The sequence below is a fragment of the Papio anubis genome, chromosome 4 (genome assembly GCF_008728515.1).
Source record: "Papio anubis isolate 15944 chromosome 4, Panubis1.0, whole genome shotgun sequence".
Taxonomy (NCBI): Eukaryota; Metazoa; Chordata; class Mammalia; order Primates; family Cercopithecidae; genus Papio; species Papio anubis.
This window is the reverse complement of record NC_044979.1, coordinates 9,819,373-9,890,634: the sequence shown is the minus strand read 5'-3', so window position 1 is coordinate 9,890,634 and position 71,262 is coordinate 9,819,373. Positions and strand designations below refer to the sequence as shown.

The following is a 71,262-nucleotide window of genomic DNA, read 5'->3' as shown; positions in this document are numbered from 1 at the left end:
TGCTGCCTGGATTCAGGAAGGCATTTTGCAGATCACAGGCAGGGAAACGACAAAAAAAAAAAAAACCCCAGAGCTCATTTTGTTGACATGAAATGTTTAACATTTCTATTGCTGAGCATTCGACACAAATCTGCTCATTTACTTTTCTGTGATTCATGAATGTCTTCAGGTATTTGTGAAGGACGAGAGGCTTCCATTTGGTAATTTACTTCTATTTCCCATCATGCAACTACATTTATTTTGAATATCAGTTTGCATTAATCTATATAAAATCAAAGGAAAATAATCAGAAAATGTATGGCTTTTTGCAGTATTATTTTATAGGGGTCATATAACATCAGACTTTTTGGAGAATTCTTAAAATAACTCATCCTAACTTATTTAGAGTAGCCACTTCAGAGATTTATATAATGAAAGTGAAAGTAGCTGCTTTGGCTGGTCCGATGGTAGTGGGTTATCAGAACTTATTAACATTAGTGTCACTAAAGTTGGTATACAACCCCCCACTGCTAAATTTGACTGGCTTTTTACCATTTGATTTTGTATTTCAATTAAAAAAGCTAACTTTACAAAATACTCATGTTGGAGGAGAAACATTTTTACATGAATGTCCCCCTCCTTTTCTTTTTAGGGTCTTACTCTGTTGTCCAGGCTGGTGTACAGTAGCACAATCATAGCTCACTGTAGCCTTAAACTCCTGGGCTCAAACGACCCTCCTACCTTAGCCTCTTGAGTAGCTGGGACTACAGACACATGCCACCACATCTAGTTAATTTTTTTCTTGTTTGTAGAGGCCAGGTATCACTATATTGCCCAGGCTGGTCTCCAACTCCTTTGGCTCAAGTGATCCTCCTGCCTCGGCCTCCCAAAGTGCTGGCATTACAGGCGTTAGCCGCTGTGCCCAGCCTGAATGTACTTTTTTTTTTTTTTGAGCCAGAGTCTCACTCTGTTGCCCAGGCTGGAGTGCAGTGGCGCAATCTCAGCTCACTGCAGCCTCCACTTCCTGGGTTCAAGTGATTCTCCTGTTTCAGCCACTCAAGTAGCTGGGACTACAGGCACGTTTCCTCTCAGCCCAGAGCCTCAGCTGGAGCCATTGTCCTAGAACAAGGAGGCCCCTGTCTGCCAGCTCTGCCTTTGCACAAAAGGGTTAATTTGACAGCCCTGTGTCCCCTAGCTCTCGTATTTATTCACAATCCTTGCCGCACTTTATCTCCAGAATAAAAACCACTCCGATCCAAAATAGACAGTGTTTGTATGTTTCAATTTTCTGCTCTACCCATTCTTTTCGGTGGAGTCTGTCCAAGAAACTTCTCAATTAAGCTTTCATCAACACTGTTTCAGCATCAGAGTCATTTTTTTTCCTTTCCTTCTTTGCTTCCATCTTTTTTTTTTTTTTTTTTTTTTTTTTTGAGATGGAGTCTCGCTCATTGCCCAGGCTGGAGTGCAATAGTGTGATCTTGGCTCACTGCAGCTTCTGCCTCCCAGGTTCAAGCGATTCTCCTGCCTCAGTCTCCCGAGTAGCTGGGATTACAGGTGTGCACCACCACACCTGGCTAATTTTGTATTTTTAGTAGAGATGGGGCTGGTCTCAAACTCCTGACCTCATGTGATCCACCCTCCTCGGCCTCTCAAAGTGCTGGGATTACAGGCATGAGCCACCGCGCCCAGCCAATTTTTTGTATTTTTAGTAGAGACGGGGTTTCACCGTGTCAGCCAGGATGGTCTCAATCTCCTGACCTCGTGATCTGCCTGCCTTGGCCTCCCAAAGTGCTGGGATTACAGGCGTGAGCCACCACACCTGGCCCTTTCCTTCCATCTCTACAGAATGGAATGATCAACTTCCTGATGCACCAAAGGGTTAACAACACAGGCTTCCTGGAAAAGGAAGAAATGAGGCCACAGAAAGCTGGATTCCTGGGCGGCTGCCCTGGGCCCGAGAGGCAGCATCGCCTTGTGCTGGTGGCGAGGGGGTCTCAAGAATGGCCGAGGGTGCAGACCCTGAGAGCCTTGATGCCTCGGCCACACTTCTCAGTCCTCCCAGTCCTGGCCCCAGGGGTCAGGGCCACCCCAGCAGCTGGTGTAGCTCAATCGTGATCACCACTGTTTCTTGCAAAAAAAGATCCCGAGCCAGTCAGCAGCTCCAAGAACATTTGACTGTCCAAGAAAATGCAGACCCCTAAAGGGGAGGGATTCTGTGTAAGGAAAGGAAGAGGTGGCTCTTTCACCATCCTACACCAAACAAGAACGCCTAGGAGGAGGCGGGAATGCCAGCTCGTTGTTTTAGGAGGAAATAGGGAGGGGGACAAGTGTGCCTTTAAAAGGAGAGTTAGGGCCACACGTGGCCCTAACTATCCACCACGCCTGACAATTCTATACCACCTTATGAGGGGCTTAAGCAACCATGGATTTTGGGATCCTGTGGGGGTCCTGGAACCACTCTCCACAGATACCGAGGGACTACTGTAGATGACTGTACATACCACATTGTGTTTACCCGTTCATGTCCTTCAGTGGGTACTTGGTTGCTTCTACCTTATGGCTAATTGTGAACTACGCTGCTACGAACACAGGGGTACACATATCTTCCGTTCTAGTCCCTGCTTTCAAGTCTTTTTTTTTTTTTTTTTAAGACAAGGTCTTGCTCTGTCACCCAGACTGGAATGCAGTGGTGCAGTCATAGCTCACTGCAATCTCAATCTCCCAGGCTTAGGTGATTCGCCCACCTCCTGCCTCAGCATCCCAAGTAGTTGGGATTACAGGCATGCGCCACCACTTTCAGCTAATTTTTTTTTCTTTTTTTTTTTTTTTGAGATGGAGTCTCACTCTATTGCCCAGGCTGGAGTGCAGTGGTGCTATCTTGGCTCACTGCAACCTCCACCTCCCGGGTTCAAATGATTCTCCTGTCTCAGCCTCCCAAGTAGCTGGAACTACAGGCATGTGCCACCACTATGTTGTGTTTTCACTATGTTGGGAGGCTGGTCTCGAACTTCTGACCTCAAGTGATTCGCCTGCCTCGGCCTCCCAAAGTGCTGGAATTACAGGCATGAGCCACCGTGCCCAATTTTTAAAATTATTTGTAGACACGGGGTCTCACTATGTTGTCCAGGCTGGTCTCAAACTCCTGGGCTCAAGCGATGCTCCCACCTCAGCTTCCCAAAGCCCTGGGACTACAGGCATGAGCCACTGCGCCCGGCCAGATTTTTTCAGGTTAGCATCCAGAAGTGGAATTGGTGAATCATAATTGACGTAATGCTAATTTTTTGTGTTTGTTTGTTTGTTTGAGACGGAGTCTCGCTCTGTCGCCCAGGCTGGAGTGCAGTGGTCCGATCTCAGCTCAATGCAAGCTCTGCCTCCCAGGTTCACGCCATTCTCCTGCCTCAGCCTCCTGAGTAGCTAGGACTACAGGCGCCCGCCACCACGCCTGGCTAATTTTTTGTATTTTTAGTAAAGACGGGGTTTCACCGTGTTAGCCAGGATGGTCTCGATCTCCTGACCTCGTGATCCACCCACCTCAGCCTCCCAAAGTGCTGGGATTACAGGCGTGAGCCACCGCGCCCGGCCAGTAATGCTATTATTAATTTTTTGAGGAACTGCCAGACTGTTTTCCACAGCGGCTGCACCATTTTCTGTTCCCACCAGCAGAGTGCAAGGGTTCCAATTTCTCCACGTTGATTCATTGTTTTTGGTCATATCTCACAAGTCAGCTAGCCAAGGTGGGCAGGGTCACAGCGTTCCTAAAATATCATACTTAAAAACGAGCGCAATCGTGGCCGTCGGTGTCAATCACCTGAGATAGGGCGGAACGACCGCTGGGCCTCTGGCGTCCCCTGCAGGACGCGGACAGGGTGACAAGCGCTGGCTCGAACCTGGACAGCCCATGGGAGAGGCTGCTCAGGGCTGGCCGGGTGGTGCGGACACTCTCACAGGGGCTCCAGGCAAGTCCCAGAGAAGATGAGGCTCCCTGGGAGCCTTCAGGCAGGAGAACAAAAGAAAGCCCGGTGTTCCCGCTTCTCACATAAGAAGGGTCAGGGGAAGGTGTTGGGGAGTGCACAGAGGCAGAGACAGCTGGGGACTGGGGCATTTCTACAGCAGTTGAAATGCAATGTGTGTGTGTGTGTGTGTGTGTGTGTGTGTGTGTGTGTGTAATATATATTTATACTTTTATTTTATATATATATATATATATTTTTTTTTTTTGAAACGAACTCTTGCTCTGTCGCCTAGGCTGGAGTGCAGTGGCGCGATCTCGGTTCGCTGAAACCTCCGCCTCCCAAGTTCGAGCAATTCTGCCTCAGCCTCCCTAGTATCTGGGATTACGGGCGCGTGCGCCACCAAGCCCAGCTAATTTTTGTATTTTAAGTAGAGGCGGAGTTTCACCATGTTGGCCAGGCTGATCTGGAACTCCTAACCTCAGGTGATCCGCCCACCTCGGTCTCCCAAAGTGCTGGGATTACAGGCGTGAGCCACCGCCCCCGGCCGGGATGCAAGATATTGATCAATATCAATACCTGTGACAGAAAAGTGGGCTGCAGGGAGAACAAGAGTGGATCCTTACCCAGTCTGGAGAAAGCGAACTACAGTAAGAGTCAGATCCAACAACCAGCGATCCAGGACCCAGCGTTAGAGCAAATCATGCCCATCGGACTCAAACTAGCTTTTTAAAAGTTTTTTCAAAGTAAGAGAATAATCAAGCAGACATTTGTTACACTGATGTTCCTAGTACCAGTATCCATAACAGCCACAGGGTGGAAACCTCAAATGCTCCTCTATGGATGAAGGAGTAAACCAGATGCGGTGTTTCCACAATAGAATACTAGAGTCCTCAAATTCCTACACACAGGGAGCAGAATGGTGGCGACCAGGGCGCTGGATTGCAGGGGAGAGGAGCTTAGAATGGGAAGCTGTTGTTTGTGAGTATGGAGTTTCAGTTCTGCAAGATGAAAACATTCTGGAGATTGGTTATGTACAATGTGAATGTACTTAACACTGAATGTACTGTAGACTTAAAATGGCTAAGATAGCAAATTGTATATTTTATATATATAACAAAATATATGTTAACACATATATAAAAATATACATAATTTTTTTTGTCACCCACTCTGTCACCCAGACTGGAGTGCGTCATGGCACCATCATGGCTCACTGCAGTCTTGACATCCCGGACTCAAGCAATCCTCCCTCCTCAGCCTCCCGACTAGCTAGGACTACAGGCATGTGACTCCATGCTCGGCTAATTTTGGTATTTTTTGTAGAAACAGGGTTTCACCATGTTTCCCAGGATAAATTTTATATGTATGCAACTATATATATATAAATTACATATATAGGCAATATATAGGCAACTATATATAAATTATATATATGATATATATGCAACTGTATACATATAGTTGCCTGGGCCTGACCTCTCAGGGTCATGGAGGTGAAGGGAAGGAGGGCCAGTGTAGGAGATTCTAAGCTACTGTTCCTTCAACAGCAACAGAAGAGAAAGGCAACTGGGAGCAGCAGGAGACCCTATCCTTTCTTCCCGTCTCTGGAGTTCTTTATTGTCTTCTCATTTCTCTTCTTGGATCTCTCCTTTTTCTGCAACTCTTTGTCTTTACTGGCCTAGAAGTAGGATTAAAGTATTTTTTAAATGTTTATTGTATTGATTAATGTCATACAGTTTTGTGTTTCTGGTGTTTTGTTTTGTTTTCGTTTTTGTTGTTTTGAGATGGAGTCTGGCTCTGTCACCCAGGCTGGAGTGCAGTGGCTTGATCTCTGCTCACTGCAACTTCCACCTCCTGGGTTCAAGTGATTCTCCTGCCTCAGCCTCCTGAGTAGCTGGGATTACAGGCGCCCACCACCATGCCTGGCTAATTTTTGTATTTTTTGGTAGAGACAGGGTTTCACCATGTTGGCCAAGCTGGTCTCAAATGTCTGACCTCAAATGCTCCGCCCACCTCGGCCTCCCAAAGTGCTGGGATTACAGGTTTGAGCCACCACGCCCAGGCCTTGGTTTTTTGTTTCTCTTTTTGAGACGGAGTCTCGCTCTGTCGCCCAGGCTGGCGTGCAGTGGCGCAATCTCGGCTCACTGCAAGCTCCACCTCCTGGGTTCACGCCATTCTCCTGCCTCAGCCTCCCGAGTAGCTGGGACTACAGGCGCCCGCCACCACGCCCGGCTAATTTTTTTGTATTTTCAGTAGAGACGGGGTTTCACCGTGCTGACCAGGATGGTCTCGATCTCCTGACCTCGTGATCTGCCCGCCTCGGCCTCCCAAAATGCTGGGATTACAGGCGTAAGCCACTGCGCCCGGCTGGTTTTTTGTTTTTTGTTTTTTTTCTTTCTAATATGCAAACTGAAGGTATTACTGACCAGGTGTCTCTTATCTCTGACCAGGGACACAGCATAGTTACTGGAAGCAGCATCAGAAGGGAGCCAGTTGACTTGGTTTAATATTCCGACAGGTTAATATCCTAATTTCCTGGAGATGGGGGTATATGATTGCTATAAATGGGATAGAACTTCAAGAGTGTGCTAAAACTGAAATTTAGGCCGGGCGCGGTGGCTCAAGCCTATAATCCCAGCACTTTGGGAGGCCGAGACGGGTGGATCACGAGGTCAGGAGATCGAGACCATCCTGGCTAACACGGTGAAACCCCGTCTCTACTAAAAAAATACAAAAAACTAGCCGGGTGAGGTGGCAGGCGCCTGTAGTCCCAGCTACTCGGGAGGCTGAGGCAGGAGAATGGCGTGAACCCGGGAGGCGGAGCTTGCAGTGAGCTGAGATCCGGCCACTGCACTCCAGCCTGGGCCACAGAGCTAGACTCTGTCTCAAAAAAAAAAAAAAAAACTGAAATTTAATCTGTGAAATGTAACTTGCTGTGCCATCTCCTGCGTATGCCTCACCCACATTTGTAAGTTGTACCCCAACAAAAACACCGCATCCCTATCCACCCAGTCACACTGCTACGATGAAAGACTGCTGTGATTTAGGCAATCAAGTGCCTGTTTAGAACCTCATTTTCCTCGAATACAAAAGGAGTAAGTCGTCTAGAGACCTCTAAAAATGCATCTCTAAAGTTCAGTGATTCTGGCATGGTTTTTAAAACTTTTTTTACAGTTTTATTGAATATTCACATACCATTAAATTTATCCTTTTAAAGTATACAATCCAGTGGTTTTCTGTACATTCACAGAGTTGTGCAACCATGGATGTTATGAAATTTTAGAATGTTTTTTGTTTGCTTTTTGAGACAGGGTTTCACTGCATCACCCAGGCTGGAGTGCAGTGGCGCGATCTTGGCTCACTGCAACCTCCACCTCCCAGGCTCAAGCAATTCTCCAGCCTCAACCTCCCAAGTAGCTGGGTGGGACTACAGGCATGCACTACCATACCCGGATTTTTTTTTTTTTTGGAGACAGAGTCTGGCTCTGTCACCCAGGCTGTAGTGCAATGGCACGATCTTGGCTCACTGCAACCTTTGCCTCCTGGGGTTCAAGCAACTCTCCTGCCTCAGCTTCCCCAGTAGCTGGGACTACAGGCGCCCGCCACCACACCTGGCTAATTTTTGTATTTTTAGTAGAGATGGGGTTTCACCATGTTGGCCAGACTGGTCTCGAACTCCTGACCTCGCGATCTGCCCGCCTTGGCCTCCCAAAGTGCTGGGATCACAGGCATGAGCCACCATGCCCAGCCCCACACTCCGCTATTTTTGTAGAGATGGTGTTTCGCCATGTTGCCCAGGCTGGTTTTGAACTCCTGAGCTCAAGTGATCTACCCAGCCTGACCTCCCAATGTGCTGGGATTACAGGCGTGAGCCAACACACCCAGCCAGAACATTTTCATTACTCCAAAAAGAAACCTTATAGCAGCTGGGCATGGTGGTTCACACCTGTAATCCCAGCACTTCGGGAGGCCAAGGCAGATGAATCACCTGAGGTCAGGCGTTCGAGACCAGCCTGGCCAACATAGTGAAACCTTGTCTCTACTAAAAATACAAAAATTAGCCGGATGTGGTGGCACATGCCTGTAGTCCCAGCTACTTGGGAGGCTGAGGCAGAAGAATCGATTGAACCCCAGAAAGGGAGGTTGCAGTGAGCTGAGGCCATGCCATTGTACTCCAGCCTGGGCGACAGAGTGAGACTCCATCTCAAAAAAAAAAAAAAAAAAAGAAACATCATAGATACTTGGAATCAACTCCCCATTCTCCTAACACCCAGGCCCTGGCAGGCACTAATCTACTGTCTCTACAGATTTGTCATTTCTGGGTGTTTCATGTCAATGGAATCACACCATATGTCAGTGGGGTTTTGTGTCTGGCTTCTTTCACTTAGCATCTTTTCAAGACTCATCTATGTTGTAGCATGTATCAGAAGTTCATTTCTTTTCATGGCAGAATAATATTCCATTGTATGGATATGCCATATTTTGTTTATGCATTCAGCAGTAGATGGACATTTGGGTTTCACTTTTTGACTATTATGACAAAAGCTGCTACAAACCTCCAAGTTTCCAGTGTGATTTTAAGTGGTTCTTTATTGAGACAGGTCTTGATATGTTTTTTGCCACTGTGGGTCAGTGGATTGAAGGAGATAAATGATCCCTCAGGCCTGCTCTTCAAAATAAGAGAAGGCTAGCTCACAGGGAGGCATCGACTAAAATACTGATACATATTCATTGAGGGCTTGAAAAAAAAAGGTATAGTGCAAAAGAATCAAGTGATGGCAAATGGTCAGATGGCATTACCCGGGTGTCAATGGCAGAGTCAAACAGATTATGTACAAGAGGTTAAATCATTACATACCAATGTCCTATGAACACCATGGACTAAATACAAAGGAAGAGAGGAATCAGGAAAGTGTTGAGAAAACCCCCCTGTCACCTTTGTTTTTTTTTTTTTTTTTTTTTTTTTTTTGAGACCGAGTCTCTCTCTCTCACCCAGGCTGGACTGCAGTGGCACAATCTTGGCTCACTGCAAGCTCCGCCTCTGGGGTTCATGCCATTCTCCTGCTTCAGCCTCCCAAGTAGCTGGGACTACAGGTGCCCACCGCCACACCTGGCTAATATTTTGTATTTTTAGCAGAGACAGGGTTTCATCGTGTTAGCCAGGATGGTCTCTATCTCCTGATCTCATGATCCGCCCACCTTGGCCTCCCAAAGTGCTAAGATTACAGGTGTGAGTCACCGCACCCGGCCTTTTTTTTTTTGAGACAGAGTCTCAATTCTGTCGCCCTGGCTGGAGTGTAGTGGTGCGACCTTGGCTCACTGCAGCCTCCACCTCCTGGGTTCAAGCGATTCTCATGCCTCAGCCTCCTGAGAGCTGTGATTACAGGCATGTGCCACCACGCCCAGCTAATTTTTGTCCTTTTTAGCAGAGATGGGGTTTTGTCATGTTGGCCAGGCTGGGCTAGAACTTCTGACCTCAAGTGATCCGCCTGCCTCAGCCTCCCAAAGAGGAGCTACAGCACCTGCCCTCACCTGCATAATTTATGGGAGGTCCACAGCCACCTAGTACAACTCCAGGGCATGAGTCTCAGTCCAGTCTACATTCTAGACTCTACAGGAATGGTGGCTCTGAGAGTCATGCAGGGCACAGCCCACTTGGTCATCCACAGTGGCACTGTGGCCCTTAGGATAGAAGCCTGATATCGTTTGGAGGTCCCCTCCAAATCTCATGTTGAATTGTCATCACCAATGTTGGAGGTGGGGCCTGGTGGGGCGGTAATTGGATCATGGAGGCGGATCCCTCATGGCTTGGTGCTGCCCTCAAGTTAGTGGGTGAGTACTCAAAATCTGGTTGTTTAAAAGTACGGTACCTCCCCGCCACTCTTCCTCCCGCTCCTGCCATGTGACACATCTGTTCCCCTTTCACCTGCTGCCATGACTGGAAGCTTCCTGAGGCCTCCCCAGAAGTAGATGCAGTGCTACACTTACGTACAGCCTGCAGAACTGTGAACCAATTAAACCTCTTTCTTATAAATTACCCAGTCTCCAGTATTTCTCTTTTTTTTTTCTTTTTTTTCTTTTGAGACAGAGTCTCGCTCTGTTGCCCAGGCTGGAGTGCAGTGGCACCATTATGGCTCACTGCAAGCTCCGCTTACTGGGTTCACGCCATTCTCCTGCCTCAGCTTCCCGAGTAGGTGGGACTACAGGCATCCACCACCACGCCTGGCTAATTTTTTTTTTATTTTTGTATTTTTAGTAGAGACGGGGTTTCACTGTGTTAGCCAGGATGGTCTCGATCTCCTGACCTCGTGATCCTTCCGCCTCGGCCTCCCAAAGTGCTGGGATCACAGGCGTGAGCCACCGTGCCCAGCCAGTACTTCTTTATAGCAACACAAAAATGGTCTAATACGAGGTCAAAAAGGTCACATTCTCAGCAGGCTTGCCCTGTTCACCAGAGCCAGTGCTTCCCAAATCTGTACAGCAGGAGCCTAAAAAAGCAGAGGCCCAATGCCAGGGATTACATTTTCTATTTTAATTAAAAGATGACTTCCCTATAGTTTCTTTCTTTCTCTTTTTTTTTTTTTTTAAGATTCTCACTCTGTCACCCAGGCTGGAGTGCAGTGGTGCCAACTCGGCTCACTGCAACTCTGCCTACTGAGTTGAAGCAATTCTCCTGTCTCAGCCTCCCGAGTAGCTGGGATTACAGATGCACACCACCACACCCAGCTAATTTCTGTATTTTTAGTAGAGATGGGGCTTCACCATGTTGCCCAGGCTGGTCTTGAACCCCTGAGCTCAAACAAAATATTTTCGATAATATCATATATGATGTCATTAGAATTGAATATATTCTAATATATATTTTATTATAAGAAGCAAGATGTAATTACTTTAATTAATCATATAAATAAGCCCACCTTAGTGCTATAAGGAGAGAGCGATCATTTACTTCAAGAGTACATTGTGCATATTCCTGTCCAATAGGAGGAAATCAATAATTACAGCGTGAAGCTAATCTTTCTATGAGTTCACTTTAAAAATTCAAATGTTGTAATTAGAACATTGCCCAGGGATCCAATTTAGACTTAATGATACTTGCCAGCAGGCTCTGATGTTTTAACTGAGATGATAATTATGCTATAGATGGATTGATGTGGTGATTAACTGCTACATGTGTCACTGCTGATAGCATTACAATTACAACAACTCCCTTTGCAGCTCACAGCCTCATCACCTGAGGTCACAGGAACTGTTTGTCTCCCATGTTCCAGAAACATCCACTTGCCAAGTTCTTGCTTCATATGGATATTTATTCACCATCTAATGCAGACCAACTGGCAAGACTCAAGAGAAAGCTGTACACAAGGAAAGGAAAAGAAGACGATAGAGGAAAATCAGGTAATAAAGGAAAGAAGCATTTGTGGCGGCAAATGTAGGATGTGGGTATATGCACAGAATGAGTGTTGTCGTGACAAAGGAAAAGTCAGGCCCGTGGAAGATAAATACCATTGAAAAACCGTCCTGGTCAAACTTCCACCAAAAAGTACAGTCTGGGGAGGGGAGAGTAAGTGAAAAGAGCCACTTTACGGCAGAGAAAGCTGACAAACACACCTCAGCCAGGGGATCAAGGTTGACGTTACCAGGGATAAGTCATGTTGGTTATATATAACCAGAGTCTCTCTGTGCCGCCCAGGCTGGAGTGCAGTGACACGATCTCGACTCACTGCAACCTCCGCCTCATGGGTTCAAGCAATTCTCCTGCCTCAGCCTTCTGGGTAGCTGGGATTACATGCGCACTACCGCGCCCAGTTAATTTTTTTTTTTTTTTTTGTATTTTTATTTTTTATTTTTTCGAGACCGAGCCTCTCTCTGTGGCCCAGGCTGGAGGGCAGTGGTGCGATCTCCGCTCTTTGCAACCTCCGCCTCCCAGGTTCAAGCGGTTCTTCTGCCTCAGCTTCCCGAGTAGCTGAGACTACAGGCGTGTGCCACCACACCTGGCTAATTTTTGTATTTTTAGTAGAGATGGGGTTTCATCATGTTGGCCAGGCTGGTCTCCAACTCCTGGCCCCATGTGATCTACCAGCCTCGGCCTCTGAAAGTGCTAGGATTACAGGCATGAACCATAGTGCTTTTTTTTTTTTTTTGAGACTGTGTCTTGTTCCCAGGCTGGGGGTGCAGAGGATGGTGTGATCATGGTTCGCTGCAGCCTTGACCTCCTGGGCTCAAACAATTCTCCCACCTCAGCTTCCCAAGTAGCTGGGACAACAGGCGTGTGCCTCCACACCCAGTTGATTTTTTTTTATGTTTTTGTGGAGATAAGTTCTTGCCATGTTGCCTGGGCTGGTCTCAGACTCCTGGGCTCAAGTGATCCTCCTGCCTCAGGCCTCCCAAAGTTCTGGGATTATAGGCATGAGCCCTAGAATCTTTAGTATAAACTTTGAGGCACCTGGCCCTCAAGTTTATTTTGATTGTATTCTGTAAGTAGGTGGTCCCTGACTCCAATGGCCCCCCAATACTTAACCCCTCACCTCTCCTATATCAATTTCCCCCACCATCTGAAAACATGCACCCATATTAACCATCTTGAAAAACAATGATTCCAGCCGGGCACAGGACTCACGCCTGTAATCTCAGCACTTTGGGAGGCTAAGGTGGGTGGATTGCTTGGTCAGGAGTTTGAGACCAGCCTGACCAAAGTAGTGAAACCATGTCTCTGCTAAAAACACAAAAATTAGCCAGGCATAGTGGTGCATGCCTGTAGTCACAGCTACTCAGGAGGCTGAGGCAGGAGAATTGCTTGAACCCAGGAGGCAGAGGCTACAGTGAGCCAAGATCTTGCCACTGTGCTCCAGCCTGGGCGACAGAGCAAGATTTCGTCTTAAAAAAAGAAGAAAAAAAAAAAAGAAAAACTTTGATTCCTCCCAACACCATGGCCCTCTCTTTCCCTTCCACTCACTGCCAGTCTCCTATTCTATATCCAGGAGGTGGATACAAATGGGTACCGAATGTCACTGGGCACATCCAGTAGACATTCCCTTTAAAACGTTTCTCTGAATCCCCCTCCTTTCTCGGGTCACCAGTTCTTTCTGTCTTGACAAACCCAGTGGCTGTCTGAGTTCTTCTTCTCCTTAACCCAACTCTAACATGAAGCTCCTCTCTTCTGCCTGACTCTGCTTCCCTTTCTCTGTGTTCTCCAGCCCTTGGCCTATGCAAATGTGTCTGTCCCTTGACACATCTCCTACCCCACGGCTTCAGCCGGCGAGTTCCACGTGAATATCTCACTAGACCTTCAAGCAGCCTCTTCACTACCAACCTTGTCATCCTTTCCTCCTCTTTTTCAGAACTGTCTCCCTCACCCACCTTCCCCATTTCGATTCACAGAAGACCATGCCCTCTGCCCCTAGCTGGAAATCTTAAGAGGCTTCGCCGAGATTCCCCATCCACTGTCAATCATTTGCTTTTGTCTGAATTGTTCTTCAAAACGATTCCTCTGTTGTGTTCTTTACTTTCATTTCCATTCTTGTCCAGCTGCTCATCTGTAAATTACAGCAACATTAAAAAAAAAAAAAAAAAGGTAAAACAGAAAAAGGTGGCCAGACACAGTGGCTCATGACTGTAATCCTAGCACTTTGGGAGGTCGAGGCTGGCAGATCACCTGAGGTCAGGAGTTCAAGACCAGCCTGGCCAACATGGCAAAACCCTGCCTTTACTAAAAATACTAAAAATTAGTTGGTTGTGGTGGCACATGCCTGTAATCCTAGCTGCTTGGGAGGCTGAGGCAGGAGAATCGCTTGAACCTGGGAGGCAGAGGTTGCAGTGAGCTGAGATCGTGCCACTGCACTCCAGCCTGGGAGACAGAGTGAGACTCCATCTCAAATAAATAAATAAATAAATAAAACTTTAAAAAGGTGTTCCTGTCCAGGCACGATGGCTTACGCCTGTAACCCCAGCACTTTGGGAGGCTAAGGTGGGCGGATCACTTGAGGTCAGGAGTTCCAGACCAACCTGGCCAACATGGCGAAACCCATCTCAAAAAAAAAGGTATTCCTGTACATGGCTCATGAAAGCAGAAAAAAAGGGAAACCACAGGACAGTTCCTGACCTGGCTGAGCTCCATGAGCCTCGAGTATTAACCCCCGCCCCACCCAAGTCTGCTCTGCCGTTCGCCTGCCTTTTCCACACCTCCTTCAATACCATTTTCACCAAACAACGCCTCAATTAGGAATGAATCAGGCTCCCTTACTGCCACAATGCAGATGCCCTGCCAGGGGCAAAGGACCCCAGAATCTGGACGCATTCTACCTTTCCTACTTGTACAGTGAGTTTTACAATGAGTGATTTATAAAAATTTGATATTCATCCCCCTCTGCCCCCCTCAAAAGCCCTCACAGATCAGTTTTAGGGAATGCTTGGGACCCAAGCAACTCATTATTTGTGTAAGTGTAAATATACCAAAAGAGTCCAACCTTTCTGCCTTTATTAAACATACTGTATGCACCTCAGTAACTTAACAGTCACTGAAGGAGAGTTTCTCTTTATGGAGTATGTCACCTACGAAATGAAGACGAAATAGTAGAATGAAAACTTCGCCATTTTGCAACCCCTGATGAATTAACAGAGCTAGGCAACAATTATTAACAGCTGTTAGTACCACAAAAAGAGGTAATCTGATATTATGTACCTCTTCATCGAGATTCAAAATACCATTTATAAAGTAATGCCAAAAAAGATCCAGCTGGAATCTGATCAAGACTCCAGACCTAACCACCCACTTACAGGAGATGCCGAGGAAGGGAGCCCTTTAACCACCACCTCTGAGGGCAGTCATGAAGCCTAACCTGTGAAAACGCCACAGGTTTCCTCAACAAACAAATTGCAAGAGAGAGGGAGAAACCTGCAGGTTAAAAAAGAATTAAAAGTCAGAAAGTAGATGAGTGGTTGCCAGGGGTTGGGGGGCAGGAGAGGGAAATGGGAGTGACTGCTAATGAATACAGAGATTTCATTCTGGGGTGATGAAAATGTTCTGGAATTAGATAGTGGGTGATGGTTGCAGAATCCTCTGAATATGCTAAACATAAGTGCAGTGGCATGATCTCACTGCAACCTCCGCCACCTGGGTTCAAGTGATTCTCCTGCCTCAGCCTCCTGAGTAGCTGGGATTACAGGGACGAGCCGCCATGCCCAGAAAATGTTTGTATTTTCAGTAGAGATGGGGTTTCACCATGTTGGCCAGGCTGGTCTCGAACTCCTAACCTCAGGTGATCCACCCGCCTTGGCCTCCCAACGTGCTGGAATTACAGGCATGAGCCACTGCACCTGGCTGGATTGTATACTTTTAAAGGTGACTTTTATCTGTGAGATATATCTTTTTTTTTTAATAGAAAAGTACCCTTTTATTGAGAGGTAAGACAAGTATATTTACAATATTCAATTGTTAGATAATATAATCTGACAGTGAGACTTTTTAAAGCAGCAGTATTTCAGGAATTACAGTTTATAAGGGGAAAAGTCTTATACAGAAAATACTTTTCTGTTACAGAAAATACGCTTGAACAATGACAGAAACACTTAAGGATATGTAGTATTAGGCCTTTTCCTCCATCTCTACAAAGGTACGTTTTGTTACAGACAGAAGGCTGATTTGGAAAGAAACAATAGATGTATATTGCTTTCTATCAGAAGACTGGAAATATGTTTAAAATAATAGTCTCATCAAGGGTTTGTGAATATATCTTAACTGAAAAAAGTTGTTTTTTTGGTGAGTCTGGCTCTGTAAGCCAGGCTGGAGTGCAGTGGCCCGATCTGCGGCTCACTGCAAGCTCGCCTCGGGTTCACGCCATTCTCCTGCCTCAGCCTCAATGCTGGGACTGGCCATACCGGCGACTTTATTTTTTTGTATTTTTTAGTAGAAGACTGAGGTTTTCACTGTCATTAACCAGGATGGTCATGATCTCCTGACCTCGTGATCGCTCCGTCTCGACCTCCCAAAATGCTGAATTGACTGAAAAAGGTTTTAAGAACATATTGGCGAACGCGGTGGCTCAAGCCTGTAATCCCAGCACTTTGGGAGGCCAAGACGGGCGGATCACAGGTCGGGAGATCGGACCATCCTGGCTAACATGGGTGAAACCCCGTCTCTACTAAAATACCATGGCGAGGTGATGAAGCCTGTAGTCCCAATACCGGGAGGCTGAGGCAGGAGATAAAGTAAACCGGGGCCGGGCTTGCAATGAGCTGAGATCCGGCCACTGCACTCCAGCCTGGGCGACAGAGAACTCGTCTCAAAAAAGAAAGAAAAAAAGAAACATATTAACCAGGCTGGGCGCAGTGGCTCACACCTATAATCCCAAACTTTGGGAGGCCAAGGTGGGTGGATCGCTTGAGCCCAGGAGTTCAAGACCAGCCTGGGCAACATGGTGAAACTCTGTCTCCACAAGACACAAAAATTAGCCGGGTGTGGTGGCACCCACCTGTAGTCCCAGCTATTAGGGAGGCTGAGGCACAAGAATCACTTGAACCGAGGAGGCGGAGGCTGCAGTGAGCCAAGATTGCACCACTGCACTTCAGTCTGGGTGACAGAGTGAGACTACATCTCAAACAAACAAACAATTACAGTGGATGGGTTTTATTTTGGATTCAAATTCAAAATTCAAGCTGGAAAAAACTTTTTTTTTTTTTTTTTGAGACAGAGTCTCACTCTACATACGATAACTATGCTTGGTCGTACTCTTGTTTCAGGACAACTTAGGTGGCAATTTCTGTGCCTAGAGAAGAGAGGCTGGCAGAAGCTATGGGCGCTCCCTCTCGCCTTTGCTGGCCAACTACTGCTCGAATAATAGATTTGTAGCAAGCTAGAGAGTTTATTTCATGCCAAAGTGGGGGTGGCAGGGCATGGCTGATTTGAGCGGTCAAGCTAAAGTGGCGAAGGTATTTTGGGCACATTCTCTGCAGCACACAAGGAAGCTCTAGTGGGCTTAGCACCAGCTTTTTGGAATGGGACAGACCTGCATTTGATCCTAGCTCAGCCATGAAATACTTCACACCACATCCCAGATTTGCAGGATCATTGAATGGAGGTGTCAGTGAAACAATCGCTTTAAAGTCAGTGATGTAGCAGCTCTACCATTAGAGAAGGATTGCAACAGATACCGGTGAACAGTGGAGGTAATTTCTTTCTTTATTTTTTTCTTTTTTTGAGACAGAGTCTCACTCCAGACTGGAGTGCAGTGGCGCAATCTCAGCTCACTGCAACCTCCACCTCCTGGGTTTAAGTGATTCTCCTGCCTCAGCCTCCCAAGTATCTGGGATTCCAGGCATGCGCCATCACGCCTAGCAAATTTTTGTATTTTTAGTAGAGACAGGATTTCACTATGTTGGTCAGGCTAGTCTTGAACTCCTGACCCCAGGTGATCTGCCCACCTTGGCCTCCCAAAGTGTTGGGATTACAGGCATGAGCCATGGTGCCTGACTGGGGTTAATTTTTAAGTGGTTAAAAACTGTTACTGATAGCAGGTGACAGACGCCATGGTTATGCTTTTCAGCATCCAGCTTTCTTTCTAGTACGGAAGAGACAGATAAAGCTAAAAACCACATTTCCCAGAAGCCCCTGCAGCTGGGTCTGGAGGTGATGCAGGTTCAGCCTCCTAGGTGCACTAACTTACTGCAAGACTTGAATTTCTAACCAGATGGGGTTGGGGCAGGCAGGATGAGGCTTACATTTTGTTGGGACAGACTGGAGCAGAGAGCAGGGACTCATGGCCACAACTGCCTCCTGGCAGCCGAGGATCTCCTGAAGCTGGGCAGAGGCATGAGCTCTCTCAAAGGCCCAGACCTGCGCCGGGCTTTGGGTGGCATTGATCCCTTCTGCTTACATTAGCTAGAGTGAAGTTCATGACCAACTCAGAGGCTCCTTTGGGAATCTGATGACAGCTGTGGATCTTCTTTCCAGCAAAACACATGCACATGTGGAGGAGACAGAAGATCGGTTGTAAAATACAAGGAGTGGCAGGATCTTCTAAGCCCCTCCAAGTACCAGGTTAGGAACCCTGGTCTAGAGGCTGGGAGGTCACCCTGTCATCTCTAACTGGAGTGCATCGTCCTGGAGAAGCATGGGCCTCGCCATCACACGGGTTCAGCCTCTGGTACTTGAGCAGAGGGACTGCCCCCCTGCCTTTGTCATGGCCCTGCAGTGTGGAGAGGCTCCAGGAGGAGTGTCTGCAGCGCGGAGGGCCAGGCGTTGAGATGCAGAGAAAGGGAAGTTGCATTTGTCCAGGTGAAAAATGAAACCCCTGCTGGCTCACGCCTATAATCCCAGCACTTTGCGGGCAGATCACGAGGTCAAGGGATTGAGACTATCCTGGCCGACATGGTGAAACCCCGTTTCTACTAAAAATACAACCAGTGGAGTTACAGGAGGTGGGTACAGCACAGCTGAGGAATGAGGACGTGCGCTTCTGCGGGAGGGGAACTTCAGGGATTTGTAGGAAAATTCGGAGATTAGAGGATGTGGAGAGGCGGGGAAGGGCAGCCTTGCAGCTGCTTGGGAACTACTGGGATCGGACAGCAGAAAGGGGACGAGATGAAGTGTCCCATTAACAGCCACCTGAGGAAGGGAGAGGGACTTGTCCCCACAGGGCCCAGGCGGCTGTGAGCAGCCTCATTCAGACCTCAGGCTCAGACTGAAAAACAACAGAACCAGCGGCTCTCCCTGGGGCCTGCCATCCCAAGAGAGAGTAATAATCACGCCAGGAGGGAAGTTGCTGTGGTGTTGGGCTTATCATCACCCCGCGCAGGGCACGGAGCTGTCAGAGAACACCTAAAACAATCAGAAACCAACTAGAAGGTGGCTAGCTTTTCATGATTTTCACGGCGATGCCCCGGCAATTTTAAACAATGCAACAAGAAAATGCTCCTCCCCCAAAGCCTCTATTGGTCTAAATTCAAAAATGTTGCTGCAGTTGCTCCTGGATTTCAGTCATATACATGTAGGATTGGAATCAGCACATTTTAAGTCTTCCCTTTACTACGCATCATATACTACATGAGAGTTAATTTAGAGAACTCTCAAGCCAACACAACGTGCAGACTCAGTTAAAACATTTGTTTGAAGAGTGAGTTCCTTTAGGTTCCCCAGGACTCACATGATTGCTAATAAACCACCCTTTGACATCTGTAGACTACTTCATCCAACAACAGCAGAATATACTTTCTTCTCAGGTTCACACGGAACGCTCACCAACACAGGCCATATTCTGGGCCACAAAAGGCATGTTTATGCCTCAACAAATCTAAAAAAGTAGAAACCATACAATATCTGCTCTCAGACCACATGGAATTAAACTATACATCAATAACGGAACAATATCTGGAAAATCCCCAAATACTTGAGGATTAAACAACACACTTGTATTAGTCCGTTCTCACACTGCTATAATGAACTTCCTGACCAGGTGCAGTGGCTCAAGCCTGTAATCCCAGCACTTTGGGATGCCGAGGCAGGCGGATTACCTGAGGTCAGGAGTTTGAGACCAACCTGGCCAACGTGGTGAAACCCTATTTCTACTAAAAATTACAAAAAATTAGCCATGTGTGGTGGCAGGCACCTGTAATCCCAGCTACTTGGGAGACTGAGGCAGGAGAATCATTTGAACTTGGGAGATGGACGTTGCAGTGAGCTGAGACTGTGACACTGCACTCCAGCTTGGGCAACAAGAGCGAAACTCCATCTCAAAAAAAAAAAAAAAAAAATAAAAAAAAAAATTCAAGATTAAATTTGGGTGGGAACGCAAAGCCAAACCATATCAACACTTTATTTTTTATTTTTATTTTTATTTTTTTTGAGAAAGTCTTGCTCTGTCACCCAGGCTGCAGTGCAGTGGATCCATCTCGGATCACTGCAATCTCCACCTCCCAGTTGGAGCGATTCTGGTGCCTCAGTCTCCCAGCCACCACCACGCCTGGCTAATTTTTGTATTTTTAGTAGAGATGGGATTTCGCCATGTTGGCCAGGCTAGTCTCGAACTCCTGACCTCAGGTGATCTGCCCACCTCAGTCTCCCAGAGTGCTGGGATTATAAGTGTGAGTCACCGAACCCAGCCCACATTAACACTTCTTTTTTTTTTTTTTTTTTTTTTGATATGAAGTCTCACTCTGTCACCAGGCTGGAGTGCAGTGGCACGCTATCAGCTCACTGCAACCTCCACCCTCCGAGTTCCAGCGATTCTCCTGCCTCAGCCTCCCAAGTAGCTGAGAGTACAGGCGCCTGCCACAGCGCCTGGCTAACTTTTTGTATTTTTAGTATAGATGGGGTTTCACCATCTTGGCCAGGCTGATCTTGAACCCCTGACCTCGTGATCCACCCACCTCGGCCTCCCAAAGTGCTGGGATTACAGGCGTGAGCCACTGCGCCCAGCCAACACTTCTAAATAACATATTTAGAACTAAATAAAAAATGAAAATACATCCCATTCGTGGGGTGCAGCAAAAAGAATGTTTAGAGGAAAATTGGTAGCATTAAATGCATACATTAGTAACGAAGAAAGATCTATAGTCAGTATTCTAGGTTCCCACCTTAGGAAACTAGAAAAAGAAAAGCAAATTAAATCCAAAGTAAGCAGAAGAAAAGAACTAATAAAAATTAGAGCAGAAATCAATTAACTTAAAAAAACAGGAAATCAGTAGAGAAGATCAGCCTCTGGCCAGGCTGACAAAGACAAAAAAGAGAGAATACACTAATCACTAATATCAGAAAGAGAAATGAAATGAAACAGATGCCATGGACCAGCTGGAAGACCCAGAATAGCCAACAACGTTGAAGCGGAATGAAGTCACAGGACTGACCCTACCGAACCTCAAGATGGACTGTATAAAGCTACAGTAATCAAGACAGTGTGGTATTGATTCTGATAGATCAATGCAACAGAATAGGGAACCCACAAACTGGCACACGTAAGTGTAGGCAACTGGTGTTTCACAAAGAGGCAATTGCAGCACAGCAGAGGACAGGTTAACAAACGACTCTGGAACAATGGGATTTACATTGGTTGTGTGTGTGTGTGTGTGTGAGAGAGAGAGAAGAGAGTGATTTTATTTTAAAAACCAATTTAATGCGGGCATGGTGGCTCACACCTGTAATCTCAGCACTTTGGGAGGTCGAGGCGGGTGGATCATCTGAGGTCAGGAGTTCGAGACCAGCCTGGCTAACATGGTGAAATCCCGTCTCTACTAAAATTACCAAAAAATTAGCCGGGCATGGTGGCGTGTGCCTGTATTCCCAGCTACTCTGGAGGCTGAGACTGGAGAATCGCTTGAACCCGGGAGGCGGAGGTTGTTGTAGTGAGTCAAGATCACGCCATTGCACTCCAGCCAGGGCGACAGACCAAGGAGACCCTGTCTCAAAAAAAGAAAAATAGGAAAGAAAATTTAAATGTGTTTAATGTAAAAGTGAAAACACACAGCCTTTACGCAGGGAACACAAGATGTAATCCTTGGTAGGCGGAAAGTTCATTTCAAAACATGAAATCTTTTCCTAAATTTGAAAAAAAAAATTTTTTTTAATGGACATATCTTCTTTTTTAAATTGTTAATTGCTTCTTTTAAAATTAATGGACTAATCGAAAAAACCAGTGATACATACTGATTATTTCATGGGTTTTACTGAAAATAATTTGTCGTAAGAAGATTGTTCAAAATGACCCACTCTGGGGGTCAAGGGCTCGGGCCCCCACTGCTGAGCCTGGAAAGGCAAAGACCCCCGAGGCTGCGCTCCCCTCGTCCTTCACGTCGGGTCCGGCCCCACCCGGCAGCGCCTGGGCCTCGCCGTGCGCCCCAGGGCTGGGGTCCCGGGCTGCCCCTGCTGAGAAGCCAGGCACGCGTTCAGCCCCCGGGCGTCTCTCCGAGGCTCTGTGCGCCTCATTCCTCCACGGTGCCACTTTTAAAAAAGATAATTGCTAATTACGTATTTAAAAATTTTAGCTTCCATGGACAGAATGTTTCCCTTTCTGTTTAGAGTGTGGTTCCTACCTCCTTCCAGAATAGCTCAAGGTCCCCAATGCGCTTTGCAACAAAACCACTTGCTAACAGGAGGGCAGCACTATGGCGAAACCGCCAGGAAAGCTTCCTAAAGAGGTCAAACAAAACAAAACAAAACAAAGCTTAGAAAGATCAAGAAAAGCATCGTGGGTGACACCAGGATCTGGGGACTTCATTCATTCATTCATTCATTCATTCATTCATTTATAAAGAGTCTTTGGGAAGGAAAAGGGGAGGGGACTCTGGGCCGCTGGGCTCCTCGCAGGACACACGCGCCCCTCCACGGGGAACCGGGCTGTGGTCGGGGGGAGGCGCGCCAGCGCTGCGGGGGATCCGGGATCACCGAACCTCGGGGACCCCTGATCCCGGGGGGCCACTGAATTCCGAGGGGCCCCCACCCCCGCACGGCGCTGGGTTGCTTCTTCCTTCCTAAGAGGACGCCCTGGCCCTGCGAGGCTGAGGCCCCTCCGGGTGCACCGTGGAAGTCTTTGATGGATGCAGCTGATGCTGGGTTTCCATGCAAATCACCCACAATGCTTTGAGCAGGGTTGCCCGAGCTCCTTTAATGTCATTGAAGAGAGAAGGACCTTTTTCTCACAAAGTCAATGTGTTTAACAGTTTTATTTTTTAAACATATGCTTTCTATTTGGGGTATATTTATAATCTTTTTTTTAAATGCCCATAAATAGTCACCATAACTAAGGAAGAGATGGAACTTTTGAGGCTTATATAAGGAGCAGTGTGCCTTTGTGCTTCGGCTGGTCCGAGTGCAGTGGTGTTTACAACTAATTGATCACAACCAGTTACAGATTTCTTTGTTCCTTCTCCACTCCCACTGCTTCACTTGACCAGCCTTTTGCTGCAGCTTTGGGGTGGGAAAGCATTTTGTGTTCCCCAGAATGAAACAGCCAAGATCCTGCCTGAGGGTTTTTCTTGAACACACCACTACTTGCCAGTGAAGATGACTAGTGGACAGAGCACATTGAGTGTTTTCAGGAGCCTGGCATGCTCCATGTTGAAAAGGGAGGTCCCCTTGTCTCTGAATTGTAACTCGAGAATAAGAACCATAGGTTTAGGTGACCTAAGGAATGAACCATCTCTCATGCACCTCCTTATCCACGGTGTCAGGCATGAAGAACAGGGATCCAGGACAGGCCAAAAGTCCTCAGAGTGCAGTAAGAGAGCAAGCTTTGCAAGTTGCAAAGTAATGTACATAGCATGATTCTATTTCACACTGAAAAGTAAAACACTTTGCACATCTGTGTGTAAGCTTGTCTGTGTTAATACAGTATTAGCAAGACCAAAGATGAAGAAAATCTCAAGCTGTTAACCTAGAAATGATGCAGATACGCAGCTTTCCTCTTTACTGTGTGGTGGGGAACTGCTCACCTCGGACGCCATGATACACAGTATTGTCTCTAAGACTTGGATCCACTAAACTTTGCTTTTCTTGTAAAACCCTATAAATATTTTGGTATTGGAAAATATCTCCTTTCTCTTTGCAATGTCATGCTTTTGCAAATCAAAATTATTTTGGCTTCACACTACTGTCTGTGCAATGATAGTTGGATATAGTGTGCAATATTTGGGACATACTTATACTAAAAATCTATTTACACTATTGTTCAAATTTGACCAGGCATCCTGTATTTTACCTGACAACCCTATCTTATTCAAATACATCTTAGGAAAGAACTAATGCCAAACTCTTTTCTTTTCCTCAAGTTATCATATTACTCTGAGCTGGCCTTATAGTTGCACTTGGCATTCATTATTGTTTTGCAGATATTATCTGGTTAGGAAGCTTCTGGTGATAGGGTACATATGTCATCAAGACTGATAGAATTGCGCAGTCTCATATCTGTGGAATGAAATCTGCCTAAAGTCAGAGAAACTGATTCTGCTCTCACGTTAGTTTTGTAGTGTCCATATTAACAGTTGTTCCACCATCAATTACGTACTTTTTTCCCTCTCTCTCCCTCCCTCCTAACTATCCATCCATCTATCTTTTAGTTTTTAGCAATGTTTTCACTGAATGGAATAGTACAGCAATTGGTTTCATAGCTTTGTTGCCATTGTTTGATTGCTGGTTTTTCTTTGTGGGGTAGCAGAGAGAATACTGTTGGGGAAGAGAGGTTATTCTGGCACTGCAAGCAATGAACTCAGTGGCTGGCTCTCAGCTGCTTATGTGATCTCTCTCAGAACCTCAGTTTCTTCATTTGTAAAATGGTAATGTCTGTCATACTAACCTAACTGGACTGCAAAGAATATTAAATGAAATAAGTCATATGAAAATACCCTGTACCTTATAAAATACAAATGTATTCCTTTGCAAATATAAAATGGTGACTATGACCAATAGACTGTTACTCTCTTGCAGTATCATTTAATTGCCATTATTCCTGAGATACAGTGACAGTCCTGCGTTCACAGCTGGTGCATGAACATAGCAACATCAGTTGACTTGAACAATCACTGTAATTAAGGCATATCTATTACTGAAGAAGCAGCAAGCTAGCTGTACAGGAAAAGTCTCAGGACTTAGATTGAAGAGACTCACAGGGAGCCCTTGGTCTCTCTGTCTTGACTTCCTGATTCAATTACCTCTCACCAGGTTCATCCCTCAACACCTGAGAATTACAACTCAAGGCGGGGTGTGTTGGTTTATGCCTGTATTCCCAGCACTTTGGAGCTCGAGGTGGGCAGACCTCCTGAGGTCGGGAGTTCGAGACCAGCCTGACCAACATGAAGAAACCCCCCCCGCCCCTGTCTCTACGAAAATACAAAAAAATTAGCTGGGCGTGGTGGCACATGCCTGTAATACCTGCTACTCAAGAGGCTGAAGCAGGAGAATCCCTTGAACCTGGGAGGCGGAGGTTGCAGTGAGGCAAGATCGTGCCATTGTGCTCCAGCCTGGGCAACAAGAGCAAAACTCTGCCTCAGAAAGAAAACAAACAAACAAAAACACATGGAAGCTCTTGGGAAACCCACATGTGCCCTCAAGGTGCCTTGGGTTACTTGCAGCTGTAAGAACAAACTATTCTTTTGTTATATACACATTTGTGGCAGTCACACTGTACTGCAACACCACCACAATCTTATGAAACAACACTTTGCCTCGAGGCTGTTAGGAAGGTATACTTCCATGTAGCCCAGCGGAAGGAAGATCAGTGTAACTTACGACCCTTTGTTTCTGATGAGGAGGCAGCTGCGTGGCTTTCTAAAGGTTACACAAGAACCTAAGGGCTGAACCAGGATTAGAAAGTGGCTTTGGTGCCTCACGTCGTGGGCATCCCACAATGTACTCTGCCCCCTTCCGCCGCCTTCTCTATTTTCAAACTCTTGGTCGTGGTTTGTCTTCCTCCAAAACACTTTCTCTCTGAGAATGTTCACATCTCTTAGCTTCAAAACTAACAGGATTGTCGACTTTGAAATACCTCTGTCTTAATTTTGTCCATTGAGTGCTGTATCATCAAATACCAGTCTTTAATCCTACTGATATTAAACATTAAAAAAATCCTGGCTGGGCACGGTGGCTCACACCTGCAATCCCAGCACTTTGGGAGGCTGAGGCGGAAGGATCACTTGAGGTTAGGAATTCAAGACCACCCTGGCCAACATGGCAAAACCTCAGTCTTTACAAAAATAGAAAAATCAGCCAGGCATGGTGGCGCACGCCTATAGTCCCAGCTACTCAGGAGGCTAAGGCAAGATAATTGCTTGGACCCAGGAGGTTGCAGTGAGCCGAGATCACACCACTGCACTCCAGCCTGGGTGATAGAATGAGACTCTGTCAAAAAAAAAAAAAAAAAAAGAAAAGAAAAGAAAAAGTACAAGAAAAATAAAAACCCCATTCACCCTCATCCCATTTCCTGTCTTTGATCTCTTAGGACACATACTATGCCATCTTTACCAATAATTGATCCTTAGTGTCTATTACCATTTATTTGATTTTTGTTTTCTTTTTTCTTTTTGTCTGTGATGGATTTTCCCAAATTTACTGTTTGTTTCTGGAAGAAAAGGGTAGTATTTCCTTTGTTTTCCCCCTGTATTCCATGCGTTATTCGATGATGCTGACTTTCAACATTTTAAAATTGAGATGAAAACGAGAAACGAGGGATGCTGGGTCGGTGGCAACTCTGTAAAAGACTAGTCAAGTGCAGTAGTGAGAAGGGGGGAAAGAGTAGAACAAGGAGTTCGATCTGTAACTGACTGTGAACAATCAATTGAGATAACTCACTACCTTCGGACCAGCCAACAACTTTGCCTACTGTCTGAAGTATTTAAAGCTTCCAAATTTGTTCATTTTTCCCTTACAGTGATATTTTAGTTTCAGTTTATTGATAACTATATTTACAATATCAATGATATACATCCTCTAAGGAGTCCCTGGCACATGTATTTATCAAAAGATGGAAAAACTTACTGCACAACAAGAATTAGACGTGTTGCTAAGCATCCTGGGAAAGAGATATGCAAAATTAGCATCTCGTCATCAGGGCGTCTCTCCTCCGATTTGTCTTGAGTGGCTCAGCCACCACAAGGCACGGGAGAGCCGCCCAATCTGCGCTGGCCTCCTTTGTTTGCTGTGTGACCCTCAGGACAGCTCTGTGGGACCTGGAGGAAACTGTGAGCCCTGCAGGTAAAGTCTGTGCTTCCTGCGTCACTGAATCCCAGCAGGCGCCACTACCTGGAGGCTGACGTTTTCCCATCTTGGCGGAGTCAGCTCCCTACAGAGATGCTTCCCCCATTGCCCAAGATCCCTGCTTCCTCCCTAAACCCGAACTGAGAGAACAGAAACCACCACCTAAGGAACGTGAAAGGGAAGCATCTGAAACACCCAAAGATCTTGGATTGCTCCTGAGGACTTCAGAATCTACAGGGACAAAAGGCAGAAGCAGAAAGTCCGAAGTAAAGATGACTAAGAAAAGGCGAGCGGAAAAGATTTCTGTGAAAGTGTCAGAGGCAAAGCTCTGAAAGACCTGAAACTCATGCCGAAAGCCAAGAACAGAAAAACACAGTAGGGATGTGTCTGGAACAAGGATCGGGCTGTTCCTGGGGCAGCAGAATTCACAACTCTGTTTTACTCCTAATAGAGGATCTTCCTCCTGCAGCGACCAGCAGACACTGCTGTAAAGGTGCAGGCAAGGGGAGGGGAAGGGCAGGCTGCTGCCCGTTGGAGTTCACATCTCCAAGGCCCGAGAAAATGTGTCCCTGGATGCCCCAAGCCAATGGAAAAGCAGAATTATTGACTGTGTTTGACTCCTTCTGGTACCTAGCACAGTACCTAGGACACAGCAGGTGCTATGTAAATGTGTTGAGTGAATGAATGAATGAACGAATGAATGAAATTGAGGAGAATGAATAACCCCAGAAAACTAGACATAGGTAGATGTTGTCCTAATTTCAAAAGGGGAAAATGAGAGTGAGAGTTTCATAAATGACAATCTCTAAACGATGGTGGGAAGTCGAGGTGGGCAGATAACCTGAGGTCAAGAGTTCAAGACCAGCCGGGCCAAAGTGGCAAAACCATCTCTACTAAAAATACAAAAAGTAGCTGGGTGTGGTGGTGCACGCCTGTAATCCCAGCTACTTGGGAGGCTGAGGTAGGAGAATCGCTTGAACCCAGGAGGTGGAGGTTGCAGTAAGTCAACATCATGCCACTGCACTCCAGCCTGAGAGACAGAGTGAGACTCCATTTCAAAAAAAAAAATTTTTTTTTAAAGAATGTTAGCTCTCAGGGTTCAGAATCATTTTGCCTGGCTGACAGGATACAAGCTAACAAGAAACTAACAGACATAAACAAACAAGGTAACAGACACAAATTATCAGGGCTGAAGTTTTCCTTTTCTGTTAAAAAACAACAACAGATCTGACCAAGTACCAGATAAGAGAATCCCACACAGTAAAAATGCAAATACTTGTGCAGCTTCACAGAAGGCTGTCATTGTCCCGGAAGTCTGTTCTCACTGGGTGGAACCCAGGGCCCAGGGCTCAGTTCGGGGTCCCATATTTTAAAAAAGATGTCAACAAAGGAGAGCTGCCCAGGACAAGGTGAGCAAGATGGTGACACACACTTCCTCCAGGTGAGTGATTCTTGACTTTGCAAAAATGCTCTCAACTAACAGTTGGGTGGTTCCTCAAAAAGTTAAATACAGAACTACCATACAACCCCAAATTTCCACTCCTAAGTATATACCCCAAAGAGCAGAAAACATGTCCACACACAAGTCTGAGCACAATGTTCACAGCAGCACTATTCACAATGGCCAAAATGTGGAGACAACCCGAGTGTCCGCTGAAGCAAGAATGGATAAACGATGGTGGTATGCATGTATAATGGACTGTTCTCCATCCACAAAAAGGAAGCGCGTTCTGACACATCCTACATGGGGAAGCCTTGAAAGTATTATTCTAAGTGAAAGAAGCCAGACATAAAAGGTCACATATTGTAGGATTCCATTTATATGAAATGTTCAGAAGAGACAAATCCATAGAGACAGAATGAAGATTGGTCAGGGGCTGGAGGGCGTGACTGTTTATTTGGATACAGGATTTCCTTTGGGGCTATTAATGTTTTGGAACTAGTTTTGCACAACAGTGAGAATGTACTAAACACCCCTGAACTGTACCCTTAAAAATGGTTAATTTTATGTTATGTGAATTCCACCCCAGTTTTGTGTTTTTCTTTGTTTTTGAGACGGAGTCTTGCTCTGTCACCCAGGATGGAGTGCAGTGGCGCAATCTCGGCTCACTGCAACCTCTGCCTCCTGGGTTCAAGTGATTCTCCTGCCTCAGTCACCTGAGTAGCTGTGACTACAGGAATATGCCACTACGCCCAGCTAATTTTTTTTTTTTTTAGTAGAGATGGGGTTTCACCATGTTGATTAGGCTGGTCTCGAACTCCTGACCTCAAATGATCCATCTGCCTCAGCCTCCCAAAGTGCTGGGATTACAGGCGTGAGCTACTATGCCCAGCCCTCACCCCAGTTTTTTAAAATGCTTTCAACTAATAGTATCCCATTTGATCTGGTCCTGTTGACAGTCTTGTGAAGTGAGTAGGACTGGTGATATTTTTTCTAGTTTTCTGGTTGAGAAAAATGAGGCTGGGAGGTTTGCCCAGTTAGTAAGCTAAGTGATGGCAGACGGGGTTTCAAGGAGTCTCTGATTCCAGGACAAGTGTGGTCTCCGCCATTCCCCTCTGCATTCCTTTTACCCCACTCCACTAGTGCAACACCTCTCCGGGCACAGGGTGGGGTGGGGGGGCGGTCCCACAGCCCCTGTGGTCCGCCCTGCAGAGGAGCCTGAAGGGGCTTTGGGGCCATCTGTGAGGTTCATGCTGCCTTGACCCCTGGATTTGCTCTCCTGGTGAACTGCAGCAGGCACGCAGTGCGGAACATGGGGCTGCTTCCTCCCAGGCCAGGGCCAGGGCCAGATCCACTGGCTGAGCCAGGTAGGACGCGCTGCAGAGGCTGAGGCTGGTGTGGGTGACGTGGAGTTGCTTCTGAATGTTACCTTCAATAGACAATGGAGGTAATGTTGAAAATCTTGGCCGGGTGCGGTGGCTCACGCCTGTAACCCCAACACTTTGGGAGGCTAAGGCAGGCAGATCACCTGAGGTCAGTAGTTCGAGACCAGCCTGGCCAACATGGCAAACTCCCATCTCTACTAAAAATACAAAAATTACCTGGGCGTGGTGGCTCGCACCTTGGCATCATGGGGCTGTGCCAGTGAGGCTCCCGGGGCACCCACAGAAAGGTGGTCTCACTCGTAGGTTGTGGGGCACAGGACTGGCACCACTCTGACTCTCCCAGGTGTGAGCTGCTCTTTGCCTCCTCGTCTGTTACTGCCTTGGATCAGAGGGAAATAAACAGCGGACAAAAACAAAAACCTGGGGAAATGACATTTAAAACTGTCCAAATACCAAACCTGGAAGGAAGTCACGGCTTTTCCTTCTGCCCCATGTGAACGTCCACCTGGAGAGTGAGCTGGAAATCGAGTGTCTCCCTGCTTGAGACCCTCCAGCCTTTATTTTTTATTTTTTATTTTTATTTAAGTGCTGACAGTAATCCAGCCTTTAACTTGTGAAAATAAAACTAACAATAGGCCTGGTGCAGTGGCTCATGCCTGTAATCCCAGCACTTTGGGAGGCCAAGGCGGGTGAATCACTTGAGGCCAGGGGTTCGAGACCAGCCTAGCCAACATGGCAAAACCCCATCTCTACTAAAAATACAAAAATTAGCCAGGCGTAGTGGCTCATGCCTGTAGTCCCAGCTACTTGGGAGGCTGAGGCAGGAGAATCACTTGAACCCAGGAGGCAGAGGTTGCAGTGAGCGAACAGCGAGCCACTGCACTGCAGTCTGGGCGGCAGATGGAGACTGTCTCAAAAATAAATAAATAAAACTAAGTAACAATAAAAAACAAAACAAAAAGTGTCCCAGAGCTTCCAGGGTCCCATGGGGGAGCTGGGGTCTCTCTGACCTTCACACCCAGCTGGAAAGGGCCTGGGGTCTGGGTGGCCCCCTACAGCCGGGGCTTCACCAGGCTTGTGCCGAAACTATGCCCTGTGCAGTCAGACCTGTGGTGCTGGTCCCTGCTTGATCTGCTTTTCCTGGTCCAGGTCACTACACACGCTGGAGTGGTCTTCAAAGTGAAAATGGGCGCACTTGGGTGCTTCCTGCTCAGGCCCTCGAGATTGCAGCTCTCGGCCCCTGTGGGTCATGTAACTGACACCCCTTAGCACAGCCAGGCTTGGGGCACTGAGTCTCGCATCAGCACCCAAGAGATGCTGAAGCCCATGGCCCCTCCCTCCCTGACGACCTTGGTTGATGGCTTGGCTACTTTCCTTTCAATCCCTGAAAACACAAAGGGTGTGCCCACATGCCCTTCCCCACTGTCCCCCCAGGGTGCTGCCATCTGCCATTCTGCAGGTTGCTGGGTGTGGGGATGGGCATTTTCAGACCTCAGGGTGACTCCCAGGTGTTCCCCTGGTTATAGAAACGACTTTGTCTCAGGCGGCACTAAGTCACAAGTAACTGAAACTATAAAAACGTCCATCCTCAGCCTTCTCTGGAATTTGAATGGCCTTGGCCTGGCCTGACCACCTCCTTTTCATGGCTTCAGCGTCTGGGTTTTCCCTTACAGATTTCATCCTTTTCGAAAGGAGACTGCCTCCTCTGTCCCTGTCTCTGTCTTCCTTACAAGTAGAGCTCTTAGGGTCAGAGAGAAGGTCCAGCTGGGTCCCCTTTGGCAGGGTCAAGGGACATTCCCCTCACCCCCGGCCTGGTCCTGGGCCAGCCACCTTGCCTCAGTTAGGAAAGTTTTCTAAATAGCCTTTCTGAAGATCCAATTCTTTACCTGAACTCTTATGGGACAAGTGTGTACTGCAAACAGCTCCTCTGGAGAGCAGCACAGGCCCCCGCTTTAGCTGGTTTCGTTTTCACAAAGAGGAGGGGATCTGGAAAGAGGGGCTGAGGAGGTAGAGCTACTGTGGCCTGTGATCAGAGTAGAAGGATTGTTTCCGGGCCACATGACTAGGGGCAGGAGCCTGGCAGCCACAAGGTCACAGCATTTAGGCACCTGGGCTGGTAGCAGCAAAGGGAACAGGTAGAGTCTACGCCTTGTTGTAACTCAGCAGAGAGCCTTCAACTCTCAAGGCATCGAAATGGAACATACTTGGCAAGCATTCAACCCTGTGCAGTTTGGGTTTTTAAGATAGTTTTATTATTAGAAACTGGGGTCTTGCTATGTTGCCCATGCTGGACTCAAACTCCTGGGCTCGCTGGGATTACAGGCATAAGCCACTGCACCTGACCTCTCATGCAGTTTTGAATACTTGGAAGTATCCTGGCCAGCTCTGTGGCTTTGGGCAAGGCCATCTCTTCTCCAATTCTGTTTCCTTAAAAGGAGGGAGTTTGGCCAGGTGTGGTGGCTCATGCCTTTAATCCCAGCACTTTGGGAGGCCAAGGTGGGTGGATCACTTGAGGCCAGGAGTTCAAGACCAACCTGGCCAACAGGGCAAAACCCTATCTCTACTAAAAATACAAAAATTAGCTGGGCGTGGTGGCAGGTGCCTGCAGTCCCAGCTACTCTGGAGGCTGAGGCACGAGAATTGCTTGAGCCAGAGGTTGCAGTGAGCTGAGATTGTGCCACTGCACTCCAGTCTAGGAGACAAGAGTGAGATTCTGTCTCAAATAAAAAAATAAAATAAAATAAAAAAGAGGAAGTTTGAAGTGTCAAGGCTTTGTAAGGAAGAGCAGCTTCCGATGGGCTTGAGCCTAACCAGCCCTGCCACCAGAGGACCGTTGCTGCTTCCAGGACCCAAATTAGTCTTGGGGTCACCAAAAGGCAGTGATTAAAAAGTGGCCACTGGCTGGGCGTGGTGGCTCACACCTGTAATCCCAGCACTTTGGAAGGCCAAAATGGGTGGATTACCTGAGGTTAGGAGTTCGAGACCAGCCTGGCCAACATGGCAAAATCCTGTCTCTACTAAATATACAAAGATTAGCTGGGCATGATGGTGGGCACTGTAATCCCAGCTACTCAGGAGGCTGAGGCAGTAGAATCGTTTGAACCTGGGAGGCAGAGGTTGCAGTGAGCCAAGATCACACCACTGTACTCCAGCCTGGGTGACAGAGTGAGACTTCATCTTAAAAAAAAAAAAAAAAAAATGGCCACCAAGCACGAGGTGTAGCAGGTCTCTATGGTCTCTATGGGGCATGCTACTAAGAGGTCAGAGAATGGGGAGGCTTCTGAGCAGGACAGCTCCTCCAGGCACTGTGTCAAGGCGACCATGGCATGAGCACTGAACCCTGGGCAAGGGACCATTCTTGTGTTCCAGTGCGGTTGAAGCATTTATGCCATGCACTCAGTAATGCAGCCAAACCACCCTGACTGCAGCCTCAACTGCAGCTCCAGACTGGAATCTCCAGCCTTTCTAAGGGAACTACTCCATTTTTAAACCTTTGTTACAATCGGGGCATCCTGTGTGCTGGTTTGTTTCTTGGGGTTATAATACCACGAGGGGAAAAAAGGGGGATGTTGACTTAGATCAGACGTTTCTAACTAAATGCAGCCCTGAAGGGCCTTTCTTTGGCCTATCCAGTGTTGGTAAGACCGTTTGAATTAGATTTGACACTTAAAAATTGGGTGATTTCACATAAAAATGTCTGGCTTTTCTTGAAAAACCAGAAGAGTAACAGGAGGCTCAGAATCCCACCAGCAACAAGTGCCTGGGGCCAAGCAGCAGCACCCACTTCAGGCAGGACAGAGGATCTCAAGTGCATCCTGGTCGCCACCACTCCCCATCACCCCGTGCCGCACTTAACCTTGCCTGCCAGGTCCCTCGAACACTGGAGTTTTCAACCTCTGGCCTCCAGCGAACCCAACTGTCCATGAGTTCCAAGTAGGAGACTTTTGTAGCAGATTGGGGAGGGAGGATTCAAAGGCATGTTTTCTTTTTTTTTTTTTTTGAGACGGAGTCTCACTGTGTCTCCCAGGCTGGAGTGCAGTGGCGCGATCTCGGCTCACTGCAAGCTCCGCCCCCCGGGTTCACGCCATTCTCTCGCCTCAGCCTCCCAAGTAGCTGGGACTACAGGCGCCCGCTACCACGCCTGGCTCGTTTTTTGTATTTTTAGTAGAGACGGGGTTTCACCATGTTAGCCAGGATAGTCTCGATCTCCTGACCTTGTGATCCACCCGCCTCGGCCTCCCAAAGTGCTGGGATTACAGGCTTGAGCCACCGCGCCCGGCCCAAAGGCATGTTTTCAATCCAACCTGACCTGAGCCTATACTTGCTGTCAATCGATGAGAAAAGCCAGAAAGAGCAGACACACGGGAATGGGAATGGTGGCTCACATTTGTAATCTCAGCACTTTGGGAGGCCAAGGCAGGCGGATCACTTGAGCCCAGGTGTTTGAGACCAGTCTGGGCAACACAGTGAGATCTCCTCTCTACAAAAAACCTACAAAAATTTAGCCGGGTGTGGTAGTGCACGCCTGTAGTCCCAGCTTACTTGGGAGGCTGAAGTGGGAGGATTACCTGAGCCTGGAAAGCCTGCAGTGAGCCGTGACTGTGCCACTGCACTCCAGCCAGGGGGACGGAGTGAGACCCTGTCTCAAAAAATTAAAAAATAAATAAATAAATAAATAAACTCCTTTCCCACTTCTTCTCCTCCAAGCTGCTTTCTAAAAAAACCCCTTCTGGCTCACGCCTGTAACCCCAGCACTTTGGGAGGCCGAGGCAGGCGGATCATTTGAGGTCAGGAGTTCGAGACCAGCCTGGCCAACATAGTGAAACCCCCTCTCTACTAAAAATACAAAAAAAATTGGTCAGGCGTGGTGGTACATGCCTATAATCCCAGCTACTCTGAGGTACGAGAATTGCTTTAATCTGGGAAAACGAAGTTGCAGTGACCCGAGATCATGCCACTGCACTCCAGCCTGGATGAGAGTGAGACTCTGTCTTTAAAAAAACTTCTCAGCTTTTACTTTTGAACTAGAGGTCCTTTGTCCTCCTCCCTTTTCCACAGTCTCTCTGTAATCTAAGATGGGGCCATGTTGAATTCAAGAGCTGTGCTCATCTTGCCTTGTGCTGAGCCGAGTGGAAAGAGTGTGGAGCAAGTGGTGTGGCTGAGGGGAGGCTCTGACTTAGGCAAGAGAGCCCCTTCCCTGTCTGGCCCCTTAAGCCTGGGCTTCCCAAGAATCTACAGTTCTCCATTTACTCATTCAAAAGATGTTCAGTTACTGTTACTATGCGCTGGTCCTGGGCAGCCTCCCAGTTCTACCTCTATTTTTTTTTTTTTTTTTGAGATGCAGCCTCACTCTATCACCCAGGCTAGAGTGCAGTGGGTCAATCTCGGCTCACTGCAGCCTCTGCCTCCCAGGTTCCAGTGATTCTCCTGCCTCAGCCTCCTGGGTAGCTGAGATTACAGGTGCCCGTCACCTCACCTGGCTAACTTTTGTATTTTTAATAGAGACAGGGTTTCACCATGTTAGCCAGGCTGCTCTCGAACTACCAACCTGAGGTGATCCGCCTACCTCAGCCCCCCAAAGTGCTGGGATTAAAGGCATGAACCACCACACCTAGTCCCACCTCTCACTTTTGCTTCCCAAGCCTTCTGCAAGATTTAAAAATACTAAGTACTAAAAACTAGGCTGAATACTGAATAAATATTAAATACAGTCATGTCACTTAACAGGAACATGTACTGAGAAATGCATTGTGAGGCGACTCTGGCATTGTGTGAACATCAGAACGCACTTCCACAGACTCTGATGGTACAGCCCGCTGCACACCCTGGCTATACGGTAGTGTGTCACTCCTAGGCTACAAACCTGTACAGCATGCTCCTGCGCTATTGTAAGCATTTGTGTATCTATGCATAGAAAATGTACAATAAGAATATGGTATAAAAGATTAAAACAGCATGCCTGTAAAGAGTACTTTCTATGAATGGAGCTTGTAAGACTGGAAGTTGTTCTGGGTGAGTCAGTGAGTGGTGAGTGAAATGTGAAGGCCTGGGACTTTACCGTCCACTACTGTAGACTTTATAAACACCGCAAGCTTAGGCCACACTAAATTTATTTTTAAAACATGGTAGCGGCCAGGTGCAGTGGTTCACGCCTGTAATCCCAGCACTTTGGGAGGCTGAAGTGGGAGGATCACCTGAGGTCAGGAGTTCAAGACCAGCTTGGCCAATTTGGTGAAACTCCGTCTCTAATAAAAACAAAAATTAGCCGGGCATAGTGGCACGCACCTGTAGTCCCAGCTACTCAGGAGGCTGAGGCAGAATAATTGCTTGAACCTGGGAGGCGGAAGTTGCAGTGAGCTGAGAATGTACCACTGCACTGCAGCCTAGGCGACAGAGGGAGACTCCGTCTCAAAGAAAAATAAATACATAAATTAAATAAAATATGGTAATTTTGCTATGACATTATGAAGGCTACAACATCACTAAGTGCAAGAAATTTTTCAGTTCCACTACAATTTTATGGGACCACTGTCATAAATGTGGTCCCTCATTGAAGAAATGTCATTCTCAGTGCATGAGTGTAACTCTTTAGTTCATTATAGTAGGAATCAAAGAATCAGTCATGTCCACTTGGGTTCAATCCCTTTGCTGCACCTGGTAGGGTCTGAGGTTGTGCACCTGGTGGCCTGGAGGGTCAGATTTGTCCGTGGGGCTCCTGGAGCCCTTCCTAGCTCACAGCCCTCACCCTAGGGCTGGCCCACCTTCACAGGGGATGCCTTGGTCCTTCCAAGGGCAGGTGTGTGCTCAGAAGACAGAGTCAGCTGATGAGACTTAGTGCTAGGAGAGCTGGTCAGTCAGGAGCTCGTGGATCCGTGGGATGTGTAGTCAGAGTCAGGGGCCTTGAAGTTAAAGGTCCTATCCATCTCCTGGAGGGAGGCCCAGCCTGCCAGGGCTACAGGCTCTGAGAGCTTCTTCACCCAAGAACCCCACGGAAGTTTTGTTTGAGCTCCATTATTTCCCAAGCCAAAATAACTCAGATTCTACTTTAGTAGAGCGCATATTAACCTCCTTGAGAAGGCTTCAACACGTTCCAGGAGCTGCTGGTGCTGTGAAGGACACCCGTTTTGAGTTCTGTTCCGGCTTCCCAGTTTACCCACCCTGTGGCTCTGGGGGAAATTCTTTAATATCTGACCTCTGCTTCCTTTTCTATGAGGCAGAGGTGATACGACCTAGGCAGGCAAGACCTGTCCTGCCTCCATTACATGGTCAAAAAAAAAAAAAAAAGGTGGGGTGGGGTAGGATAAGCACATTTAAAAATGCAGCAACATTTTGTTTTAGGTGGGTGATGAGTAAAGGGTGTGTTATCCAAGTCTCTTTTGCATATGCTGAAATTTCGTAAGTGACAAAACCCTTCATTCAGAAACCTGGGTGTCTTCTCAGGTCCACTCACCCACTCTCAGCATCTGATCAGTCTCAGAGCCCCAGAGATCCTGCCCCCTTATCCCTGAGACCCACTGGCCACCCATGCCGGAGCCTGCCCTCGCTCCCTTGCTCCTGAGCGGGAGGTGCCACAGCAGTGAGAGTGGCCTGTGCTCACATCCCGGCTCTGTTTGCTACTCAGCTCCACAACCCCCTCCTTTCTAGCTGTAAAACGACCACAAGAACCTACCTCACAAGTCACTTAAATGACACAATCTGGCAATGCTCAACACAGGTTCTGGCTTTTGCTCAAGGTGAGATAAATGTTAACTATTACTTGTTCCCGATCTCAATCTCACCACATCACCTCCCTGCTTAAAACTATCAACGGTTCCCTGTAAACTAAGATAAAGCTCAAGCTCCTGAATGCAGGCCCCCCCACCTGGCCCTGCCTCTCCTAACCTCAGCAACCCAGCCTCCTTGCACAGCACTCCGCGCCGCCTCCTCCTCCTCCCAGCTCCAGGTATGCACCAGGGACAGTGTCCCCTCTTGGGTTCCCATGGCCCCGTACATACCTTCATCGTGGCACCGATCATGCTGGGCTGTCATCAACCTACTTGCCGTCTCCTTTCTGAGGTCCCTCACAGGTCCAGGGTAAATTCCTTCCGAGGTCCCGCCTTTTGCAGGCAATATAGAGGGAATTGACTCAGTTAAGACACTCTTGGGCTACCTGACTTCCAGGCTGTATTTCCAAAGAGAAAACATTTTGATTTCTGCCTCAGGGCCTTTGCACATGCTGGCCCCAAGCCTGGAACATTTACTCCTGGTATTTCCCAGACTTCAATATGCCTGACCCTCCTGGCATCTTCTTAAACACAGAGTAATTCAGTAGGACCGGGGCCCAGCCTAAGACTCTGCATTTCTGACAAACATGCCAGTGATACCAAAGCTGCAGGTCCCTGGACACTCCTATACTTTGCCCAGCTCAAGCCAACTCCTCCTGAGGGTCTTGGCTTAGATGTCCCTTCAGAGCAGGGCTTCCCCGACACCTACACAGAAGGAAGGCCACACTGCTGCTCCTCCCCAGAGAGGGGCTGTCTTTCTCAGGGCCCTTTGAACCCACGGGAGCCCTACCAGGACAGGAACCCCTTTGTTCTCACGGTACAGCGCTGAATGAATGGGACTTCTGCCTCAGGAAACAGCCTTACCCGCTGCCCTACCCCGGGTCACTACTCCAAGCTTTTTGCCAGTGTTGAGGGAAGGGCCTTGAAGAGCGAGCCCATCCCAGGACTGAGGGCCACCTGTTCTCCTGATACGAGGGAGGTCACGGGGGAGGGGTGGGGGGGTCTGTGTGCAGAGACTCCTCACCACACAGAGAACTCTGAGGACTTGCAGAGCATGGCGCATCCACAACTCCCAGCCTGCCCTGGCCAGGCTTAACTTTACAGCAGATAATTGAGTAAGTTCACCAAGGCTGCCCCTTCCTGGGAGACCCAACGCTTCCTGCCCCTGCCAACCTCAGCAGCACACACTCGTCATTGCTGCAAAAGCTGCCATCAGCACAAGGATTTTCACCCTTGCCACTTTTCAGTTAAAATTAGGAGCAGCTGAGTGACAGGGGAGGCGTGGGGTGAGGACGGTGATGGCTCATCTCGAACAAGCCCCCGCGATGAAATGAAGCTGAGGTCTCACTCAAATGCCCTGGAACCCTTATGGCACAGAACCACCTCTACACAAGGGTCAGTCCAGAGGAGCACCCACCCCAGCAGAAGTGCTCAGGGGAGACCTCTGAAGCCCCTCAGCCTAGGTCAGGACGATCCAGACCCACCTGTGTCCGGCACGATGGGGGGGCTACCTGCCAGGCCTCTGCACAGCTTTAGCTACACCCCGCTCGTGCCCCACCCCGAGGCTCCCAGCACAGACCAGATGACCAGATGTTTTCTTACGTGGTTCTTAATGTTCATTTTTAATCATGTTTTATTCCAATGCGACAGACTACTCTATCCTTTCCACCACCCCACAGTATCTGCGTTTGGGTCTGGGGTCCTTTCTGCTCCGGCACTGGGGCTCTCAAGAGGTGAGGCTGCCACATGGGGGGCCTCTCCCTGGAGCTGAGCCCACCCTGGGGGACCCTGGACTATGCCCCTTTGCCCCCCGCCCTTGGTTTGCAGGGAGGCCGCCTGGCGATGCCCAGCCTGAAACGGCACCCCTGGCAGGGTCGCTCAGTGGCAGCTCTCACTTTGTGCCGAAACAGGAAGCAATCAGAAACACATACCAGAAGTCCAATCTCCTACACGGACCATTTCTCAGACAACGAAAAAGCAAAGAGCAAAATCAACATGATTTGACAAAGGAATTTTAAACCTTAAATTAAAAAAGAAAACATTTTCACACAGAATTATCTGCTTTGAGAAATAAAGAATTAGAAGGTGTAAAAAAAAATTTCAAACCCCAAATAATGATAAAAATAGATGTATCCTCTATAAAAATCTGGACTAAACTATTCAGTCATTCATGGTTATTCAGTATTCAGAGCATGAGGTGAAATACCAAAGTATAAAAAATAAAAAAAAAAAAAAAAGGAATCCGACATACTGCTGTTTGTTGCCAGCCTCGGCGTGGGCACTCTGACCACGGGCCACGCAGGGCCTCTGCTTCCTCCCACCCTCCACAGACCTCAGGCCTTCAAAGCTCTTCCTTGGTCCTGCTCAGTTTTGTGGCATGTTCTTCTATAAACTTGCTCAAATGCTCCAGATCTCTGTCTCCACCCTCAAATTTAACTGGGTTCTTTTTGTCCCCACTGGGGGCAAAGTAGATGGTGGGGAAGCCCTCCACCTTATAGCGGTCGCTGGGGATGTCGTTGGCAGTGGCATCCATCTTGGCAATGACCAGGCCCTTCTGGCCTTTGTACTTCTTGGCCAGGCTGCTGTACACGGGCTCCAGCTGCTTGCAATGCCCGCACCATGGCGCGTAGAACTCGATGAGGACGTCCTTCTTGGGGTCCATCACAATGGAGTCGAAAGTCTTTCCCACAACAACCTTGACGGGTCCCTTGTTGTTCTTGGGCACTGGCTGGGATTTGATGACTGGCTTCAGTTTTCCTGACAAGGAAAGCAAGGCGGGGAGGGGGCATCAGTGCTGAAAAGGCCAAAGATTCTGGGGGCTCTCTCTGGACCATGAAGTGAGGCTGGTGTGGCCACCAGAGGGGCCAGTCACATAGCAAGAGCCTCGTCTCCAAATGCCCCATCCCCCAATGGGCAGTTTATTTCTCTGGCGAGCCACTACGTTCTACTCTCTACTCCTCTACTCTCTCTGTCCCTGCAAAGGCCAGAGAGGCTGCAGGTGGCTCCAGCCCAGGCCTAATGGGCCACTGGGTCCTGTCGGGAGACCATCACAAGAGTCGCTGCCCAGGCAGAGGGTTCCTGTGAGCACTGCTGCTGAGGGCCCAGGAGCCATGGTGGAGAAGTGCCAGGACAACCCACAGACATCGGACCAGCATGGTCTGCCCACAACGTGGCTGGCGCTGGGGACCTGGGGCCATGTGCTTAGCCAAGATCAATAGGCTCTATTTAAAGCCACACAGCAAGGTGGCTCAGGGTGAAGAGGCTCCGAGTCAGGCTCTGAAGCCACAAGGGGTGTTCAGCGCACCCAGACTTTGCCTTGTGTGGGCTCCATGTTCAGATGCCCCCTCTGCACACCCCAGCCTTAGTCTGGAATTTTAGCACATTGGCGCCGAAAATGTGGTAAGGCTGCTGAGTGATGCTAGATAAGCCCTGAGATGGACCCCAAATCTTGCTTTTGCTTTCAAAGTAAACACTGGGAGAACTGCCGAGAAGAAAATAATCATACTTGCAAATGTTCCTTCTTCTAAGCTGTTCTGGTGCCTTGGAGTTTGGGGTCATAGTCGACCTTTCTCTGGACGAGAAGTCAGAGGGTCCCTCGGGGGTGAGAGGGGGCTGCTGGCTGACTTAGGGGGGTGTCATGCCCGTGGCCAGAGCATCAGACGCCCCACGACCTGTCTGCATTCTGTATGAGGAGCATAGCAGCTGATGGGAGACCCCAGCCCCAGCCACAGGCTCACCTTTTTTGAAAGCAGTGACAAACTCGCGGAGGGTGTCGGAGTCAAACTCCTCCGGCTCCATGGCGAACTTCTTCCCGCTCTCGTCCAGGATGGCGGCATTGACATCCTCCCCGCTCTCGCTGAGCCCCAGGTCCTTCACCTCCCCAGCATAGTCCTCCTCGTCCGCAATGGCAAAGGTGTACTCAGGGAAGTCCTTGGCCACCTCTAGGACTTTGCTCCGCCAAAACTGAGTTGCTGAAAGGGACCAAGGGCCGTAAGCCAGGCGGCCAACACAGATCAAGTCCCAGCTCAGACTCTGAGGTCAGGCTTCAGGTCCCGTCACTAATATTCTGACATTGCTCAAGCTCTGGATTTACCTCAATTGGAGGGAAACACATTTCTGGAAGAGCCCCACTTGTAACGGGGGGGCCACGGCTGTAAGCCCAACAGGCCCGTAAGACCTGTGCCCAGGTGGCACGGCCACGCCTGCCTGAGTCAGGGGCTGGTCTAGTCCCAGCTCTGCGCCTCTGAACTCCTCCAAGTCTCAGCTACCTCAACTCTAAGAGGGTTCTTGACTTGAATCTAAGCTCCCATCTGGCTTAAAAGGGAAGCCATCACTTAAAAAATACTCCTGAGCCACCAACGTGCAAGGGCCCCAGGCTGGGATTTCTAAGTGAGCCATGTACATACAGCCACACCTCCCTCAATACTCCATCTTGCCTGAAAGAATGAGTCCCCCCCATCCCCCAGCCCCGCAGTCCTCACCAGCTCTGTAATCAAAGCTGAAGTCCACACTGTAATAGACAACCACCAGGGGGCGCCTGGTGTAGCGCTTAGCCTCGTTTGACGCCTTGCGGTGGCCAACCAGGGGCAGGGCGTACTTCAGCACGAAGTCCTTGATGGCCGAGTCCTGGGTGGAGCCCTGATTCAAAGAGGGAACAGGTGAGAGGGCCCACCATCTCTCCGCCATTGTTCTTGAGTACAATGTTTGAGTGACTTTGGGGGAATGGAAACTTTGAAGGGATGAGTCTCAGGAGGCAAAACACCAGGAGGCTTGACCCCACTCAAGCGCAGCCCAGTCACTCCCTACTGTCTTTTGGGGGTCCCTTCCCTCCACTGAACGGTAGGTGGCTTCTTAGGAAAAGGCAAACACACACCTTAGCCCTTTCCTTGGGGGTGTTGGCTCACTAACCCCAAAAAGAGACCACTCAAGGCAGGCCTGGCTCTTGGTGGACAGGAAGGGTTATCACAGACTGGGCTGTGTGGAACCTTCCACCTTCAGCTTGTGCGATCTTCATGCAGGGTGTCCTGAGGGCTCACACTTCACAAGGACTTGAGTCCCTCACAGACATCGCCCTCCAGGGGTGGGCAAAGCAAGGTCAGCTACCCGCCAGAGGCTGTACAGCCAGCAAGTGGTGGGTGGACCTGTGAGCCCAAGGGCTCCCGTGGGGATGGGGCACTCAGGGAGGGGGCCTTGTGTGGCATTGAAGGGCAGGAGGGCCCTGCTGTGAGAAGGGAGCACAAGGCACCCAGGGAGGAGGCGGCAGAGACCGAGGCAGGGCACGAGGCACAAAGAGGGTCTGGCGTGACAACACTGGAGGGTGGGATATGCTGAAAAGGTGGGCAAGGAGGGCCTGGGAGGCCATGCTAAAGCACAGATAATCCGACTATCTCCCAAGTGGCAGGAGGCTGTGGAGTCTTTAACCATGACACTGCGCTGCATGCACTTCACTCAGCAGGGAAATGCCAGAGGAACTGGGAGCAGCAGCAACGTGCCCAACAGACAAGACCGCACAGATCTTGAAGTGTCTATTGAAAGTCACAGACCCCTTTCCTGGAACATGCACTCACACACAGAGCTGTGTCTGATTCTCAGGATCCATGGCCCCACAAGCTCATCAGGACCCCTCTTTCGGCCCCAGATCTTATCTCTGGATGGAAGGAAGTGAAGCTGGGGGGAGGGATCACAGATGCCACGGTGAGTCCAGGGAAGAGGAGCTGTCCTGAGCTTCAAGTTGGCAGAGAAACAGATGGGATGGACACACAGACCTTGAGAAGGAGCGACAGGACTAAAGACTGAGGAAGGAGACAGAGGACGTGGGGACCAGAAAGATTCAGGGTGGTTCTCTCCAAGGTACTGCCATGTTCTGGTGCAGGCCCCTGGGATTCCTGTCCTGTCATGCCCCCTTCTCCAGGTCCCTTGAGAGCCCACAGCCCAAACAGCCAGAGTCCTGACACTATAGGCCAGTAGGACCTGGAAAGGCCCCTGTACCACAATCTCAGCTCTGCTTCCCACCAAGAGCTATGAGGTCCAAGGTGGGGGACAGAGTTCACTTCTCTGCATCCCAATCTCTCTTAAACAAAAGCTTCAAACTCAACATCTAGGATCCTTCCAAATCTGAGATCTACTCACTGAAGTGCAGGGCCCCTTCTAAAGCACTCAGAAGGCTGAACTGGCCCCAGGTTCCCCTTGGGCTGGGAACTCCCACTGCCCCTCTAGGGTTAAGAGTGTCACACTCTAGGAGGATGAAGTGCAGGGGTGCAGTAATCGGAAAAAAAAGGCAAAATCCACCCACCAAGCTCAACAGCTCCCTCTGGTGAACAGAAAGGGCTGCTGTCCCTTTGTAGCCCCCAGCCCGAGCAGCCCCAAAAGACACGACTTGGCCTCAACGGAGAACCACCTGCTGGCCCAGGCCAAACCCTCAGTGGAACAGGCGCTGGAGGGAGACTGGTGATTGACTGCCAGGAGGGACGAAGGGTGGCAGCAACTGTTCTGGCAAAACCAAGTGCAGTTCTGCCAGGCCCCAGGACCTGCCAGGTGTGCGGGAGCCCCAGCCCTGTCCCTCCGGCAGACGCAGACCACAGGCCGCCTGCAGAAAACCTGTGGGGTGGGGAGAAGGGGCTGGAAAAGGAGTTCCAGACACTGCAGACGAGAACGAAACCTCCACATTTGAAACCTCAGAGGTGGCTCCAAGCAGAGTTCTCACGCCTGCTGGGTGCCCGGGGCTGGCATGGTAGAGGGGTCTGCTTACCTGGACGTCCATCACGTGGCTCCGGGGCTCATACTTGGACTGGAATTTCTCAGGCTGCATTACAACCAACTGCCCCTGGGAGACTTTCAAGAACTTTGCAATTTCTGTGCTGAAAGCGTGGTGAAATTTGTAATCTTCTCTCAGGTTGTTAGCTGAAACGTTAACAGAGTAAGATGTAATTCTGAAAATTGCCTAAATGTCTGAGTTTTAATTCGTTACCCACCTCAGCCAAAGCAAATGTTCTGAAAATAACCACTGTAGGCTGGGCGTGGTGGCTCACGCCTGTAATCCCAGCACACTTTGGGAGGCCCAGGCAGGTGGACCACTTGAGGTTAGCAGTTCAAGACCAGCCTGGCCAACATGGTGAAACCCTGTCTCTACTAAAAATACAAACATTAGCCAGGTGTGGTGATGTAAGCCTGTAGTCCCAACTACTTGGGAGGCTGAGGCACAAGAATTGCTTGAACTGGGGAGGTGAGGCAGAGGTTGTAGTGAGCTGAGATCACGCCACTGTACTTTAGCCTGGGCGACAGAGTGAGACCGTCTCCAAAAAAAAAAAAAAAAAAAAAAAAGAAAGAAAGAAAAAGAAAAAAGAAAGGAAAAAAAAAATCACCACCAAAAATTGTGTGGATTCCTATAACTTGAACACTTGAAAGGTTTGTGTTTTTTTTGTTTTTTTTGTTTTTTTTTGAGACGGAGTCTCGCTCTGTAGCCCAGGCTGGAGTGCAGTGGCCGGATCTCAGCTCACTGCAAGTTCCGCCTCCGGGAGCCGACAAAGATTCTCCTGCCTCAGCTCTGAGTAGCTGGGACTACAAGCGCCACCGCTCGGGTTAGTTTTTGTATTTTTAGTAGAGACGGGTTTCACCTCAGGTTCGCCAGGATGGTCTCGGATCTCCTGACTGATCCGCCGCCTGCCTTCCCCAGTGTTGGGATTACAGGCTTGAGCCACCGCTACCGGCCGAAAAGGTTTACTTTTAAAAACTCCGGCAGGTATAATGTCTAAAACCCTTATTAGCACGATGGCTCACGCCTGTAATCTCTGTAGCATCCTTTGTGAGGTTGAGGCAGGAGGATCAAGCTTAAGCCCAGGGAGTTAGTTCATTTATTGAGTTTATCTGAGTATTTGGTCTGTTTCAGTCAGTTTCCAGGCTGGAGTGAAGTGGTGACAGTTCACCCAATCTCCATCTCCCCCAGGTCTCATTGGTTCCTGCCTCAGGACGAGTAGCTGGGACTATCATATGCCACCATGCCTGGTTGTTACATACTTAGTATAGACAGGGCTCGGCTATGTTGGGTTAGGGTGCTGGCTGGAACTCCTGACCTCAACTGATCCACCTGTCTTGGCCTCCCAAACTGCTGGGATTACAGGCATGAGCCACCGTGCTCGGCCAAGCCTAAGAGTTTAAGACCAGTCTGGGCAACATGGTGAGACCCCATCTCTATAAAGATAAAATAACAACAACAGGCCGGGCACAGTGGCTCAAGCCTGTAATCCCAGCACTTTGGGAGGCCGAGACGGGCGGATCACGAGGTCAGGAGATCGAGACCATCCTTGGCTAACATGGTGAAACCCCGTCTCTACTAAAAAATACAAAAAACTAGCCGGGCGAGGTGGCGGGCGCCTGTAGTCCCAGCTACTCGGGAGGCTGAGGCAGGAGAATGGCGTGAACCCAGGAGGCGGAGCTTGCTGTGAGCTGAGATCCGGCCACTGCACTCCAGCCTAGGCAACAGAGCAAGACTCCGTCTCAAAAAAATAAAAAATAAAAACAACAACAACAACAACAACAACAAAAGCCGGTAAAGTTCACTGAAAAACAGCTAATTTGCCAGGAGCTGCTGTTGACTGATGTCTGTAAGCAGCACAGATTCTTTGGCAGGCGGAATGTTCTGGAGCCCACATGAGCAGCACACAGTCCTATATCCCTATGTTGAGTTTTCACATCCAGCACCCTTCATGGAGGTTTAAACCTCCCTTCCTCGAGTTGGTGGGCTGCCTGTTTGTGGGCTGGAGCTCCGAATGAAGTTCTTTGGCTAAAGATACTTTTACTTAAATCTGTGAAAATGCATGATGAAACCCCACGGTCTGAGGGTACCCTTCCACAGAGCTGGGCAAACTTTCTGAGAAGGACTAGAGTGAGTAGTTTCAGCTCTAAGGACCACATGGTCTGTCCCAACTGCTTAACTCTGCTGCTGCAGTGTGAAAGCAGCCGGACAGGGTGTGAACACAGCAGTGTTCCAATGAGATGTCACCTGCAAAGACAGGCCATGGCCAGAATGGGTGTGTGGGCCACAGTGTCAACCCCTACCCTAGATCCTACAAGTAAACGCACCTTCAGTCCCTCCCCATTCTCCTCCCCAAGGCATCCAAACTCATCCTGGGCTGATTTTGAGATTTAAACATTGGGTGTCACCCCACCCTTGAAGGGCTCTTGCTCTAGAGGTTTGTGACTCCCAACTGGGTTATAGGACACACGTGGCTGAGATGGTAAACTATGTTTTTGGGAGGGCAGGGGATGGGAGCAGCCTGGATAAGCTTGTGGCTTTCAGAGTCACATGGACTTAGATAATAGTTTTGTGACCTACTAACTATGTAGCTTTAGGCTTGTTAGTTATTAGCCTTCCCAGCCGCAGGTCCTTCTCTGTAAAACAGGGGCATTAAAATCCACTAAGTAAGGCCACATGGGCTGGGTGCTGTGGTTCATGTCTGTAATCCCAACACTGTGGGAGGCCAAGGCAGGAGGGATCACTTGAGCCCAGGAGTTCCAGACCAGCTGGGCAACATGGCAAAACCTTGTCTCTACGAAAAAAAATTAGCTGGATGTGGTGGCGCTCACCGGTAGTCCCAGCTACTTGGGAGGCTGAGGTGGGAAAATCACCTGAGCCTAGGGAGGTCAAGGCTGCAGTGAGCTGAGATCACACCACTGCAGTCCAGCCTGGGCAATTGGAGACAAACCCTGGTCTCAGAATGAATAAATAAATATCTAGATGGTGTCTGTTCTAAGCCTCTAGGTATCCCAGGGATTTGTTGTCAGTTGGCTTCAGGCAGACACAGACCTGCATCAAGAACTTCACTTCCTGCCCACCCCAGGACCACAGACCCTTTCATCCCACAGCCGCCCCTCACTGCTCCAGCCCTGCCAACCTGTCTGTAGAACATCTGATGTCCCTGGGGCTACTCTCTCTCTCATAAGCGGGCAGACACAGCAGGCCCAGTGACTCTTGCCCCATCTGCAGCCCTAACCCTGCCCAAGCCAAATCACAGACGCTGATGCCTAGGAATGTGGTGCCAGGCCCGCCTGGGACCCACTGCACCGGAACCTGCATTTTAACAAATTCCCTGGGGATGTGAGTGCACATCAATGCATACAACTTACAGTCAAGACTTGGGGCTAGGGACTCCCCTGCTGCTCATAACCCTGGGTGGGTTGGGGTTTCCTTCTGGAAGTTTCTTCCTGACTAGTTAGGCGTGAATAACAAGGCCACCTAATTAACAGACGAAGGGAACTGAGCTCTACTGGTTTTATACATTAATCTGCATTTGACGTATGCACAATTGTTATTGTGCAGCACAGAATTAGCACTGAGTAGCAAGCTGTGCGTTTGAAAGATTATAATTGGTTAGCACTTAGCCAAGCTGGTTTTGGTGGAGGGGGAGAGGGTGGCACTCAGAAGACACTGATGAGGATGGTAAGGACCCTGAGTATACCTGTCCCCAGGCATCAGGAGCCAGACCAAGGCAGATGATGGATTTGAGGATGGTTCTACCCCCGCAGAACACTATTGCTGACAGCTGTTCATAGGCATTTCACTCCTCAGGCTAGCAAGACAAGCATTTATTATGCACTTAGCATTATCAGGCACGTTGCTAAGCACTTCATCTACATTACCTCAATTTAATAACCTCTCAGAAAAGACCACCACCTTGGGCAAGAGACCACCAGGCTAAGCCCGTGGTCACAGTGATAATAACTGGAAGAGCCAGGCCTTGAAAGCTGGTTTGATTCCGAGTCTGGCACTTTATGGCCCAAAGACCTTCCCTCCAGCAGAAGGGCTCGGGCTCTGGAAGGCAGACATGGAGCTGGGACCGGTCTGACTGTGCCCCTCCCCTGCACCGAGGCCAGGAGGGCCACAGGGCACCCATCTCCAACCCCAAAATGGAAAGCTTATTCCCAGAGATGGCTCATCAAACCACCCCCTAACGGATGTCCCAGGAGCTTTCTGAAAAATCAGGCCAACCGCAGACCACCCAGGGCACACACATTTTGTTCAGCCCAAAGGGCCACAACTCACCAGCATCCTGGTACTGCTGGTAGGCTGGGTCACTCTCTCCCTTAAAGACCCCGATGATGATGACATCGTCTCCATCCTTCAGGAACTCCTGGACCTGCTTCAGGGTCAGAATCTCCTTGGAGGGAGGCCCGGACTGCTCGATCATGTAGTCAACGATTCCTGGGAGCAGGGCACACACCTGAGCAGGGGCCCTCAGAACTGCCCACCTCCTATGGCCCGTGCCTGCCAGCTCCCAGCACCTTCAAGGGCAGCCTCCTGTTAGGGAGTTTCCCTTCCCCACTGTGGTGGGAGAGAAGAGAGTGGCCATACCGTATTTTTCTCGTGGGCCGTTGTAGTCAAAAGGCCTTCCTTTGCGGAAAATTTTCAGGGTGGGATAGCCAGAGACATCAAACCTCTTGGCCAGGTCTGTTTCGGCGGTGGCATCGACCTTTGCCAGCGGAATTGGAGGAGAACGCTTGTTGAGCTCCTTGGCGGCCTTCTCATACTCAGGGGCAAGTTTCTTGCAGTGTCCACACCTGCCAAGAGGAAACTGGTTTGTCAGGGGCTCATTCTAGTGTGGACTCACTTTCTAGCTAAATGAGCTGCAGAAACCCCTCCTGTGCTCCCTAGTAATGCGGCCACACCCAGTAAGCCTCCAAATGCCTCCTAGACCCTCGGGCCCCTCAGGCGCTATGGACAGACAGACACAAACTTCATCCCATGGTATTCACACACTGGGGGTGGGGCATGCGTACACACACGCACAGGACACACTCAGACAGGATGTTAGTAACTGCGGCACAGGGGAAAACATGGGAAAGGCCAAGAGAAACACTGTCCTGAGGAAGAGGACTTTCTTGGCTGGGGAGTTGGGGGCCAGCAAAGATGTAAGTCACAGATGGCTTCAGAGAAGGAGTAGCAGTGGAGCTGGGATCCAAGGGACAGCGAGGAATTAGCCAGGAGTCCACGGAGGTGGGGCGGAGAGAGGGTCGGCAGGTCCAGGTAACAGGAACAGAGGCATGGAGAACAAAGAGCGTCACAAACTCTCACTGACACAGACCACCCACGGAGGAGATGAGCGAGAGTCCCCTGGAGTCAGTATTGCGTCACCTAGCCCATTGCCCACAAGAACTGGCCAGGCACAGAGGCTCACTCCTGTAATTCCAGCACTTTGGGAGGCCGAGGCGGGCGGATCACCTGAAGTCAGGAGTTCGAGACCAGCCTGGCCAACATGGCAAAACCCCATCGCTACTAAAAATATAGAAATTAGCCGGGCGTGGTGGTGGACACCTGTAATCCCAGCTACTCAGGAGGCTGAGATAGGAGTATCACTTGAACCCAGGAGGCGGAGGTTGCAGTGAGCCAAGATCGCACTACTGCACTCCAGCCTGAGCAACAGGGCAAGACTCCGTCTCAAAAAAGAACCAATATCCCACACCTGGCTGGGGCCTGGCACTCAGGAGGCTCTCAGTCCTGAGTTAAGATAAAACATTATCCTATCAAAGTCCTTAGGACACCCAAATGAATTAAAGGGTGCATTCTGCAACTTCAAAACCATTTGTTGGCCGGCACAGTGGCTCACTCCTGTAATCCCAGTGCTTCCGGAAGATGAGGCGCGAGGGCTGCTTGAGGCCAGGAGTTCAAGACCAGCTGGGGCAACATAGCGAGACCTCATCTCTAAAAATATTTTGTATATTAGCCAGGCGTGGTGGCACGCACCTGTGGTCCCAGCTACTAGGGAGGCTAAGGCAGGACAACTGAGTCCAGGAGTTCAAGGCTGTAGTGAACTATGATGGCGCCACTGTACTCCAGCTCAGGTGACAAAGCAAGGCCTTATCCCAAAAGAAACCTCAGAAAACTAAACAAAAAAACAAACAACCTCCCGCCACAAACACAAAAACACATCAAAAGACCAAAAAACTGTTTGTGAATAAGTGGATAATTATCTTCTGAGGCATCATCAACCAGATCAGGGAAATCGCACTACACTCGCTAAGTGTGAGCTGTGCAGCAGTCGGCTCAACCTGGCTCCTGAGCGAGCCACAAAGCAACCCGCAAGTTAGACGGGTAGCTGCCACTCTCCCTCTTACACCTCCCACCCATCAGGTCGGTCAGGGCCTCATGTGTAGCAAAACAAGGGTCTGTCTCTCCAGCATCGCAGGGGGGTTAGGAGGGTGCCCCACGTGTCCCAGACGCTTCCCTCCTTCTCTCGCAGATCGTTTCCTTCTCTAACCACCCACCTAACTTCACTTTTCATCTGCACATCCAACAACTCCCAGGTTTCTGCTGCAGAATCCGTGGCCTCGGGTTTGGGCTTATCCAGGCATTGCCCGGAACAAGGGTGTCCTGGTCCCAAACCTGAGCCCACTGTGCAGAAGGTGTGACCTGCCCCCCTGCCTGTGCATCAGCCATGGCCTCCACCTGCTGGTTCTAGGCCCAAAAGCTTCCTCTGCTTACTGACTCTCCAGGACTCACTACAGAACACACCCATCTGAGGCAGTTCTTGCTGGCCTGATGGTCAGACATACCAGCACTGCTCAAGAATCAGAATCACAGCTGACCCACCACAAAATCATCAAGACAGACGGTACCCTGGGCCGTCTCCTGGGAAGGCAAATGGTCTCTCCTGGAGCTAGGCTCCCCTCTGCCTTGAGAGCCGTCTTTCTTCTGCTCTGCTCTGTATTGACTGCTCCCGGCTTATCCATGCACCTGGTTGTGCGTCCCTCCTCTCCCCTCCCCGCGGAGCAGCCACCTCAGTTCCCCAAGCTGGGCAGCTCAGACCAGCCACTGTACTTGCTCCCACTCCAACCACCTTTCTTTCTGCTATCTTCTTTCCTTTGGGCTCCTTCTCCCACCCAAGAATGGACTACTTGGCAGCTCCTTCCACATCCACTCCCAACAGCTCCTTTATATCCATGCTTCTTCCAGAACACCTGGACCTCAACCCTGGCCTACAACTCGTGCCCACCTTGCTCCTCTGCTGTTCCTGTCTCATGGGCAGGGGCCTGCCGTCTGCGCCTGCCACCCCGCACCTAGTGCACAGCACGGTACCGAATATGGGAAGGGCCTGACACCACCTTACCATGGAGCATAAAACTCCACCAGAATGATATCTGCATCATTCACAACTTCATCAAAGTTCTCTTTGGTCAACACAAGCGTGACTTCTGGTGGAGGCGTCCAGTCAGGCTGGGAGACTTCTCTGACCTTGGCAACAATTTCTGAAAGAAACCAAGTAAGACTGAGCACACAAGGCCCAAACTGGCAGGCACTTCACCTCCCTCCAGAAGATGGGGAAGAAAGCAAGCGTCGGGGCCCACAAGAACGGGAGGTGTCTGATTTCCTGAAACCTGGCTGCATCTCTGCAGTTTTGGGGATACAGCCAAGAGTCAGAAGGTTCGCTGTTTCCCAACAATTGTCCATTGCATTTCCACAGCCTGCAGACTTCTCCAGATGAGGCCTAAGACTTACTGATGATTGAGACTTCCTTTACCATCATGCTATGGTACTAACTTCATGCAAACTTTTAATTATATATGCCTATGGATATCATTTTGGGGCATCTCATTCACATCTAACGTTACTATATTACATACATCATAAGATGTATGCAAAAAAAAAAAAAAAAAAAGGAAAAATTTACAAGAGGAGCTCCCATTGCTCAAGATGCAGTGGCATTACCTGAGAAAGCTTTTAATAAATGCCCATCTGTAAGCTTCATTCCCCAGAAATGGATTCCAGGGCTGGAGTGGAACAATAAATTCGTACCAAAATGTGCCAAGCAGTTCTTAGGACGAGTGGTTGCAATCTGTCACTCTTTTTCCCTACTGTAGAATCTACCAAGGAGCCAAATTCAGAACCACTCCTGCAAAGCTGCAGTCTTCAAACTGAAACGTGCACAAGCACCTCCTCTGTGCATTCACAGCATGAAGCGTCTGTCCCCTGCCCCTCAGCCCACACCCAGGGGTCCTGAGGCACTTAACACGTAGGAGGCCTGTTTATGAAAACATAGCATACGCTGCTCTAAAGTTTCCAAACGGCCATGTCTCTCTCGCAGTCAGATGTTGGCCACAGACCCCCAAACACGTATGCCTGTTTATTTTGCAACAATAGAAGTACTCGACTTTCAGGCCAGGAGTGGTGGCTTGCCTGTAATCCCAGAACTTTGGGAGGCCGAGGTGGGTGGATCATGGGTGGTCAGGAGTTCAAGACCAGCCTGGCCGACATGGTGAAACCCTGTCTCTACTAAAAATACAAAAATTAGCCTTGTGTGGTGGCACGTGCTTGTAACCCCAGCTACTCAGGAGGCTGAGGCAGGAGAACCCACTCGAACCCTGGAGGTGGAGGCTGCAGTGAGCCAAGATTGCACCACTCCACACTTCAGCCTGGGGGACAAAAGAAGACTCCATCTTAAAAAAAAAAAAAGTACTCAACTTTCAACTTGTTTTAGATTAAGTTCCTATGTAGTGATATGGTTAAGACATATTTGTTAAATAAAAACATGAAGATACAGGATAGTATTTGAGATATACTAATAACTGTAAAAATGAGAAAATCTCTCACACACACATACACACACTTGCTTTTTATGTATACAAAATATCTCCAAACAACACAGAAGAAACTTGTTACACTAGTACCTTCTTAGAGGGGAGCTGGATCACCCAGGTTCAGGGAAGGAAGACTATTCATTTATCTACTTCTCTGAATTACTAAGTTTATAAACGTATTACCTAGTCAACAGACAAACTGTGACACTAAATAGCAACAGAAGTGACTCTGTTTTCTTTGTATATCCCATAATGAGTACCATTGCTTAAAGGAGCAGAGGATAGCCTCTCACACCATCTCAGAGATATGATCTCAGAGTAGAGGAGAGACTCTTACCCGATCTCAGAGATGTGATCTCCCATCACATCCAACTGACACCACACTCCACAGATGAGATGCCAAGGCCTGGCAAGGGGAAGGCGCTCGTCCAAAACACAGGCCTATCTTATGTCTATAAGGACTGGAAACCTATTCAACGCCCTTTCCTCTACTCCACACTGGGAATGGAAAATGCAGCATCTTTTTGTTTTTCTTTTCTTTTCTGCCAGTGATTAAGAGAGACTTGCCCTTGCTAAAGGATACCATGTGCATTCATTTAATAAAATTAAATAAATTGTATTAAAATAAAATTAAGAGGCCAGGCACAGTGATTCACGCCTATAATTCCAGCACTTTGGGAGGCCGTGGTAGGCGGATCACCTGAGGTTGGGAGTTCGAGACCAGCCTGACCAACATGGAGACACCCCGTCTCTACCAAAATTACAAAATTAGCCAGGCATAGTGGCGTGTGCCTGTAATCCCAGCTACTCGGGAGGCTGAGGCAGGAGAATCACTTGAACCCGGGAGGCAGAGGTTACAGTGAGCTGAGATTGTGCCATTGTACTCCAGCCTGGGCCACACAAGCAAAACTCCGTCTCAAAAATAAATAAATGTTAATAAAATTAAATAAACTTTATTAAAATAAAATTAAACTTTACTAAAATAAAATTAAATAAAAATTAAACCATGTATTTGTTCATTCATTTAATAAAACGTATGTAGTGCCTAATGTGAGCCAGGCAGGGATCTATCAGGCCAGACTGCAGACATCCTCAGAGAACCCCTGGATGTCGCTCTCTGCACCTGTGGTTCTCAGCACATAGCTTCGAGCCAGCAGCAATGGCGAGCCCTGCACCCTTGTAAGAAATACAAATTATTGGCTGGGCCTGGTGGTTCACGCCTGTAATCCCAGCACTTTAGGAGGCCGAGGTGGGCAGATCACAAGGTCAGGAGATCGAGACCATTCTGGCTAACACAGTGAAACCCTGTCTCTACTAAAAAAAAAAATACAAAAAGCCACCACGCCGGGCGCCTGTAGTCCCAGCTACTAGGGAGGCTGAGGCAGGAGAATGGCGAAAAGCCGGGAGGCGGAGCTTGCAGTGAGCTGGGATCGTGCCACTGCACTCCAGCCTGGGCGACAGAGCAAGACTCTGTCTCAAAAAATTATTAAAAAAAAAAACAAAAACAAAAACAGGAGGCCAAGGCAGGTGGATCACGAGGTTAGGAGATCAAGACCATCCTGGCTAACATGGTGAAACCCTGTCTCTACTAAATATACAAAAAATTAGCCAGGCATGGTGGCACACATCTGTAGTACCAGCTTCTCGGGAGCCTGAGGCAGGAGAATCACTTGAACCCAGGAGGCAGAGGTTGCAGTGAGCCATGATCATGCCACTGCACTCCAGCCTGGGCAACAGAGTGAGACTCTGTCTCCAAAAAAAAAAGAAAAAAGAAATGCAAATTATCTGGACTGACTTGTATCGTATCTAGACTGAAATGTACTGAATCAGAAACTCTGGGGCTAGGGCCCAGCAATCTGAACGAGCCCTCCAGTTGACTGACGCTTGCTAAGCATTAAGAACCACTGCTCTAGACCACCACCAAGACCCCTAACCTCTGATGTCATTTCCTAACACTCCTGTTTTTATTTATTTATTTACTTATTTTTGAGACAGAGTCTCACTCTGTCACCCAGGCTGAAGTGAAGTGGCACAATCTCAGCTTATCACAACCTCCGCTTCCTAGGTTCAAGCAATTCTCCTGCCTCAGCCTTCCAAGTAGCTGGGATTACACACATGAGCCACTACAAGCAGCTAATTGTTGTATTTTTAGTAGAGACAGGGTTTCACCATGTTGGTCAGGCTGGTCTTGAACTCCTGACCTGAAGTGATCCAGTCGCCTTGGCCTCCCAAAGTGCTGGGGTTACAGGTGTGAGCCACCGTGTCTGGCCCATTTCCTAACACTCCTGCCCATGTTTTGAGTTTCAGAGTCTGAAATGTAAAGAGGCCATGCCCCAGCCCACCCAGCCCGCGCGCCCCCCCCACTCCCCCCTCCACCCCCCCGCCCCAAGAACAAGTAAACATTCCAGAGGCCTAAGGCTCCTAAGTCAGTCCCTGGTACCCTCAGCTTTTCTTCCTCTATTATCCCAATTCCCATTCCCTGAACTTTCTGTTCCTGCAGGAAGGAGTTCTTCCTCCACCAGCTCAGGTACTAGCTCACCTTCTTGGGTTCTGGAGCCCTCGTAGTCTACAGCCTGCCCCTTCTTAAGGATCTTGATGGTGGGGTAGCCACTCACATCAAACCTGCTGGCCAGCATAGATGCTGAGGTTGCATCGATCTTGGCAACAGGAATGGGAGGATCATTATCCTTTAATATGTTGGCAATTTTTTCATATTCCGGAGCAAACTGCTTGCAATGTCCACACCTAACAATCAGATTAGGGAGGGCGAAAAACATTAACTGTACCTATGGAGATTTAAATGCAACAATACATACTGTACTTATGGAGATTTAAATCCAGTAATACATACTGCTATGGTCTCGATGTGGTTTGTCCACACCAAAATGTTGAAATCTGATCCCCAATGTGGCAGTGTTGGGAGGTGGGACCTAGTGGGAAGGGTTTACGTCTGAAGGGTGGAACCCTCATGAACAGGTAAATGCCCTTTCAGGAATGTAGTTTAAAAGAGCTTGGTAGGCCGGGCGCGGTGGCTCAAGCCTGTAATCCCAGCACTTTGGGAGGCCGAGACAGGCGGATCACGAGGTCAGGAGATCAAGACCATCCTGGCTAACACGGTGAAACCCCGTCTCTACTAAAAAATACAAAAAACTAGCCGGGTGAGGTGGCGGGCGCCTGTAGTCCCAGCTACTTGGGAGGCTGAGGCAGGAGAATGGCGTAAACCCGGGAGGCGGAGCTTGCAGTGAGCTGAGATCCGGCCACTGCACTCCAGCCCGGGCAACAGAGTGAGACTCTGTCTCAAAAACAAAAACAAAAACAAAAAAAAAGAGCTTGGCGTGGCCAGGTGCAGTGGCTCAAGTCTGTAATCCCAGCACTTTGGGAGGCTGAGGTAGGTGGATCATCTGAGGTCAGGAGTTTGAGATCAGCCTGGCCAACATGGTGAAACCCCATCTCTATGAAAAATACAAAAAATTAGCTGGGTGTGGTGGCAGGCGCCTGTAATTCCAGTTACTCAGGAGGCTGAGGCAGGACAATCGCTTGAACCAGGAGGTGGAGGTTGCCGTGAGCCAAAATTTGAGCCACTACATTCCAGCCTGGGCGACAAGAGCCAAACTCCAACTCAAAAAGAAAAGAGTAAGCTTGGCTTCCTCCTCGCCATGTTATCTCTGTACATGCCCACTCTTCTTCCACTTCCTGCCAGGAGTGAAGCAGCATGAGGCCCTCACCAAAAGTTGAGCAGATGCCAGCACCATGCTCTTGTACTTCCCAGTCCGCAGAACTGTGACTGAAATAAATCTCTTTCCCTTATAAATTACCCAGCCTCAGCTACTCTGTTATAGCAACACAAAACAGACCAACACACACACAAAAATGGGAACTTTTAGCCGGGCGCGGTGGCTCAAGCCTGTAATCCCAGCACTTTGGGAGGCCAAGGTGGGTGGACCACGAGGTCAGGAGATCAAGACCATCCTGGCTAACACAGTGAAACCCTATCTCTACTAAAAATACAAAAAGTAGCCGGGCGTGGTGGCGGGCACCTGTAGTCCCAGCTACTCGGGAGGCTGAGGCAGGAGAATGGCGTGAACTCGGGAGGCGGAGCTTGCAGTGAGCTGAGATCGCGCCACTGTACTCCAGCCTGGGCGAGAGCAAGACACTACCTCAAAAAAAAAAAGGGGGGGAACTTTTGGAAATACCTGTGGTTAAGAGGAGAGACACAACAAAACATAAAGGCAAAGACCAAAGGGGCTTCAAAGTCAAACAGGTCTAGGTTTACATTCCAGCTCTGCCCTAGGGCAAATACTTTCAATATCTAAACCTCAGTCTGTGGCTGGGCACGGTGCCTCACGCCTGTAATCTCAACACTTTGGGGGTCTGAGGCAGGCAAATCACTTGAGCCCAGGAGTTTTGAGACCAGCCTGGGCAATATGATGAAACTCCATCTTTACTAAAAGTACTTTGGGAGGCCAAGGCGGGCAGATCACTTGAGACCAGGAGTTCAAGACCAGCCTGGCCAACATGGTGAAACCTGTCTGTATTGAAAATACAAAAATTAGCTGGGTGTGGTGGCAGGTGCCTGAAATCCCAGTTACTCGGGAGGCTGAGGCATGAGAATCGCTTGAACCCAGAAGGTGGACGTTGCAGTGATCAGAGATCATGCCATTGCATTCCAGCCTGGGCAAAAGAGTGAAAAATCTGTCCCCCCAAAAATTTTAATTTCTCAGTTTTAACTTCGAATATGGTAAATATTGATAAACATGACCCCCTCCGAGGTTCTCACTTCTTAAGAATGTTAAGGGCTCTTTGAACTAAAAAGTATGAAAACTTGATAATTTATGTAAGAGGAATAACATAACCTCAAAGAGTCTTGCTCTGTTGCCCAGGCTGGAGTGCAGTGGCACGATTTCAGCTAGTTGCAGCCTCCGCCTCCCAGGTTCAAGCAATTCTCCTGCCTCAGCCTCCTGAGTAACTGGGACTACAGGTGCACATTCACCATACCTAATTTTTGTATTTTTAGTAGAGATCGGGTTTCACCATGTTGGCCAGGCTGGTCTCAAACTCCTGATCTCAAGTGATCTGCCTGCCTTGGCCTCCCAAAGTGCTGAGATTATAGGTGTGAGCCACTATGCCCAGCCTATTTAGATGTTTTAAATAAAACACTTGTGCTATGCTTGACCCTCAGACACTGCACAAAAGTGAGTGTATCCTATTTGGTCTCAGAAGTGAAACAGGGAGGGCATGAGATAGAAAAGAGCAAAGCAGGGGTCATGAGATACAAAACAGTAGAGGAGAAGTAACGGAGGAGACGGGCCCGAGAGCTCTAACAGACTGCACTACGAGGGGGAAAGACAGGAAAAGAAGTGGGGATGCCTGACTGGTCCCCTCACAGGGCCGATGTGTGTAGTAAAAAATCCACCACACAGGCCAACAGCCTGCACTTGGGGCAGCTGCCTGAGCATCAGCCTTTGAGCGAAGAGGAAGGCGGGGTGGCCTCAGACAGGTCGGGGCAGAATCTGTAACAAGGACGTGTCTGTTACTAACACGAGGCTGTGTCACTGCTGCTTGTTAAATGCCCGTCCCCCAGCTGTGACCATCAGAGGACGTATTCATCTTTAACCCACTGGACTGAGACAAGAGGACATTGCCTTCCATGAGGGCTGGCTCACTGGCAGTTCCAATGCAAAGTGGTAGAACGAGTGAGCTCCCAGCACTCTTAAAGCTAGAGTGCAAGTTCCCGCACCCAGACACTCCCACCCCCAGGGTCTGGATGACCAGGTGAAGGGCTGAGCGCATGGAGCACAGTGCTCGTCCACCCGCAGGAATTAGAACACAGTCCTTACCATGGAGCATAAAATTCCAGCAGCACTGTGTCTTTGTCAGCCACAAAATTATCAAAGTTTGCATCATTTAGGACCAAGACACCATTTTCTTCCTTAACTTCCAAGTCGTCTTCTTCCTCATCATCTTCCTCCTCCTCCTCCTCTTCATCCTCAATGGCATTTTCTCGGTTAGAAGAATCTGAGTGGAAAACCCAGACTGGTTACAAACCTGGTAGTGACTCTCCTTAAAACTTTCCTGGCCGGGCGTGGTGGCTCACGCCTGTAATTCCAGCACTTTGGGAGGCTGAGGTGGGCGGATCACTAGGTCAGGAGTTCAAGACCAGCCTGGCCAATATGGTGAAACCCAATCTCTATTAAAAACACAAAAACTAGCCAGGCATGGTGGCACGTGCCTGTAGTCTAGCTACTTGGGAGGCTGAGGCAGAAGAATTGCTTGAACCCGGGAAGCAGAGGTTGCAGTGAGCAGAGATTGTGCCACTGCACTCCAGTCTGGGTGACAGAGTGACAATCCATCTCAAAAAAAAAAAAAGTCCTAAAACTCATACACTTCACAAGGTGTCGAGTCCTGGGTGGTCCCTGGGGGCCCACCACGTGACTGGCTGGTGACATCAGGCCTCCCTCATGCCAGCAATTCTGTTCTAAGTTGGCTACTTAAAATTTCATTCAGAGGGAGGTCATGGCTAAATAATATTTGAAAACCACAGCTCTAGAACATAAAGTCCAAATGTCGCAGCATAAGTTGGAGAGCAGCACAGGCTACCCTTTCAGAGTTGCGGCCCCCTGCCTTGCTCTGCAAACCTTGCCCTGAACCCAGACAGCCTCCGCATTGGCCACTTCCTCCCTACTCCCTTGTACCCACCTCTGCAGTCTTCCCGGGCCTCGCTCCTGTAGCTCTGGCTCCCCTACCACATCCCACACTCTGCGTTTCAGGGGCACCGCATTTCATGATCTCCCCCTAGCTTGTCTGTGTTCAAGGTTATTGCTCACTGATGTGCCTCCTCCTCATCCTGTATGTTTCCACAGGCAGGGCCCCAGGAACACCTCCCATGAACAAATTATCCGCCTGGCCCCAAGAGTACCAACAGGAAGCAAGTACTCAATCTTGACTTTTCACTGCAGAGGATGGAATACTAATTCCATTTCTGAAAGGGGGTGGCATTTTACCTCATACCCATAAAAAATAGCCCTTTGAGTTTTATAATCCTTGAGGAAAAGGCTGAAGTGTGAAGGGAAAGAGGGTGGGAAATCACATTTCACTAATAAAGGCACAGAAACTGATGGGGTCAACATGCATCAAAAATCACACCTTTGTTTGGAAGCTAAGTTTTCTTCCTAGAATGTGAGAAATTGTGTATATTTCATTTTCAAGGTTCAATTTATTATAATTATTATTATTTTGCCAAACCACAGATACAAAGAACATGGAGTTGCCGTTTTTATTAACCAGGTTCTCTGGCTACTGTCACACCAGCAAACAGAACTGGGCACAGCAAGCATGGTAATTTCATTAACGCTAAAGCCAGAATGTTTCCAGGGGCCAAATATTCTTTTCTGGAGATGTGTCCCAGGAGGTAAATGAACACTGCTAGTTACTGTTTGGGGCTGTGGGTGAGGTCAGGGTCTGAAAACCTGCCCCCAGGATCCCAGAACTCCTGGGCTCACCAACTCTAATGAAGGAACCTGCGTGGACTCTGCGGCTGCTTGGCCACGGAGGCAGCCTGCACCCACCCCACATGGCCGTGCCTGCCCTCTGCTCCTCCAGTCTACTCCTTGGGTCTGCATGGAGCAGGGAGAAGGGGGCGGCTTTGTTCATCACCGTCAACATTTACCGATCTGCAAACTTTACAAAAAAGCCAACAAGAAAGCCCACCGGCACACTGGTCACCCGCACTCAGTCCTTTTCCTTTTAAGCATCCCACAACTTTTCCTGACTTGCACATTCCTGTTCCAACTTAAGGCCTAGGCTCCTCCTTTGTCGGCGGAGGGAGAAACAGCTCTAAAATGCCAAAAGCAAACCCACCCATCTGAGATGAGCCTCCTGCCTGCCACCCTTCCCTCCACACCGGGAACTCCCTAGGCACGGTCAGAAGTTCACGGAGGGCAGGCCACAGAGAAAGACAGCCTGGGCGCAGGCCCACTTCCCCTGGGGTCTCGGGACTGTGTGTGTCTGACAGTACAGGCAGGGGCCAGGCTGACATCTCCCCAAGGAGAAGAGGGAAATCCAATGTTCCCAAGGTTTTCTGGTCTCCCTTTTCAGATCATTCTAGACCCCAAAGAGGAAGAAAAATGAAAAGATCCTCTGCTCTGTGCTATTTAGAAAATCTTGCCCACTCTATTTACCTGTGTCTTTGAAAGAACCGTGTGAGGTTGAAATGCACATCTTGCTCTGATGTCATTAACTAAGACCAAGCCGAAGTACTAGGTTGGTGAAAGTAATTGAGATTTTTGCCATTTTTTTTTAAATCCTGGGTGGTCCCTAGGGGAGACCGCCAGGACCCCCGGCTGGCAGTTAGGTAGTGCTTTTGGGCCATCTGTATCCACTCTCCTCTCACTACCTAGCTGCTCTGCCCAATACGAGTCAAAGTTACTTGCAAGCAGATGGGAAGATTGGAGGAAGGTCGGAAATAACGCACTGGGGAACTCTTCCTTTTTTTTTTTTGAGACGGAGTCTCGCTTTGTCGCTCAGGCTGGAGTGCAGTGGCCGGATCTCAGCTCACTGCAAGCTCCACCTCCCGAGTTCACGCCATTCTCCTGCCTCAGCCTCCGGAGTAGCTGGGACTACAGGCGCCCGCCACCTCGCCCGGCTAGTTTTTTGTTATTTTTTTAGTAGAGACGGGGTTTCACCGGGTTAGCCAGGATGGTCTCGATCTCCTGACCTCATGATCCGCCCGTCTCGGCCTCCCAAAGTGCTGGGATTACAGGCTTGAGCCACCGCGCCCGGCCTCGCACTGGGGAACTTAATCGACTCTTCCAGCTAGGAATCACAGCTAGGAGAGGAAGGGAAACTCAGTAATTGGCTCAGTGCACAGCAGAAGACTGACATTTGCAGTAAAGAGGCCTAAAACATCACCACATAGGAAATTCCTTTCCAGGGTGAATTTTACAAAAAAGAAATTAAGATGTGTTCTTACCTACGGTCGGCCTGAAGTGGGCTCTCAACACTACAATGTGATAGAGCTCCCATGATTAAGTGGGACCTGACTAGTCACCATGGGACACAGCATTCCTAAGAGGCAACTCATTTCTCGACCCTTTTAAAAAATGAATTTTTGTGAGAGATGGTGGATCACGCCCGTAATCCCAGCACTTTGGGTGGCCAAGGAGGGCGGATCACCTGAGGTCAGGAGTTTCAGACCAGCGTGGCCAACATGGCAAAACCCCATCTCTACTAAAAATACAAAAATTAGCTGGGCATGGTGGCGCATCCCTGTAATCTTAGCTACTCAGGAGGCTGAGGCAGGAGAATCGCTTGAACCCAGGAGGCAGAGGATGCAGTGAGCCAAGATCATGCCACTGCACCCCAGCCTGGGCGACAGAGTGAGACTAACAAAAAAAAAAAATTCCATTATCTTTCTAAAGGATAAACAAAAAATAAGACATTCCCTATGTAATTAAGGACTCTCAACTGCATGGACCCTACCTTTCCATTCCTCCCCAGCTCACAGACAAGCCCAGGATTCATTCTTCTGCAATTTGGGAAGGTGCTAGCTCTAGATTCCTATCTACCAGAAACCCACACATCCCTGCAAGCAAGAGAGTCCACGTTTTAGTGGGAGAACACTTTTCTCTGGGCTTCATTTTTAAAGGTGGACATTCTAGGATAGAAAATATATCCAGGGCTGGGCGCAGTGGCTCACGCCTGTAATCCAAGTGCTCCTCTGGGAGGCCGAGACGGGCAAATCACGAGGTCAGGAGATCAAGACCATCCTGGCCAACATTGTGAAACCACATCTCTACTAAAATACAAAAAAAAGTTAGCCAGGCATGGTGGCACACGCCTGTAATACCAGACACTCAGAAGGCTGAGGCAGGGGAATTGCTTGAACCTGGGAGGTAGAGGTTGCAGTGAGCCGAGATCACACCACAGCACTCCAGCCTGACAACAAGGAAGACTCTGCCACAAAAAAAAAAAAAAAAAAAAAAAGGGCCAGGCATGGTGGCTCACACCTGTAATCCCAACGCTGTGGGAGGCCAAGGCAGGCGGATCACCTGAGGTCAGGACTTCGAGATCAGCCTGACCAACATGGAGAAACCCCATCTTTACTACAAATAAAAAATTAGCCAGATGTAATCTCAGCTACTCAGATGATGCCACTGCACTCCGGCCTGGGCAACAAGAGTGAAACTCCGTCTCAAAAAAAAAAAAAAACATGGCCAGGTACAGTGGCTCACGCTTGTAATCCCAGCACTTTGGGAGTCCCAAGGCGGACGGATCACGACGTCAGGAGATTGAGACCATCCTGGCTAACACAGTGAAACCCCGTCTCTACTTAAAAAAAAAAAAAAAAAAAAAAATATTACCCTGACGTGGTGGCAGGCGCCTGTAGTCCCAGCTACTCGGGAAGCTGAGGCAGGAAAATGGCGTGAATCCGGGAGGTGGAGCTTGCAGTGAGCCGACATCGCGCCACTGCACTCCAGTGACAGAGCAAGACTCCGTCTCAAAAAAAAAAAAAAATATATATATATATATACATATATATATCCAGAGCCTTTCAGTACCTTCTGAAAAGATGCAACCTTCCTCAGCATGAGACAAATGAATTCCCACGTTCATCTCCACGTTGCTCAGTCCTTGTGCTAAGGCCTCTCCTGAAACGTGGGACCCTCACCTAAGCAGGCTGCCGCAGTCCCTGTCCACTCCCACGGGGCACACCTGATGACAACACTGGGTCCCTGCCCAGACGCACGCAGCTCCTTTCAGGATGTCCTCACTCTCCATCCTCGGCTGATCACTCTCATCTCCACCAGAAAAATGCCTGAAACAGCTGCATAAACTCTACCACCCAGCCAATACTGAAGAGTTTATATTAAACACAGAAACAAGAACTGCGTTATCAGCTATGGTAACCATTATAGCTGATATTTATTTATGTACCAGGCACTGTGCTGGGTTCTTAAACACACCACTTCACCCCTTAAGGGAGATTGTATTACAGGTTATATTACATGTTACAGATGAAGAAACTGACATGCAGGAACTATAGTCACCTGTCCAAGGATCACAAAGCTACTTAGTGGAGGGTCCTGACCACTTAACTGCTATGCTGTATTGTCACCTTAGATTTTCTTCCCAATACGCCCAAAGTTTTTGGAGGAACATTTGGATTTTCCACATTTTTATGGCTCCGAAAATAACTATGTCTCAGGAATCAAAAGAGGAGGGCAGTTTAACTCTTCCTTAGCATGAAACATGGGTGACTTTCCACTTACTTTTAAATCTAAACAAACCAATACCACATAAAAGCAGGCAACAAACAGGATCAGAGTATTTTCCTTTCCTATTTTAGCAGGAAGGATGCGTAGAGCGCAGGCACCTTCTAATCTGAGACTGGAAAGCCATGCAACATGAGGCTTAAGCCATCAGAGCTTAACAGTGTATTTAATAACCATGTTGGGGCATTTAAGTTCCTGAACACCACTGTGCTGTCTAAATCTAAAATGTAACGGAAGCAAAAAGAAAAAAAAAGCCTCGAGACTTGAAACACTTGAGGGGTGAGGTAGTGTAGACTTGAAATAAATCTGTTGGACAAGTTATCAGTGAATCTATGACAGGTTTTGACAATGAAAGGCCGAGGGATGCCCTCAGGGGTGAGAAACGGTCAAAGTAAGCCCACATCGGTCAAAGTAAGCCCACATCGTGGCTCACACCTGTAATCCCAAACACTGGGAATTTAAGGGCGGAGAACTGCTTGAGGCCAGCCTGGGCAACATAGTGAGACTCCATCTCTACCAAAAAAAAAAAAAAAAAATTAGCCAGGCAGCCGGGTGTGGTGGCTCACTCTTGTAATCAGGAGATTGAGACCATCCTGGCTAAGACGGTGAAACCCCGTCTCTACTAAAAAATGCAAAAAATTGGCTGGGCATGGTGGCACGTGCCTGTAGTCCCAGCTACTGTGGAGGTGGAAGCAGAAGGATCACTTGAACCCACGAAGCAGAGGTTGTGGTGAGCTGAGATCACGCCACTGCACTCCAGCCTGGGCGACAGAATGAGAAAAAAAATTAGCCAGGTGTGGTGGCAAGCACCTACAGTCCCAGATCCTTGGGAGGCTGAGGCAGGAGGATCCCATGAGCCCAGGAGTTTGAGGCTTAAGTAAGCCATGATCGCGACAGTGCACTCAAGCCTGGGCAACAGTGTGTGATCTTGTCTCCGGGTGGGGGGAACCGGAGCTAGAAGCCCAGGAGGCCTGCCCTTGGCCATGATGACCCCGGGGATTCCTAGGCTCAGCCCAGGAGCAATTGCTTCCCAGGGACTCTACTGTGTTGAAGACCTCTGATCCAAAGGATAAACGTGCTGGTCCTAACACCTCCTAAAGCCACTCTCCCAGGCCTCTCAAGAGTTCCCCCAAAAACAAAATCACTGGATCAAAACCAAGGCAGTGCTATAGTGCTTTTCCGCTATGTTCCAAGAAGCACCTTCCACCCACACTGGTCCTCAAACTTCACTGTGCCTCTAGAAGTTCATTCTATGTCTCAAGGGAGAAGTGACTTAAAACGCAGATTCCGGGGCCCACCCCTGCATTCTGCTTCAGTGTATTTTGGGCATCTGTATTTAAATAAACTGTATTTAAATAAACACTCAGGTGATTTGGGTAAAGGTCTCAAGACACAATTTGTAAGCAGCCCCGCTAGCTGGTTCCTTTCGGCAGGTGTTTTTCTCGCCAAGTGTGGGTTTTTACTTCCTTTTCTATTTGGGCAAAGACTCTTTTTGCATCAGTGACCCACACAAAGTTACTCAATCTGTTTGAAAGAGTATAAAGTTCACAATTTCCCTACACACTAACATTATAAAAGAGTGTATATTTATATTGGAACAAACTTAAAAGGTTAAAAAACTAGTAATTGAAAATAAGGGCAGAAGAAGAAGAAAGTTAAGACCAGTACCTGGAAGCCTTATTCTCTAGGAATAACAACCTTTTCTTAACTAGTACTTCCTAATCTTCAGAGTTCTTATGTTTGCAGTTAGCTCATTTCGAAGAAAAATGCAGGAAGCATGAAGAAGTTTTAGGATTTCTACTGGAGTGCGCGCTTCATGGGCAGGGACCACACACACCATCTTTTCCTCCCAGAACCCAGTGCAGGGACTGGCACACAGTAAATGCTGAATAAATGCAGAAGGAATGGTATTCTCCAGTTTCTCAAAGTTGCAAACCAAGCCATCCTTTTCTCCCTTGAACCAGAATCTTTGGATTAATCATTTCCAAATCCACACACTAAATTTTAAGAAGGAATGCTTGCTGTTCCAAAGAACTAGCACTTGGTTCTTCACGCCTCGCCCCTTCACTACAGGGGCTCCCTCTCCCTTCCCACTGCCTGGGCGCATTCGCCTGGAGTCAGCCTGGACCTGAGGAAAACCTGCAAATTAGGGCGAAGGACCCAGCTGCAAAAAAGGCGCTCTGCAGCCCTCTTCAAGCCTCGGGTGACAGGAGGCTTCCAGGGAGTCGGAGCCCGAGAGACCCCGGCCACCTTCCTGCCCTGGGAGCCCCAAATCGATTCTGCCACAGCCACTGCCACAGCCCCCGCCCCTTCAACTCCGCCAAGTTTACCCCGGGCTCGGCGCCCATCGCTAGTTCTGGAGCGGACCGCGCGGAAACCAGCCCGCCGGGGTTGCAGCGCCCAGGCCCCCGCACATCTCTGCAGCCCCCGCAAGCACGGCCCGACCCGCGGCGCGCTTGCCGCTCACCTTCGTCCGGACCCTCGGCACCCGCCACGGCCAGCAGCTGCGCCAGCCCAAGGAGCAGCAGTAACAGGTAGGCTTTCCGGGGCCTCATGGTACCGGGGGCGGAGCGCGGCCTCCTCGCGTCGGCGGCCGCTGCGCGCACCGAGAACTCTGGGTCTGGCCGACCGCCCGTCGCTCCTCAGCGACGCGGGAGAGCCGGAAAAACCCACGGGAAGTCGGCCCCGGCGATTGGCAGGGGGCGGAGGAAGCCGCGGGCCGGCCAATCCCAGAGTGACGCCGGCGCGGACCGCGTGCGCCTCGGCCGACTAGAGTCGGCTCCGCGGCCCTAGGCCCTCCTCAGTCCTGCGCGCGGCCCTCGGTTGCGCGTTTAAAACTCCGAGCCCTAACGTGAGGTGCCCCCTTCTGATTGGCTGCACCACGACCACCAATCAGCGGCTGCCACTCGGTTTGCTGGGAGCGCACAGGCCAAGAGAGGGAGCTGGGGAGAACAAAGGCGGCGGGCCGGGCACGGGGAGGGCGGGACCTGGCTACGCCTCGGGGCGCTATTGGCCATCGATGTCGGGGGCGGGGCAGGAGAGGCGGAGCCTGGAAAATATGGAGCGGGGCGGGGCTCGGCTCAGCATTCTGTGGCCGAGCTTGGCAGTAAGAACACGTGTCGGTACCGGAGCGGTGGGGAGCAGTGGCGAGCAGGGCGGTCCTCGCAACCCGCCGGGGCTCTGAGGGTTTGGAGACCAATGCGGGCAGAGGAGCACGAGCCTGTTGCTAGAAAGAGGGGAGAACGGGGTTTCCAAGTCCGCTACATGTTCGTGGGCTTCTTAATTTTTCTGCTCGAGCAAATAAAAAGTTTATTTCTCTCCGGAGTATTGAGCGGGGAAGAGCATGCAGTAAAGTGAACCCAGACTAGAATCTGGGGAAGCCTCTCTCCAAGGTTTCATCTCGGGGAAACAAGCCATCAGACTGTCTAAACTTTGCCTCGTCTTACTTAGTCTTCTAGTGATTTTCTGCAAAAGAAAATACCAGATAGGCAATCTAGTGGTTTACACAGATCTGAATATAAGCTTGAGGTTTTCCCTCTTGACCACTTTGGAGAAGAAAACTAGGTTACGATGACGATTTTTGTATATCAGAAAAGAAGCCCGTAATGTGCATTAAGTTTGAGACTTTTTTTTTTTTTTTTAAACACCTAGGAGTTTTAGAAGGCAAATAGGGAAAAGAAAAACTTAAACTGAAGTTCAGGAGTATTTTCTCGTGTGTGCAGATTATTACGCGAGGAAGGAAAAAAAGGGTAACTCACAGACCTTAGCAATTAAAAAGATTTAATTTTTTTTGTTGAATGCCTATTAATCTGATGGTTTCTGGTCAATTTTGTAGGGCAGAACATTATGCAACTAACTCTACAGTACACACTTATTATTATTGTGCTATGAACGCTGGCTACCAGTTTGGTATCGTGTTATTTTTTGAGACAAGAATCTTGCTCTGTCGCCCAGGCTGGAGTGCAGTGGCGCCATCTCCGCTCACTGCAGCCTCCGCCTCCTGGGTTCAAGTGATTCTCCTGTCTCAGCCTCCTGGGTAGGTGGGACTACAGGTGCCCGCCACCATTCCCTGCTAATTTTTATATTTTTAGTAGAGACAGGGTTTCACCATGTTGGCCAGGCTGGTCTCAAACTCATAACCTACCTCAAGTGACCCACCTGCCTCGGCCTCCCAAAGTGCTGGGATTACAGGTGTGAGCCACCGTGCCCAGCCTTAATATCATTTTAAAAGATAATCATGTTATTCAAAAAGAAGAGTCAGAGTTCTCATCTTTCTTCTTGTTTCCTATGACTGTTAAACTGAGAGGAATGAGGAGCCCATTTGCTCAGTGGTGGGAGAAACAATTTCACTGGCCTTTGGTCCATACAAAGATAGGAAGAAGGCTCTTGAAGTGCTGTCTGTATATGTACATAAACACACATGTATCTTGTGAAATTAAAGTAACAGTGTTCTTTTTGAAAGCATTTAGGGTATAGCTATAGAAGTTCATTCAACAAAACAGAACTTTATCAAGTTGGAAAGCTCCGTTCTCTGTATCCCTAAATTTTTCACTCAATTGTGTTATGGATACAAACAGGCTGGGAGACTACTGTGTTGAGGATCAGAACGGAGAGAGGTGAGAGATGATACTTTCATGAATATATATCCAAGATCTCCATAATTGGTTGCTTTAAGTGTAGAGAGGCTGGCTGTCAAATCATAGATATGAGGCAGGGCACAGTGGCTCACTCCTGTAATCCCAGCACTTTGGGAAACTGAGGCAGGCGGATCACCTGAGGTTCGGGGAGTTCCAGATCAGCCTGGCCAACATGGGGAAATCCCATCTCTACTAAAAATACAAAATTAGCTGGGCATGGTGGTGCGCGCCTGTAATCCCAGCCCCTTGGGAGGCTGAGGAGGCTGGAGAATCACTTGGAGGCAGGAGAATCACTTAAACCCAGGAAGCAGAGATTGCAGTGAGCTGGGATTGCACCACTGCACTCCAGCCTGGGCGACAAGAGTGAGACTCCATCTCCAAAAAAAAAAGAATCATAGAAATGGACCCTAGTTTGGAAATTCATTCATGTAAATGAACTTCTCCCTGGCTTATCCCCAGAGCTGTGATTTAACATTATAATGGTGGGTTTACAGACCAGTTTGAACATGCATTTTCCTCTGCTTCTGCACAGACTCCCTAGAGAAGTGATCACACCACTGCATTCATCCTGGGTGACAAAGCGAGACCTTCTCTCAAAAAAAAAAAAAAAATCAAAGATCAATCTTAACTATAAATTCAAGCTCTTTAATACATATAGGGCTATTCAGGTTATTTCTTCTTCAGTGAGTTTCAGTAGTTGGTGGGAATTTGTCTATTTCATGTAAGTTGTCAAATTTATTGACATACAGTTTTTGGTTGTATTTGCTATGGTCTGAATATATCTCCCAAAATTTGTATGTTGAAACTTAATTGCCAATGTGATAGTAATAAGAGATGAGGCTTTTAGGAGGTGATAAAGTCATAATAGGTAGAGCCATTATGGATGGAACTGGGGCCCTTATAAAGGGCTTGAGGGAATGGGTTCATTCTCATCCACCATGTGGGCACACAGTGTTCATCCCCCTCTGCCTTTCCATGTTCCGCCTTCTACCATGTGGAGATGTATTAATGACAAGGAGGACCTTACCAGACACTAAATGCCAGCACCTTGATCTTGGACTTCCCAGTCTCCAGAACTGTAAGAAATAAATTTCTGTTCTTTGTAAATGACCCAGTCTATTTTGTTACAGCAGCAAGAATGTGCTAAGAGAGTATTCTTTTCTCGTGCTTTAAATCACTTTAGAGTCAGTAGTGAGGTCACCTCTCATTACTGATATCAATAATTTTTGTCTTCTCTCTTTTTTAATGATGAGTCAGGCTAATGGTTTATAAATTATATTTGTCTTCTCAAAGAACCAGCTTTTGGCTTCACTGATTTTCCTTATTGTTTTCTATTTTCTATTTCATTGGTTTCCATTTTAATTTATATTATCTTCTGCTTATTTTAGGTTGTATTTACTCTTTTCTCTGTAGTTTCTTAAAGTGAAAGCTGACATTGATTCGTGATCTTTTCTTCTCTTTTAATATGGGCATTTTGTGCTATAAAATTATTCCTGATTACTGCTTCAGACCTTAAATTAGGTGGGTGGAGATGGTGGCTATAGGGGAGTCTGTGTAAAGAATTAGAATGAGGAGAATTTGAAGAAAAGTAGGTTATTTGGCATAGCTGACATATAGTGAAAGGAGGTGCAGCACGGGATAATAAAGATGGAGAAAGAAGGAGCCAGGTGATAAAAGGCTTTAGCCTGAGGGCAGTAAAGTGTCAGTGAAGCAGGTGAGTGTGGCATGATAATATTTGCATTTTATAAAGATCACTCTGGGGGCCGTGTGGGAGCAGATGTGACTAGAGTCAGAAAGACCAAATAGAAGGTGGTCTCACACTAATTTTTTTTTTTTTTTTTTTGAGATGGAGTCTCACTCTGTTACCTAGGCTGGAGTGCAGTGGCACCGTGTTGGCTCACTGCAACCTCTATTTCCTGGGTTCAAACAATTCTCCTAACTTAGCCTCTTGATCCTGGGAGGCAGAGGTTGCAGTGAGCTGACATGGCACCACTGTACTCCAGCCTAGATGACACAGTGAGACTCTGTCTCAAACAAACAAACAAAAAACCAAAAAACAGAGGAAGAAAAAGATAAAGAAGGAAAGAAATCTATAGTCCCACTACCCAAAGATTACTACTGTGAATGTTATGCCTTCTCTCCTTCTGCCTTTTTTTTATCCTTATCAGCATGCATACACAATACACACATTCACATACATAATTTTTTGAGACAGGGTCCGGCTCTGTCTCCCAGGCCAGAGTGCAGTGGCACCATGTCAGCTCACTGCAACCTCTGCCTCCCAGGCTCAAGTGATCCTCCCACTTCAGTCTCCCAAGTAGCTGGGACCACAGGTGCGCACTACCACATCCGGCTAGTTTTGTGTGTGTGTGTGTGTGTGTGTGTGTGTGTTGTTTTTTTTTTTATTGAGACGGGGTTTTGCCACGTTGCCCAGGCTGGTTTTGAACTCCTGGACTCAAGCGATCCACTCCTCTCGGCCTCCCAAAGTGCTGAGATTATGGGCATAAGCCACCAAGCCCAACCCACAGTTTTCTTTTTTATTAATTATTATTATTTTTTTTGACTGCACCTGCTCAGCAGGGCTACCCCATG

The 71,262-nt window shown here is 48.6% G+C and overlaps 1 protein-coding gene across 2 annotated transcripts; it reads right to left on the bottom strand.

Moving 5' to 3' along the window:
• Positions 1–38,789: 38,789 nt before the first annotated feature.
• PDIA4 (protein disulfide isomerase family A member 4) lies at positions 38,790–66,867 on the bottom strand. 2 transcript variants are annotated; one of them, XM_031665050.1, is made up of 10 exons: positions 66,501–66,867; positions 58,601–58,778; positions 55,303–55,508; positions 51,296–51,434; positions 48,627–48,763; positions 48,235–48,393; positions 43,945–44,096; positions 41,678–41,834; positions 40,934–41,167; positions 38,790–39,953 (listed from the first exon to the last, which is right to left on the bottom strand). In XM_031665050.1, the coding sequence occupies exons 1-10, from the start codon at positions 66,586–66,588 to the stop codon at positions 39,538–39,540; spliced, it is 1,866 nt and encodes a 621-aa protein (XP_031520910.1). In that variant the 5' UTR covers positions 66,589–66,867; the 3' UTR covers positions 38,790–39,537. The 2 variants fall into 2 exon arrangements, with proteins under 2 accessions (XP_031520910.1, XP_031520909.1); XM_031665049.1 differs by having other exon boundaries at positions 48,544–48,749.
• Between the last annotated feature and the right edge of the window lie 4,395 nt (positions 66,868–71,262).

Excerpts from the sequence above, each read along its gene's own strand:
- PDIA4 (XM_031665049.1), bottom strand. The coding sequence starts at position 66,588 with ATGAGGCCCCGGAAAGCCTACCTGTTACTGCTGCTCCTTGGGCTGGCG. Across the intron at positions 48,750-51,295 it reads GTGGAGTTTTATGCTCCATG|GTGTGGACACTGCAAGAAAC; the intron begins GTAAGGTGGTGT and ends TCCTCTTGGCAG. Across the intron at positions 39,954-40,933 it reads TGTCACTGCTTTCAAAAAAG|GAAAACTGAAGCCAGTCATC; the intron begins GTGAGCCTGTGG and ends TTTCCTTGTCAG.